Source organism: Bos javanicus, chromosome 7, assembly GCF_032452875.1.
Source record: "Bos javanicus breed banteng chromosome 7, ARS-OSU_banteng_1.0, whole genome shotgun sequence".
In the NCBI taxonomy this organism is placed as follows: domain Eukaryota; kingdom Metazoa; phylum Chordata; class Mammalia; order Artiodactyla; family Bovidae; genus Bos; species Bos javanicus.
Genome location: NC_083874.1, coordinates 50,312,550 through 50,363,796, shown reverse-complemented (window position 1 = coordinate 50,363,796; position 51,247 = coordinate 50,312,550). Strand labels below are relative to the sequence as shown.

The following is a 51,247-nucleotide window of genomic DNA, read 5'->3' as shown; positions in this document are numbered from 1 at the left end:
GATGGGTTACTATGGGCCACAGCCCCCACCAAGGAAGCACACTCACCACATGGAGTTACTGCACACTACTACAGTGTCTGACACAAGTTAAGGTAGGAGGTCAAGGGGTCAAACAAATGGTTCCCACGGACACACAAAAATAACAATACAGCCACAGTATCACACAACCAGTTCACACTACCACCACAACCGGTGATCCTACACTACACACCCACAATTATCACCAAGACACAAAAGTCATACATTCCACTAGCTGGTCTTAACTACATGACAGAAGGGAGTCACATACTCTGGCTGCACAACAAAGTCACACAATAAAGCAAAAAAGTCACACAGCCGAATTATACACCATCACCTCAAAGAACAGTGTCAAATTGGGTCTTAAAACTAAGAAACAACAGTGCCCCATATTGGCAACCCAAAAGGATAGAGAGCCCAGGTATACCACAGGGCCCCACACTGCCACAAGTTGCATTGCAGCAACTAAGACAACAGATGCAGCTGAACCCCATCCCCCAATATGAATATAACATGGGAAAATAAACATTATGGCACAGGCAAACCAGCATTAACTCTGAGGGCTCTTACAGAACCAATGAGCTACTTACTGCAGGTTAGGCACTTAGTGCTGGGCCAAGTACCTGGTAAGCATTCAAAACACAGTGGGTACTGGGATTATTTTTAATGTCTGTATACTAATTAAGTCATATCAATATAATGATTATTACTACTTAATAACATCACTCTCTCCAGATAGGTCCATCCCTCTCCAGAAATCTGATTCATCTCAGCAACAAAACTAGTTCAGCCATTACACGCACCTGGGAAACACAATCCAAGCATCACAAACTGCTGTACTCATTCACATAGTGGTCACACGTATCAGTTCCCTTAGTATACTGCCACACTGGCCACACACACTCTGGGACTTTGGTGGGGAAACCACCTCCAATCTCTCATCAGGTACACCTCAACTAGTACATAGTTACTGGCCCCATTTCCTGCCACTCTCACAAGGTTGAGAACACAGAGGGCCTCCCACCTAACAGTGATACACTCAGTTACAACAGGGTCCCAGAACCTCCCACACAAACTCCTTAAACACCATGGCAAATCAAGTCTCTCCATTGCTTCATTTCTCATATAGAAATGGAGGCATCAGGTCCAGAGCCCTATTACAAATCTAAATCAGGAAAGAGTACTGGCCCCAGATCAAAAAATCCACCCCCCAACACCCAGACACCATTTCCTAGTGGTACATGTGTGTAGGAACAAGGCCAAGATCCTTCAACACACCCTTAGAAGCCACTCCTGTGGTTCCAGTTGTAGGGCTAGCTGGGCTGGAGCCCTCATTTCCTCCAGTTAAGGCCTCGGCCCTCCCAGGGGCTTCCAGAAATCCCTTGCAGCCAGGGAGCGCCCCCTAAATGTTCCACCAGTAAAGACTTCAAACATTCTCTTGTCTGGCTGTGTAGCTGACTAATCCCTCAACCTATGTGCCTGGATCCCAAATCTTGCCAGTTGATCCAAGATTCCAATACCTGCTCCCCTTCCAGAACAGCTATTTCCCTTCCTCCTGCACACGTGCACATACACACACAGGCACTCTTTAAGAGAGCTGCAGAACCACTAGGTAGCCTGTGACCTAGGATGGGGGAAAGCAAGGATCCTGGGCTGTGGGCAGTGCTACAATTACCTCTCATCCCTTATTCTCATCCTCCAGGTAGGATGGAGAAAGAGTTGCGGGGGAGGTCTGGCCTCCTTCCACATCATCCCCACTCCCAGGTGGCTGGAGGCTGCTCTTCCCAGCATTCCATTCCAGGCTTTTACTCACTAGAAAGGGTAGCTGGACCCCTTGTTTGTTCCCCAAAAGAAACAGACACAGACCCTGTACAGGGACACATGGGCTGGCTAGGCATGTCCATCTAAATGCTTATCTGTTTTTGGGTAAATTTTTTCAGGCCTTGCCCAAATGAGTAAGGCATAGGCCTCAAAGGGGCCCAGAAAACATGCCCCAAGTCCCTGGGTTTCCTGGGAGATGCTGCTGCTCAAAATCCTCTGGCCTGTATAGGAGTCCAGCAAAGATGTGCAACTACCTAGGCCAACTTCCCTGAATCCAGGAGCATTCACAGGTAGCCCCAATCCTTTAATATGTTAAGGTCATTTTCCACCAAGCATTGCTATAGGCCAGGTTAGGTCAAGTGCCTATTTTCTAGATGAGAAAACCAAACAAGAGAGGAATTTGTTGCCCAAGAATATACAACTGAAAAGTCATGGGCCTGTGATTCAAATCCGGATTTGACTTCTTTTTCTCAAAGGCTACACAGTTTAGGCTCACACCCATATGCATAAACACTAAGGAATGTCCATGCTCACAATTCTCTCACACTCTCACAAGTTCCTACACACATGGGCAGCCCCCTCCCGCACAAACAGACACAAGCAGGCCTACACTCTCCCACGCCTGGGGCCTGTCAGCCACATTCTCCATGGCTCCCTCCCTCCAACAGGGACAGTGGCAGGCAGCAAGTCCACATTCCCAGGTTTCTGCCCTGACCCTGCCACACCCCCCTTCCCCACTCAGAGCACACATTCCTCCTGCTACAGCCAGATAACCAGCCCCAGGGGGAGGCCTGGGAGAAAGCAAGGCATTCTGGGGGCCGGACTGCTGGCCCTACTCTGGGCTGCTTAAGCCAGTTCTATTCCCTGGATCTAGCATGGTAGGAAGTCAGAAGCTTTCCCTGCAGATAGTCCCCATCCTCTCAGCCACACCAGACCCAAGGCTTCCCTCCTTATTCCAGGACTGAGAGCTGGAAGCTGTGAAGCTCAGAGCTTCACACTCCAGGACGACTCCAGGGGTCTCCCAACTCACCCTTTGGATGCAAAATCCCTTATACAGTTAGTAACTAAAGCAGGACCTAGGGAGCCCCCAGGACTCCTCTCTCTACCACTCTAAGAGTCTCACAATAGGTAAAAGCATAGGTTCCATGCACCAAGAGCCCCTAAGCAGTTTTCCCCATCTGGGGGTAGTAGCAGTTAAATTCTCACAGCTCTGCCTGGGGAGCAACCACTTGGCGGGCTCAGCAAATCTGGAGTTATTTGCATACCCAGATGGCCAAGCCTGGAATTTCAAAGAATTCCCCAAGAAGAGGCAGCTGGCTTCCGGGTAGTGGCCCTGGAGGCTCACAGCTGTTGGGCTGGAAGACTGGGGAGTCTGGGGCCCCTAAACACAAGATAAGATTGAAAAGGACAAGGGAATAACATTTCCCAGGTCTTATTACCACTCCCAGCTCTGTTCCTCCTGTCCTCAGCCTCCATCCCTCAGGTATGAAGTCATGTCCTGGTTGCCCAGAGTAGGTAGGCAGCCAAGACTAGTTGGCTAGTCACAGGGACTGCCTAATCTTTGGGGAAAGGTTAGTGGTAGGCACCAGGCAGAGAAGTACTAGAAATATGGGGTCCCTTTGTTCACATGAAGTAACAGACAGGTCTTTGTGCCCATGCAACCTAAAGCTAGGTGGCAAAGGCCCTGGCCTGGTCCCTACGAACCTGTCCACACACATGCACATGGCTACTATACTAGTGCTGAGGGGAAAAGGTGGCTTGATACTTCTGGCAGACCTTGGGTTAGAATACTAACCTGTTTCCTGTGATTAAGGCTATGATGGAGCGTAACTGAGCTAGGCACCGGGCCACCCAGTTTTGGATAATCTGTAAACAAAGCCAAGCCCAAACAGACCTCCCCAGCCCAACAAAAGCCCCTCCCAGATTCTGTCCAAGCAGATTTACTGACCACCCACTTCATGATTGTTACATAGGTCACCACTGCCCTCTGCTGGCAACTCAGGTACTAGCATCCACTCAGACACAGCTCGCTCTCTACCCAAGCAAAAAGCCCCTTTCAGTCACCTCCTCCATCTGAGGGCACAGAAACTTAAACCTACCCAACTATTAGTTAAAGTCAGAGGGTGGCAGGGGTCAGGATAAGCATGGAAGAACCCAGGGACGGTGTTAAGAGGAGAAATCACAAAGGAATTCTGTCAAATCTTCCCAAAATTTACACCCAAAACTTGAAGTATCCTTTCTATCCAGCTTAGAAGTTAAAAACAGCACCCACCCCATAACCTTTTACAATGCACTAGAACCTCCCCCTTACTCTTTGCCTTATGCTCTTTGTCCCCTCCAAAGAAGGGCCAGGCTTAGATGACCCAGAGCCATTCTTTGAGAAAGCTCAACTTCTCTGGCAGGTCTCAGAAAGCCTTTGTTCCCCTGGTTCCTTCTGTTACACTGCAGCAGATGACTGAAAGTCCCTGGGCACCTCTGAAATGCCGGCTCCCAACTTTTACTTCAACACCCTGCAAGCAGCCACACCATTCAAAGATGGCAGAGATGTAGAATGTAGGTAGAGGGGACACTGCCCAGAAGAACCAGTACTGCCCCTCAATTAGCTGGAGGAAGATCCCATGCCCCTGCTGTCAAGGGAGTTAACCTAGACTTGCTAACTCAAGCATGGAACCTCTCTCACCCCTGAGCTGGCTCTGGAGCCCAATTGTCAGGTTGTATTTGTGTACTGTTTCTAGAAACCTCCAAGTCAGATGGTCTAAGCAGCAGCAGCTGTGGAGCTTCCAAAGCTACCTTCATTTCCTATGGAAAATCAAGGGTGAAAGAGCTAGCCAAACCCTCCCTACTCATTAACTCTTGTTCTCTAATAGACCCTACAATTTATGGTAGGGGAGTATCCTTTAAGAGTCAAGATTTGCAAGTATTTAGGAAGAAATTCAAATAGGAGAACAAGTGGCTCAGGGCAAGAAGTGAGGTGCCTGGGAAAATGGCGGCTGTCTCCACTCATATCCTTGGAGAAGTCTGAAAAGGAACACAGCACACTGACTAAGGCGGGCACTGCTCTTCTTTGGACATCAGTCACCGGAGGCCTGACCTGGGCACTTAGTAACTTTTTTCTTTACTTTTCCCAAAGTGATCAACCATTTGTTTTCAGTGTGCACCATCAGGTTATCAGGAACCCCAGCCCTGGAAAAGGCCTCACACTGGAGGTTATAAACAAACCCCCATGCAGCGGAAAACTATTAAACTGCTATTCTGGTGATAAGACCTTCATACCATTCTTCATCTGATGAGAGGCAGTTTGAAGACAGGCATCTGAAGTTTGCTGTGGTTCAGATGCAGCTCCACAAAAAATTCAAAGATGAAAAGTAATCACTTGTCACAGAAATGTCCAACTCTACCTCTTCTTTAACCAGCCCAGGAACAGGCACTGAGAAAGGGCAAAGCTGGCTGGTGACTGTGTTACACTGAAGCCAAAGGCCTTAAAAGTTGTATAGTCAGTCTCAATCTTTGAGTTTTTCCGCTTATATTGATTAGGGTAAAATATGGCAACAATGGGGAAATGTATTTGTTTTGGGATCACTCTAACAAAGTGAGCCCATGGCCAGTTTTCATTATTTCTAGGCCCATCCCAGGAACTGGCCTGGAAATACTCAGAGGGGCCTCAACAGCAACCACTTATATTAGCTGGGGGCTTCCCTGTGGCTCAGCTAGTAAAGAATCCACCTGCAATGAGGGAGACCTGGGTTCAATCCCTGGGTTGGGAAGATCAAGAAGGCTGGGGGTTAGGTTAGGAAAAGCTGGGGCTAAGGTTGGGACTGCAAGGAGATCCAACCAGTCCATCCTAAAGAAGATCAGTCCTGGGTGTTCACTGGAAGGACTGATGCTAAAGCTGAAACTCCAATACTTTGGCCACCTCATACAAAGAGTTGACTCATTGGGAAAGACCCTGATGCTGGAAGGGATTGGGGGCAGGAGGAGAAGGGGACGACAGAGGATGAGATGGCTGGATGGCATCACCGACTCGATGGACATGAGTTTGAGTGAACTCCGAGAGTTGGTGATGGACAGGGAGGCCCTGTGTGCTGCGATTCATGGCGTCGCAAAGAGTCGGATACGACTGAGAGACTGAACTGAAGGTTAAGAAAAAGTTTTTAAGGAAGGCTTTTGTTTGGTACTGAGAACTCAGAGCCACTTTTCATCTAAGCACACACAAAAGTAATAAGGAAATAGGGAACAGGCTCTAGGAGTGTCCCAAAGGAAGTCTATTTCTCTTCTTGGGTGAATATGGATGTATGTTCTGATAGACTGTTACCTTCATAGTTATTCTCATATTAAAAATCTGCTTTCTCCACACTTCTCCAGGCTGTTGGCCCAGCCAGGATCCTGAGTGGCTTTTTAGCAAGTTCAAAGTTCTATGTTTGGGAGCTACCACATGACAAACTCTGACTGGCTGAAAGTTGGAATGGTCTTGGGTACCTCCAACTTCTTGTGGCTCTATCTTATTACATATAATGAAGATGTTTTAGATTATAAAGAAGAAATGGGTTGGAAAAAACTTTTTAAATGTGAATATAGTATGTTTTATATCGTGATTGTAACAGTTCCCCTGGATTTACAAATCTATTATTAATATAAGAGAAAAAGCTTTATGTGAATATTATGTCAAATCAGCATCGTGTTTTGCATCATTAAAAAAAAATCTGCTTTCTCTTATATAACACCACACTCACTGGAATAACACATCACTTAATGACTGTTTCACAAATGGAATCAAAAGGAGACAGGTTCCTAACATGACTGACAATTTTCTGCAGGGGTAACAAAGATGCTGTTCCTAAGTAGGAAGGAAGGAAAGATGTGTTCATAATTCAGAAGACCTAGGAACTGAAGAAAGTTCTTCCACTAAAACCTACCCCCTGGATTTGTTAAGGGGTATGGTACAGCATATGAGACAAGGCCAGTTTCACTTTAATTGCAGTCAAGGGGCAGTTTATAGGCTTTCCAACTATAGTTTAGAAATAATTCATTTCTCCTCACAATAGGGCTCAAAATAACTTGTTGAGGCAAAGACGAATGATTGGAAAAGTGGAATACTATAGTTTCTGGAAGCAGAAAAAGAGTGCTTCACTTGCTAAGTTAGTGCAGAGAACATGGACTCCTCTCTGACCACCATATCCTTCTCTCTTATAGACCTCCCTGCCACTCCCCTACCCAACAGTCCTCTTTCCAAATCTTTACATTACCGAAAATGTAGAAACTAGCGGACAATGGCCACTGGCCAGTAACAGAGTATGTGAGTATCTGAAATCATGTAGTTTTACTGAAAGAGACTGCTTCAACCATAACTTGATCAAGCGTTCCATGTTGTTGAGAAGCAAAGCAACATATACACACCACTATATTAAAAAAAAGATAACCAACAAGGACCTATTATATAGCGCTGGGAACTATACTCAATATTTTATAATAACCTGTAAGGGAAAACAATCTGAAAAAATAAATATATATGTACAATTGAATCACTTTGCTGTATACCTGAAACTAACACAACATTGTAAACCAACTATATTTCAATTAAAAAAAAAAAATAAGCAAAGCAACCCATACACTTGACATTCCCTTGTAACCAATGCCTCACCAAGATAATCAAATCTACTGCAAACAAGCTTTTGTGATAAAACTAGAGACAGTTCTATAAAAACCAACGTGATCCCAGATGAGACCCATTCCAAATGACACACTTTTTTTGTGAGTAGGGAAGATGGTCTCCCTCACTGAGCCTTCATTCTGGCCAAGGAATATACAACCAAACTTGACAATATATGTTCCAACCTCAAATGAGCAAGACCAATTGCATTCAAAGGCCTTATGTTTCATTCAGCACCTGAACATCAGGACAATGACTTTTACTTTAGCACTTGACTTAAAAGCACTCTTGTAAAAATATCTATGTTATGGCCTAATAAATGGTAATAAGCTGGCTGGTCTCTAAGATGACCACAGAATGAGGCTTTCAGGATCTGTGCAACTAATCCACGGTCAACAGTCAAAAATTGAATTCCCACTTACCCACGATACTGAGAATGAGGGTAATTCTAGGTTAGAGCTCAATTCTAACTCCTTTACCCACAACTATTAACAGTCAAACCTTCTTTGCAAAGTCAAGGATACTAGAAATACTAATAAGTAGCCAGCAGCTAAAATGCAGCATTTTAAAAGGTTTGGTGTATCACACTTCAGTTCTGAGATATAGTGACACTGAGAGATAAGACAACTTAAACAAGTTTAAAACCAAAAGCAGTGGACATTTATTCCTCAATTTTTGTGCAAGAGTGTAAAGATGCATTTGAAAGAACCTGATGGCTAAAGAGCATCAGCCATGGCTTTCAGGCTAGCCTGATTTACAATTAGATTAGGAGAAGTAGGGGGGAAAACGGTAACTTGCCTAGTTCACACGAACGATGTTTCTGGCAAACATAGTTGTTTACAAGTTTCAAACTACATTTTACTAGCGTCAAGGGAAGACTTCAAAAAGCCACATACAGTACAATTTAAAACTGGATGAACATCCTGCGACGTTAGTGCAAAGTAATTATGTAGACTCTCCAATACAAGATTGTGCTCATGTTTCCCAGGTTTGGTCAATGTTGCTCTTTTACAACCACAATTACAGAAGCTTAACTTACCAAACAGCAAGGCCTTTGTTTGATGCCCTATGTATCAGAGGAATGTCACAAGGTTTTGGTGAGATGCAGCTTAATTTCAATAATAAAGCAAATTTCTTATGTAACAGTCATGTTCCTAGAATACTGCACATATGTTTCATGGAAATTCTTTTAAGCTTATGTGTTTATCTTGTTCAATAAAATTACTTTCAAGATATACTTTTTACTGTGTAAACTGGAATTGTTTCATGATTTTGAAGTGCAACCAATATAAGTGAAAACATATCAGGGATGGGAGAAAATCCACCACTAATCTCAGCTAGACAAAGTTCTTAAAATCAAAAAGCCTATTCACACAAATTATATGTAATGACTGTAGTAATCAGTTTATTACACAGATTAATCATTCTTGAACGTACAAGCTCCAGAGGAGCAACTGGGTCTTTAAATATACACAAGTATTTCCATCAAATGAATTGTCACCCTTACATCCAGATAGACCTAAGCAGTTAAAAACATAAGAAAAATAAGAGCTATTAGCTATGTATTAACTGAGAAACCACATACAAACCAAAGAATATGGAAGAGAGAAAGAGGGGCTGAAAGATGAAGGTTGAAGGGTGGGGAGATGTAAAAGAGTTGGGAGCAAAGCCCATCACATGTTACTTACTAATAGCTCCAATCCATTTAAATGTTGACCAGTTAAACTTAGACCTTAAAATACAGGATGTGGGTAGAGTTTAATCTGGTTGGTCATAACTTTCACCTAAGACGTAAGTCCTTCGGAATAAAAGGAATACAGAAACAGCTTCATGTTTTTCACCTTGCTTTTCATAACTGTTTTGAGTTTAATAGTATTTCACTTAAAAAACAATCTCCTACAGGTCAGTGGAGCTTTTCTTCCCCATCCAAGAACACACCATACCCACCACCCCTCACCTTGCCGTTATCCAAATTTAAGTCAATAAGGAAAGCTTTTAGTCTCACACCTAGGTTATGCCTGGAGAACTGGCTTGTCACACACACACTTCTCTGCTAGGAGGCAATGTTGGTACAGAAGTACAGTATTTCTAGTTTGTTGTTCCAAGTATGTACAACACGCAGCACTGCTGTATCAGGTAAACATGTGCACAGGGGAAGATGAGGCGTGGGCTCATAGAAAGCAGTCAAATGGAAATCAAAAGGACCTTCTCTTTCAGAGTTCCCCTATCTTTATTTGTAGAGGTTATCCAATAATTTCTTTAATTACATCGCATACTTCTGAGTCCATTCCCGAGCTATTCTGTTGTACCTGTACACACAAAGAGAAGCTTGGCTTAACATAGGTGAGGAGTCAGTCAGAAAGCAACAGAGTTCATTCATTATCCCATCTAGTAACTCGAGGGGAAGAACTTATAGAACTTCAAGTGAAGCCATCTTCCTACTCCAAATTTCTAACAAATGTTAGAAATATCCGATAAACGCTATATAGGATTCTAATTAAATTTCAGCACTTGCTGGCGTATCTTCAGTCTCTACTTCACTGACCTATTTCTGAGGTGATTTTCAACCCCTGTTTTACTTATTTGGAGTTCAATATAATTCTATATTATATGGTTCTTGAAATCACATAAAAATGATCAAATTGACATAATACTTTTCCTGCATCAATAAACCAACCAGTTCTGGCAGAACTTATTTTATTTTTTTTTTTGGCAGAACTTATTTTAACAATTTGGTTGCTAAAATGAATGGGTTTATTGCTTCAGTAGAACATTCCAGTAATAAAATAAGCAGGGCAAAGGATCTTTAATTTTTATAGATACTATGTAGATTCAGATTAAAAAAAAAAAACTAAGACCAACTGCTGTTAGAATACCCCATTCTCATTGCAGCTCCTTTTTAAAATATCTTATCTATATGCCTCTCTATCAATAATTCAAATAACTATTTAATCTTTTATATTTTAACTTTTGAAAATGAATCATTTTCTCCCCATCTCCTTCACAATCTTATTGAATAATATGCAAAACAAACAAAAGATTACAACATTTCATTTACTATATCTTTTGATACCCTGACCACTTTTCAATAATTCATAATACAATTCTAAAACGTGCAAATTCTCCAAGTTTTATTTTAAAGGAAATTTGGGGTTTTGGGGTCTTGTAGCATTTATTTACTTTCTTTTTTAGATTATTCCAAATGGTAGAACATCAATTCTCTTTCCCATTAATTTATAAATACCTACCTAAGACAACTGGGCTCTTGATGCAAAATCTTTGCATGTCAAAAACCAAGAAGAAGACATAAAGCTGTTGGAAAATATATTGTAGAAAAGTTCTTCTAGACAGTAGGAATTATACAAAACGGAGATAAAATCATCTACTTATAATACTTGATGCAAATACTGCTGTTTCCTGTCCCCAACTGAGTATATTAGGACTTCATTTTAAGTGTCTGATTCATGCTCAGACCTTAGACACAAACATCTCCACCCTATCAGACACTCTTCTGTCTGGAGACCATACTTACTTTTCTCTATCTGTTTTGTAGATCCGAGCAATCTCAGGCACTAAAGGATCATCTGGATTGGGATCACACAACAGAGAACAGATGGACAAAAGTACTAGAATGAAAAAAACATATAAATTAGTAGAGGATAAAAGCAAAAAGACTGAAAGAAATATGAGATGCCAACACACGAGAAAATTCTAAGACCCTATTTACTGTAGTGTTAGCAGGTTTGTAAGCTCTACCTAAGTTTACAGTAATAGCAATTAACAAAGATTCTAAGACTTCTCTAAGCTTGAACCAGTAAGAAAGCTGGCCCAAGCTGGTGAACTGTCTTGCCCCATTTCCCTGGTTAGTGAGTAATCAGAGTGGAATTATTAATAGAATACAGGTCTTTCAAATCCTAGACCAATAAGACTTTCCCCAGCTTATAAATTTCCATTTTTGGAAGCCCATGTTCAGGGATAAATGGCTTCCAAAATTCTAAAGACAACCACACTACTGAATGCTCTTAGTAAGAAATGACAACTATGAAATCCAACAATTATTGCTTTCTTGATGGCAGGTACCATATTTAGATGCAATCGATTTGTTTCATTTTTAGTTGAAAACAATTTAGTTTAAGAACACAGAGGCCAGTACTTGTCCCCAAATGGAGCTGGCCACACTTATTACAGATGATATGACGTATCTCAAACAAAAGTCTCAAATTATCTTCAGCAACGATTTCAAATCTCATCTCAGTCATTTCCTCAACGACAACCTGAAATGTGGCAGACAAATCTCAATAGTACAATTTCCTCTGTTTAAATTTGTTAACTTACATATTCCTTTATTGAAGGCAAAGAGGAAGCCCAAGCCACTAATTATATTAAATCCAGTGGCCTCTGACATACCAAAATAAATTCCAATCCTCCTATTCTGATGTTAACAGAACTCAGCTATCTTATTTCTCTCTAATGTTCTGTAGCAAGAGACAATAATTCAGAGCCCACTGTACTCCCAAAACATCAATTCAGCAGGAAAAGGAATTTATTCATTTTCCCATCAAATCTATCCTACAGAGATCAAGGGCTTCTGAGAGATGAAGAAAGTTTACATGCCCTTTATCATTCAGTTGTTAACAAAAAAGCTATTTCCTTGCCTTAAGAGTATATGGAAAATAAAAAACATCAGGAAAGATGTTTTTTGACTCTTCATTCCTGTTGCCCACAATTCTGGTAGATGGCATTCCCAAAACATCTTCTCTTCCCATTGTCAGGTGTATCACCTGATGCCCTCTTCAAGCACAGAACATTCTAACAGCAATTAGGAAAGATTTCATGTATTTCCTGGAAATGACAACAGGGAGTTATAGATTTTTGATTGTTCATGAAATTATTGACTACAGAAGAAACTTGTCTGACCTATCAAGCTGGCAAGAATACAACTGACTCTTCACCTAAAATTAGATACACTACCAAATTAGTATAAGTTCCCTTTACTTATTGTCCAACTATTTAAAACAGGCAACTTTAAAGAGATATTTTTTTAATTATAGTTGATTTACAGTGTTGTGTTAGTTTCAGGTATACAGCACAGTGATTCAGTTTATACATATACATTCATTTTCAGATCCTTTCGTATTATAGGTTATTACAAGATACTGAATATAGTTTCCTGTGCTATACAGTAGGTCCTTGTTTATTTTATATATATAGTAGTGTGTATAACTATTAATCCCAAACTCCTACTGATTTATCACTCCCCATCCCCCTTTCCATGTCAACCATAAATCTGTTTTCCCTGTCTGTGAATCTGTTTGTTTTGTAAATAAGTTCATTTGCATCATTTTAAAAAGATAAGCTTTAAGTAAATAACCTTCTTCACTTTCTTTCCAGGAAAGGAAGGTAGGATGGTGGCTATCTGGATCTAGTGAAAGGATTTTTAGTACACTACTTAGTTTCTTTATTGGTAGAAAATTAATTTTGGCTTATAATATACTATACTTTCTTTTTCTATAAAGAGAGTAACTTCTATTTCTACAGCTTGTAGAGACTCTTTACTGAAGTAACTAAATTTTCACTTATATATATATATTCTTCTTCAGTAAATAACCAATTTCATTAGTGTCATAACTCAATCACTTCCAATTCTAAAACCATATAACCAAGTAGCTTTACGATAGAGTTAACCTGCTTCAAGTTTTCTGTATATTTAGGTCCCTTACCTATATACTCAAAGAGGAGGGCATTTTGGGTCTAGATTATTGCCCTTTAAAACAGAATATGTTAAAGAATAATTATATCATACATAGAATTTGGGTCTTTCACAGAAATGCTTGCCCATACTTCAATTTACAAAAGAGTCTTTATAACACTAAACCTAGGTACCCTGATAAAACCAAATTCAACAAAATGGTACTGTAGTTATTTTAAAAGATAGCTATCCAGACAGAACATACCAAGTCAAATAAATTAACAACCCTTATGACTTAGAATAACTGAAAAACAAAACAAAACAAAAAACACCACCACTAGGCACAGAAGGGAAGAAAAAAAAGCTATGATGACAATTTCAGCTATCCAGACAGACTCCCCCCACCACCATCCACCCACCCAACTCACCCACACACAGAGTCCCACCTCTCTTGGCCCCGTTTATAGCTAGATTTATATCTCCAGTTACTTGGTAAAATAAGAACAAACAGGTCAGGAAATCACAAGAACAGGCATATGAATACTTTCACAAGCAACCACTGAATGGCATGGAGGCCTACAAAAACAATAGGGGCCACTTATCTGTAAAACTGTTTCAGTCACAACTTTTTAAAATGTGGTCCTTTGATTTTTTTTGTTCACATTTTTGCCTAGGACCCCAGAAATCTTAATTTAATGCCTCAGAGTTTTTGTGCCTTTAAAAAATTAATGTGGAAGGGTATACAAGTGTTACCGTAATTATGACAAATATCCAATACTTTTTACAATAGTGCCTTTATCCCAGTTATTTGGGTGCTTACAAGGAATCAGTTAACTATGCATTTTTGCTGCTTTTTAATCTCCAGAATAATAGTGAATAGTTTTTATCACCCCTACTCTATAGATGAAAACACTGTGGAATACAGAAGCTAATCCGTCTCAAATCTCAACCAATAAGATGTGGAGCAGAGATCCTAACACAGGCAGTTGCATCCAGGATCTACGTTCTTTACCATGAAACTATGTTGCCTCCTGTCTAAATGTATGCATTAAAGAAATGATAAAATTTAAGTAGAGAGGAAAAAAAAAATTTCATGTACCAAATTTCAGCCTCAAATACCCAAACTATTTCTTTCTAGCTATTTAATATACCTTCTATACAATGCAAGTTACAGTGTATAACATTTTCTCTCTTTCCTGCTTTTATCAAACACTGTATTTTCCCATTTTCCACAGTATTTGTAAGGATCAATATTCTTTTGAATGCATGTGCCAGAACCGAATGTGTTTTTTCTGCTGTTGAACCTATATGTCATTTCTAATTTTCAGAAATAACATTGTTGCAGATGTAGATTTTAGCAGTTGGGTTTGTTTTCTTAGTACAAACAAATGAACCTAGAATTACTGCGTCAAAGGATGTTAATATTAATGATTAAATCTCCTATCTCTTAATACATACAGGCAGACTAAACAAATCTATCTGTAGCATATATAAGCAATCATTCCAATGTACTTCACGAAGTACTTCAATGTACTTTTTCTTTTGAAAAGAAAAAATGTTTAGTTTCCTTTTTAAAAGATCTTTGTTAATTAAAAAGGTGAAGTGAAAATGTTAGTTGTTCAGTCATGTCTGACTCTTTGTGATCCCATGGACTGTATGTAGTTCACCAGGCTCCTCTGTCTGTGGGATTTTCCAGGCAAGAATACTGGAGTGTGTAGCCATTCCCTTCTCCAGGGGATCTTCCTGACCCAGGAACTGAACCCGGGTCTCCCACATTGTAGGCAGATTCTTTACCGTCTGAGCCACCAGTGAAGCCCCAAAAGGTGAAAAATGGGTACTTATTTTAATTTTTATCTCCTTGACTATTCTGTTCCTTTCTGTCCATTCATCTACTGGGATCTAGGTTTTTCCTCTTACTGATTTATATATGTTCTTCATATCTGTTAAACATACTAGCCCATTATCATAGGTGTGTGCGTGTGTGTATGTGTTAGTTGCTCAGTCATGTCAGACTCTTCACAACTCCACGGACTGTAGTCCACCAAGCTCCTTTATCCATGGAATTCTCCAGGCAAGAACAACACTGGAATAGGTTGCCATTCTCTTCAAGGGATCTTCCCAATCCAATCAGCCCATTATCATACTTGTAGCCTATTTCTTGTACTGTATTTTGACAACATTTAATGATGGACGTGAGTCTGAGTGAACTCCAGGAGTTGGTGATGGACAGGGAGCCCTGGCGTGCTGCGATTCATGGGGTCGCAAAGAGTCAGACATGACTGAGCGACTGATCTGATCTGAATCCTCTTGTGATTTCATGTTGAAAGGTTGTACAATTTCAAATCAACAAGTAAGATAATATTCAGTTCAGGGATATAAAAAAAATCTCCAATCTACTCATATAATTAGGTCGTATTTAAAAGAACTACTGGATCTTTCATCACAAAGTTAGTAACTAACTTTCTCTACACATTTTCAAACACACACACACACACACGCATGCACCAATATACCACAGACTAAGATGCTCACATAAACATATACATTAAATTGATTATCTTAGATGATGATTCTGTTCTTGATAGAAACCTAAAGACAAGAACAGGTAAAACTTTAAATAATGTGAATATGAATTCATCTATACTTTGTCCTTCAAGAAACTAATATTTTAATTATAGTACAAATATTCCTCTACAAGGGCTGTTTTTTTCCTATTCCTGAACACTATCTATCCTTTCCATTCATGGATCTCAAGGCTGGAAAGACATTACTTGTCTTCTACATTAACCATGCTCTTAAAAAAACGGATTCACAAGGGCCATATTCTAATCTATGCCTGAAGAGCAAGAACAATGGACAGAGAGCAATCACAGCACCAAGGAACACGTATGCTTAAAAATCCAACTCTCTCTAGTGGATCTATACCCCAGATCAAGAATAAGGGGGACCACTACATTCTCTTAAAAAAGAATTTGACTAACCCTTTCAAGAATAAGCAACCTAAAAAAGACACAAACACACAAAAAAAATAGTAGGCTTTATGTTGATATCAAATATCCATTCCATTACCTTTTGAAATAGTTAGTGCTGGAGACCACTGTGACCGTAGAATATCAAGACAAATGCTGCCATTACTGTTAATATTTGGATGATAAATTCTTGTTGTAAATGCAACCTATCAAAACAAGGAAAACTTCTTATAAACAGTTTCATTAGCATTGTAGAAAGTAGATAAAAAACATAGTTTGCATATTCCAGTTACCTTAGGTGGTTTGAAGGGGTAATCTGTTGGGAAATGAATTGTCAAGAAAAATACTCCACCCTGATAGGGACTGTCATTCTGTTGATAACAAAAAAAGTTGGGTTAAAATGAGTGAATTACCTAAACAATTTATTCTGAAATTAATCTGAATACTTACTGGCCCCATTATTGTAGCTTGCCAATGGAACACTGAAAAAAGAACAACAAAAAGTCACCATGAAGTAATATCAACAGTATACCTACACCATAACAACATATTATTCCCCATGTAATCTCAGTTCATTCATAAGAAACATGGTGAGTCATCTAAATTAACTTGGAGTCTGAGAAAACAAAAATGACTAGCATGGTGTAGAACACTGATAAGGTGCTCAACAAGAAAGTTATTTGGGCTAAAACGTCTTAAAAATTCATGACAGGGAGACAAAATTCTTGACAAGGCTGAAAGTTTCACTTTTAAACAGGCACTTCCTTACCGCAAAGGGTAAAAAAGAACCACAAGATTCAATTCTTTGATTGTATCATTTCCCCAACACTAATATCTATAATATACTTCTTTTATAGTACTGGTATAGAGCAGAACAGTAAACTTAAAGTAGATAATACTCAAATTAGGAAATGCTAGTTTTTTCCAGTGAGAAAAAAATGTCCAGTTCTCATGTGTAGATCTTTAGAATTACTGGTATCTCAATAAATAAAGAAAACATATGCTGGAAGTCCCAAGCTTGATTACAAACTCTAGGGATAATCCCAATAAATCATAAACTTGTTTAGTAAGGAAATTTTCTCTTCAAACAGCAAAAAACGGTGCATGTTCTGTTTCAAAGGTGATGCCACTAAGTACAACACAAAGATCAAAAACCCAGTCTTCACTTCTAAGCAAGCTACTAAGCACTTAACATTCACACTAGGATCTGAGCACACTAAAGGAAGCTGTCAATGGGATTATACACGAGCAACTCAAACCAGCTAACTCTTGATGCAAGGAGGTAATGTGAAGACTAGAAAGCCACACAAAAATCCACTCGGATGTCAGCCCAAACCCTTAAATTCCTTCTGATCATCTGTATGAGAACTGCCCCTATGGTTGGCTTGCCCCTCACTGGGGCCTGAAGCTACAAAGAGCAGTCTGTTTACTAGGGATTAAAAATAAAGGGTAGGTATTGCTGAGGCTCTCCTTTTTAGATTACTCACCATTAGTACTGAGAAAAATTCCTCTTAACTTCTGCCAACTAATTTTTTTATGGATTAAGTAGCTAAGGAGAAAGTTACTTTGAGTCACTAAGATCAGTCCTAGTATCTTCAACAAAGGTTCTATTAAAGGCCCCATATTAATTAACAAAAACCATTTGGAGACCTACCATTTTAAATCTTAATTGCATATTCTGCCACACTGGTTATATATAAGAAAACCTACTTAAGAGTCACTGACTTAGGTCTCTCTCTGGAATGCATTTAAGTTGCTTCCATGTCTTGGCTATTGTTAAGCAGTGCTGCTATGAACACTGGGCTGCATATATCTTTTCAAATTAGAGTTTTCTCTAGATAAATGCCAGGAGTGGGACTGCTAATCATATGGCAACTCTATTTTTAGTTTTTTAAGAAGCCTCCATACTATTCTCCACAGTGGCTGCACCAATTAGATTTCCACCAACAGTGTAGGAGGGTTCCTTTTTCTCCATACCCTCTCCAGCATTTATTATGTTTAGACTTTTTAATGATGGCCATTCTCACCAGTGTAAGATAATACCACATTGTAGTTCTGATTTGCATTTCTTTAATAACTAGCTGTATGAGCTGTTTGTATATTTTGGAAATTAATTCCTTGTTAGTTGCATCGTTTTGCAAATACATTCTATTCCACAGGTTGTCTGTTTTGTTTAGTTTCCTTTGCTATGCAAAAGCTTTTAAGTAATTATGACCCATTTGTCTGTCCATCACTAGGTGATGGATCCAAAAAATATTGCTGCAATTTGTGCCAGAGTGTTCTACGTTTTCTTCTAGGAATTTTAGAGTATTTGGTCTTACATTTAGATCTCTGAGTTTATTTTTATAAATGGTGTGAAAAAATGTTCTAATTTCATTCATTTACATGCACCTGTTCAGTTTTCCCAGTATCACTTACTTTTCTCCACTGTATATTCTTGCTCCCTTTGCAGTAGATTAATTGATCATAAATGCATAGGTTTACCTCTGGGCTTGCTACCCTGTTACACTGATCCATATGCTTTTTTCTGTGTGTGCAACCACCATACTATTTTTTATTACTGTAGCTTTGTAGTACAGTCTGAAGTCAGGAAGTCTTCTTTCTCAAGATTGTTTTTGCTATTTGAGATCTTTTGTGTTTCCAAAATTTTAAATTTGTTTTGTTCTAGTTCCATGAAAAATGCCATTGGTTATTCAAAAGAGATTGAACTGAATCTGTAAATTGCCTGGGGCAATATGGTCATTTTAACAATATCTATTTATGTCATCTTCAATTTCTTTCACCAGCATCTTATGGTGTTCAGAGTATAGGTCTTTTCAGCACAATGTTTTTATGCTCATTCATGTTGTAGTATGTATCAATATATTCCTGTTAATCATCAAATATTCTACTGTATGGATACACCATATTTTATTTATCCCTTCATCAGCTGGTGGGCATTTGGGTTGTTTCACTTTTTGGTTATTATAAATAAAATTTCTATGAACAAGCATGTGTGAGTTTTTATAGGGATATATGTTTTTATTTCTCTTGGACACCTACCTAGGAATGAACTCACTGGTTCATACGGTAAACTGTGTGTTTTGCTTTTTGAGGAACTGTCAGACTGTCTTCCAAGCTGGCTGTACCATTTTGCATTCTACCAGCAAAGTATGATGGTTCAAATTTCTCCAAATTTCATCAACACTTACTATTTGACCTTTTGATTCTACCCATCCTAGTGGGTGTAAAATGACACCTCATTATGGTTTTGATATGCATTTCCCTGATAATTAATGATGCTGAACATCTTTCCATGTTCTTACTGCATTTGAATATCTTAGAGAAAAAGCTACTCAGATCGTCTGTTCACTTTAAAATTGGGTTATTTATCTTAATAATGTTGAAATATAAAGACTTTAAAATCACTTTCTTAACAGTATCATTTGCTGTACCTAATTTTTAAATTTTGATGAAGTCTACTTTATCTTTCTTTTTCTTTTATTGCTTATGCTTTAGGGGAGTTTAACTCTCCAGGGTAACCACTTTTCAATCTGAGAAAGGAATGTAGTAGTACCAACTATGGTAGAAGCAAAGGCAAATTACTTTAGCACACTACAGTACTGAACTTCAAAAGTGAAATCTAATCCCCAGACTTCAAACACTTTTAATTAAAAATCAGTCTCTCAAAAAAAAAAAAAAAAATCAGCCTCTCTCAACTCTGAGCAATTTACCTGAAATAAAAACACTCTTTCAAAACTGAATGACCACATTGATGCAGATGGATATGATACCATGGAATGACAAAACTAGAATCAGAAAATCTGAGAATAAGTCTACTTCAAGAACCACCACAAGTCTCTCACTGGATTCTTCTCTAAAACAGTTAACAATTTCTCTTCCAATCACTTAAAGAATTGTGAGGCAAATGAGATAATGTGTTTAAATACTTGGCCTGTCCTGTTTGATATCAAATACTATATATACTCAATAATACTGGACAGATCTAAACATAACATAAATGGGATTTTGTCATAACAAGTACTTAAGTCTTATAATTTATAACATCTGTTTCATCTATAAAGCAATCCTTGTACAAGGATTCTGCTTTGATTCCTAAGGATTTAGCAAACCAAAACAACAATCTTAAGAAAAATGAGGAAAAAATTAATCTTACACACAAGTCCATATAACCTCATTTATTTTCTTAACCTATACACTTCCCTTACACAAACGCTTCTAAATATACTCCCAAGTATATTCCACTTTTCCCCTATTTGCTAAATATTGCATTTTTGTGTGTGAGAATTAGTTACACAGCCTGCTCAAATATCCTCCATTTTTAAAAGGCTGAAAGATGGCATCAGGGGGAAAAGCTGTCTTGAGACAAAGTGGAACAAAAGCAAAATTATTATCCAACATGTATGGTAAGATACAATAAATTATTTCAAACAGGATTAAGAAGATAAACTGGACATTAAAGGTAAGTTGTAGCTGTCTTCACAAATATGAGTCAATACAAAGAAAGACACAGACCCACATACACACTGCCCCCCCCAATCATACTTACTATTATCTAACTAAAGAACAATAGCTTGCTGTAGACAAAAGCTTGAATATTTTGTCTTAGGTAAATACCCAGAAGGGACAAAGGATAGGAAGGAAGAGCCAGAACAACTACACAGACAACATCTGGCAGAAGAATTCAAAATGAAATACAGTACAAAAGATGATGGGATACACATAAAACTGCACCTTTCATGGGCAAATAAAGGTAAATTGCATAATTAACTCTTCATACAAATAATCTTGGCAGATATATATTTATTAGTAACAGAGTTCACCAAAGGCAGACTGTTACGCTGTTTTATGTTTTAGTATTCCTTTTAGATACTTACTATCATCTCCAACAGGACCTGCTGAACACTGTGCTGGGGGGTCCCGTGCCAGGTCATTCAATTCCTTCAAGAAGGAGAGAAAAAGAAATGTATTTAACATAAATGTAACTATTATCCATTAATAAAACCATCACTGTTACCAATAATCTCTGTCTCACCAGTAAAGCTTTTAGCAGCACTCCTTCAAAGTCAGAGAAGAGAAAGGTAGATTAATTCTTTAAAATATTTGGAATTCCTGAATATAAATGTATGTTTTTAAAAGTAGATCATTTTTGCTTTGTTTGAAGTTTAATGGGTATTAAATATAAGGAAAGTAAACATGGATCATATACTAAAGAGCCACAAAAACTGTTTCTTTGGGTTTTCTTGGGCCGCACCATGTGGCGGGATCTTAGTCCCCAGACCAGGTATTGAACCCATGCACCTACACTGGGAGTATGGACTGCCAGGGAAGTCTCACAAAAACTGTTTTTAAGTAAACACTTTACTTATTATTTTCCAATAAAGATCAACAGCTGGTTTTTGTACCTCAAAACCATTAAGTTACACTTCAGATAGGAGTCATAAATGTTCCAAATTATACAGAACCATCTGACAAGATACTGGTATTTTTTCAGCTCATATCCACTACAAAGCTTCCAGAGGTAGTAGGAAAAACTTTAAAAGGGATATATTACAAAGGCTGGTTGGATATAACCCATCATAAAGTCTTGAAATCAGAGATGGAATTACATGTAGTCATGCTCTACAAGATGTCAGCTTCTTAGCTATTTTAACACAAGAACCCACAAACTTGAGATTTGTTACTGGGTGGGGATGCCTTAAAAACCACAAAGCAGGAAATCATACTATATTCCCTTTCCCTTTGGCTTGGTATGTGAGATAAAAACAAACTCTGAGGAAGGACTAGTTTTAATTATCTTTTAAAACTACAACGGTAAAACCTACCATTTAAGAAGTATTTCAAACCTTATTGAGTTATATAAATATTTTAAATTGCAACACAGATATTTCTGTAAGTTCCTTCTTCTGAGTTAACTTATTCAACCAGTCATTACATCAATTATTTTGTTTTATCCTATTTGTAAGCTTGGAGGATAAAGCATAAAGCATAAAGTATAGAAATAAAGTTCTGTTAAGTTTTTTTTAAGTGCTGGGATTGAGATAAAGATTTAATAATATTTACTTTCTTTCACATCTCAATTTGAGGATTTTGTATTTCTCTACAACAGAGATTCCTTGCCCATCTCAAGGAGAAAAACAAAAAACCTACTGTACAGTTCACATTCCTAAATGTTTCTAATACAGGTCACTATAACTAGAGAGCTTGCTTGATGTGAAACACAAAAGTTAAGCCACTTCTTTTGACTAACTTCATCTAAGTTGAATATAAGGATTCATCAGGTGGTGATCACTTTTTAACATATCAAACCACTATGTTGTATACGAGACAGTAACATAGTGTGGTAGGTCAATTATACTTACTAACACTTTTAGGTAAGTGGTAGGGCTGTAATATGTATGTGTGTGCACGTGCGTGTACGTGTGTGCACACACGCATGCACTCAGTTGTGTCCTACTCTTTGCAACCACATGGACTGTAGCCCACCTGGCTCCTCTGTCCATGGAATTTTCCAGGCAAGAAGAGGTTAATTAACACTGCTGTACACTATACATAAAAGTTTAACAGAGTAAATCCTAAGAGTTCTCATCCCAAGGAAAAGAATTTTTCTCTTTATCTTTTATTTTGCACCTGTGAGATAATGGATGTTCACTAAACTTATTATCATGATAATAATTTCATGATATATGTAAGTCAAATCATTATACTGAACATCTTAAACTTATGCCAATTACATCTCAAAAAGCTAAAAGGAAAAAAAAATCCTTGTCCTCTTCATAAGTCAGTATTATATAATTAAAAAAAAAAAAGAAAACCTTAACTCAAATTTGTGCTAATTCACAATTAACATACTCATTCCAACACTTCCTTGGTTGAAGGCACTCACTTAAGTATGCTAAGTGAAATGAGACATAAAAAGACTATTATTCTGTATGATTCCATTGATACACATTCTAGGAAAGGCAAATTTATAACAATAGAAACCAGATTAATAGTTTTAGGGGCTAGAGGGAGTTGGAGAGGACTGATTACAAAGGAACATGAGGAAAATCTGGGGGGCTATGGATATATTCTATATTATGACTTTGGTAGGGACTGCAAAACTGTGAATTATACTCATTAAAACTCAAACTGTATACTTAAAATTGTTGATTTTATTGTATATACCATAAAGTTGTTTACTAAAAGGGCATATATTCATTCATCTTCATATTATGCATACAGTATCTCTGAAGAATAGATACAAAACTAGTTCAAAGTATTTGCCTTCAGAAGGAAACTTTGTTTTGGGGGTAAGAATAGGAACTACATGTATTTCTTTTATACCTTTAACAAGTATATTTATTGTCTATTTAAAAAATAACGTACCAGTTCTGACTATACATTTGGATAAAAGAAAAATAATTCTGAAAAAGCTGTGACTATCTGAACAGTAATCAGAATAGTGAAAACCCAGTTAGACTAAATAAACACAGAAGCTACAAAATTTGAAGTTTCCCTGGTGGCTCAGTGGTAAAGAATTCACCTGCAATGAAGAAGACCACCTACAATGCAGGAGACACAAGTTTGATCCCTGGGTTGGAAAGATCCTCTGGAGAAGGAAATGGCAACCCACTCTAGTATTCTTGCATGAGAAATCCCAGGAACAGAGGAGCCTGGTAGGCTACAGTCCACTGGGTCACAAGAGTTGCACATAATTTAGCGACTATACGACCACAACCACAAAATCTGATGTCCCTGCGTTATGATTAAAACTGAAGGGGGAAAAAAAACTGAAGGGAGTTCCCTCCTGGTATAGTGGTTAGGATTTTGGGCTTTCACTACCATGGCCTGGGGGAACTGAGATCTTGCAACCCGAGTGGTGTGGCAAAAAGAAAACAAAATAAAGATAAATCTTGAAATTAAAGGCACATCTATCTAAATCACTGGGCAGAAAAAAATACCCTATTACATCAGGCTGTTGGCTTTATCATATGGCTTTATACCTATACATTAATTTTCTTGACTTTTTATTTCCCCCCAAATAGTATTCAGATTTGTCTTGTATATCATACAGCAAATCATACATTACTGGGATTGAGAGTAGAGCTAGGACAAAACCCAAAACCAAGCAATTTTTCTGTTTATTGGAAAACTTTTCTGTAGAAAGAGCAATAGAGAGAAAGTGAAAATGTCAGTCACTCAGTCATATCTGACTCCTTGTGACCCCAAGGACTGTACCCCACCAGGATTCTCTGCCCATGGAATTCTCCAGACAAGAATAGTAAAGTGGATTACCATTTCCTCCTCCAGGGGATCTTCCCAACCCAAGGACTGAACCCAGGTTTCCTGCATTGCAGGCGGACTTTTTACCATTTGAGCCACGTGGGAAGCCGTTATAGACAAAGTACATATAATTAAATTTAGGGAAAAAAAAAGAGGAGGGAAGTTTGACAGTTAAGGTAAAGAATCCTCAATTTCTAAAGAGACTTTATGGTCTTAACTTTGAAATCTAAAAAAATATTACAATAAAGGTCTTATTTTCAAAATAAACTGTGAAAAAAAAATAAACTGTGGATTTTAATAGAGTTCTCAATTAAGATTTTCTTCTTTGACATTGTACACTCCCCTTGTTTCTAGGTATACAGAACCATTATTTTTAAAGATTAAGGGTTATAGACAATTTTGATTATCTGAAACTTTCCCAAGTGTTTAATTTAGTTCAAACAGCCCTCAAACCTTATACCAATTAATTATTTTCAAGTAAAGTTTAATTCACTACAAACTTTTTTGTCCATGTTGCGTGGCATGCAGGATCTTAAGTTTCTTGACCGGAACTGAACTCCTGCCCTCTGCAGTGGATCGTGGAGTCTTAACCACTGGACCACCAGGGAAGTCCTCAAACTTTTAAATACATTTCCTACTACTATCTTTTTTGGCTCAGGAATATGTTTTCCAATAAAGACACACAGGAATGATTATAATGCCTTGTATATTATTATCTTAAGAATGCCTATTTTCCAAAGGATTAACCCTTCTTTAAAAGGGACCACTGTTAGAGAAAACAAAACATTAAAGCCTCTAAGCCTGGGATATTTCTGTATTACAGCACTATAGCAAGAAGAAAGAGGACTTCCTAACTGTGGGGAGGGGGTCCTACAAGGGCTATGCTGACTTTACTTTCCTTGTATCCTCAAATACTCAAATAGGTCATTAATTGCTAAAACTTAATGATATTAGCTATTTAAAAAAACCCTGTTTCCCCAGTCTTAACAATTATGAAGCAAAATATACATAGTATGGAACACAGATTTGTTTCACCATTTTGGTCTCACCCTATGGCAAATGGTAAAAGGAACAAGATGGGAAAATGAGAGATTGTAGTTACTTTCATAGAAAATTGGCTTCAAAGTCAAGCGTTAATAGTTCTAAAATTTCCTGTACAAATCAAAGGTCTTTGGTGGAAAATCAGGATATGAGACGATTTAAGCAGAAATTGTGATTCAACATCAGAAGAGATATCTAGACTAATCGCCCATTTTATATATATAAAAAGATACAAAGTAGCTAATCCAAGGAAAACTTATAATTAGAGTAAGGATATGGTTTACTATATATGTTCTATTATATCATGCTTCTTTAGTCTGAATCTAAAATAGTAGAAATGTACAAGTTAGAATATCTGAGAATCTATAACTGAACCTCCTTTAAGATGAATGAACAGCAAAAAAAGAACAGCTAGATAAGTAGTAGTTCTCAAAAATGAGACCCTGGCACAGCAGCATCATTATCACAAGAAAACTTATTAGAAATGCAAATTCTCAGGCTCCAACCAGACCTACTGAATCAGAAACTCTGCTGTTTCAAAGCCTAACAAGATGCATTTTAACAAGTCCCCCAGGAAATTGTGATGTACACTAAATCCTGACTGCCTTTATGTTTGACGAATTAAGAATCAAAGACAAAAGACAAGGCTAGAAAACTCATTACCAGCAAGACTCAAAATGAAGGGAAGGTGAAGGAAAACATGGCAGCACAGAATGAAGAACTCAAGAAAGGGGTGTTTTCCACATTTTCAAGACACAGTGAAGGCAAGCAGTCTGTCATTACCATAGTACTGCATTCTCCCTGCCCTACCCTATCTCACCTGGGTTGCAACAGAAACGCTAACTCATGTGTCCAGCATAATATCTGAAGTTAGTATTTAAAAATTAACTGCTAGAGTATTTAAAATTACAAATTTTTAAAACTCTGGAAATATTAGTAACTCAGTTATCCTAGATCAGTTTGAAAAAAAATTATGATTTCTGAAAATAGCAAATTACAGAATCTTTTATATCTGGTACTGATAGACTTAATCCCTTGGCACTCTGAAATATTTTCTATTTCCCTCTTAATAATGCTACCTTCTATTTTAAAGACAAATTGATAAAAAATCTATCAACAGCAATCTTTCCCTGAACTTAGTATAAGCAGAAGTAGTAACCTTATTTGAGATTAATGTCTGTACTCTTTTTAAAAAATTCAAGTCAACTAAGACTATAGAAAATACCCAGCAAAAACCTATTACTCAGCTTCAATTCAGTCGCTCAGTCGTATCCAACTCTTTGTGACCCCATGGACTGCAGCACACCAGCCCTCCCTGTCCATCATCAGCTCTTGGAGTTTACTCAAACTCATGTCCATTGGGAGAAGGCAATGGCACCCCACTCCAGGACTCTTGCCTAGAAAATCCCATGGATGGAGGAGCCTGGTAGGCTGCAGTCCATGGTGTCACTAGGAGTTGGACACGACTGAGTGACTTCACTTTCACTTTTCACTTTCGTGCATTGGAGAAGGAAATGGCAACCCACTCCAGTGTTCTTGCCTGGAAAATCCCAGGGACCGGGTAGCCTGGTGGGCTGCCATCTATGTGGTCGCACAGAGTCGGAAACAACTGAAGCAACTTAGCAGCAGCAGCAGCATGTCCATTGAGTCGGAGATTCCATCCAACCATCTCATCCTGTGTCATCCCCTTCTCTTCCCGCCTTCCATCTTTCCCAGCATCAGGGTCTTTGCATCAGGTGGCCAAAGTATTGGAGTTTCAGCTTCAGCATCAGTCCTTCCAATGAATATTCAGGACTGATTTCCTTTAGGATGGACTGGTTGGATCTCCTTGCAGTCCAAGGGACTCTCAAGAGTTTTCTCCAACACCACAGTTCAAAAGCATCAATTCTTCAGTGCTCAGCTTTCTTTATAGACCAATTCTCACATCCATACATGACTACTGGAAAAACCATAGCTTTGTCTAGACGGACCTTTGTTGGTAAAGTAATGTCTCTGCTTTTTAATATGCTGTCTAGGTTGGTCATAGTTTTTCTTCCAAGGAGCAAGCATCTTTTAATTTCATGGCTGCAGTCACCATTTGCAGTGAATTTGGAGCCCAGAAAAATAAAGTCAGCCACTGTTTCCCCATCTATTTGCCATGAAATGATGGGACCAGATGCCATGATATTAGTTTTCTGAATGCTGAGTTTTAAGCCAACTTTTTCACTCTCCTCTTTCACTTTCATCAAGAGGCTCTTTAGTTCTTCTTCACTTTCTGCCATAAGGGTGGTGTCATCTGCATATCTGAGGTTATTGATGTTTCTCCTGGCAATCCTGATTCCAGCTTGGGCTTCATCCAGCCCAGCGTTTCTCATGATGTACTCTGCATATAAGTTAAATAAGCAGGATGACAATATACAGCCTTGACGTACTCCTTTCCCAATCTGGAACCAGTCTGTTGTTCCATGTCCAGTTCTAACTGTTGCTTCTTGACCTGCATACGAATTTCTCAGGAGGCAGGTCAGCGGGTCTGGTATTCCCATTTCTTTAAGAATTTTCCACAGTTTGTTGTGATCTAAACAGTCAAAGGCTTTGGCATAGTCAATAAAGCAAAAGTAGATGTTTTTCTGGAACTCTCTTGCTTTTTCCATGATCCAGCGGATGTTGGCAATTTGATCTCCAGTTCCTCTGCCTTTTCTAAATCCAGCTTGAACATCTGGAAGTTCACAGTTCATGTACTGTTGAAGCCTGGCTTGGCAAATTTTGAGCATTACTTTGCTAGCATGTGAGATGACTGCAGTTGTGCGGTTGTTTGAACATTCTTTTGCATTGCCTTTCTTTGGGATTGGAATGAAAACTGACCTTTACTCAGTTTAGCCCAATCTAAACGCTGCTGCTGCTGCTAAGTCGCTTCAGTTGTGTCCGACTCTGTGCGACCCCATAGACGGCAGCCCACCAGGCTCCCCGTCCCTGGGATTCTCCAGGCAAGAACACTGGACTGGGTTGCCATTTCCTTCTCCAATGCATAAAAGTGAAAGTGAAGTCATTCAATCGTGTCCGACTCTTCATGACCCCATGGACTGTAGCCTACCAGGCTCCTCCGTCCATGGGATTTTCCAGGCAAGAATATTGGAATGGGTCACCATTTCCTTCTTCAGGGGATCTTTCCAACACAGGGATTGAACCCATGTCTCCAGCAGGCGTCTCCTGCATTACAGGTGGATTCTTAACCGCTGAGCCATCAGGGAAGCCCTATAAATAATAAGTACCCCTCCTCTTTTTTAACTGTGTATCAAAGCCTTTGATTATGTATGGGTTTAAAAAAATTATTTCCTCAACCTATACACCCAGGCAGAAATAACTGTACTGTTCAACACACTGGAACTTGCAAACCCAATCATTGCCTAGAGATGGGAAAATTATTCCTAGAGCATGCTTAACCAAGAGGTCAATTCACCTGCCAACAATTTAAGAACACAGAGATGAACATGATAGAAACTATCTGCCATCTGAATCGTCATTCACCACTATCTGACAAGCCTTCTGTAAATACTGGAAACTAACCATATCGTGTAATTATGTTAAATGAAAATTAGCTTCATAAGGATTATAATGGTTATTCTACAACTATGTTCCTGCTGATATCAACAGGGGCAACAGGCAGAAGTCAGTTTTTCCGAAGTCTTAACATCCCTTGATGTTTTATTATTCTGCTCTTAGGTAACTTTAAGCAAGTCATTCGACTTCTCCAGATCAGAACTCCCGTATCTATAAAACAATGAAGTTAAACTAAAAAAACATGGTTTGGTTATAGGTTTAAGGGTTAAATCAATTTGGGAAATGTTATAATCCACATCCTTGTAAGAATATTCAAGATTCTAAGCAAGTTCTGAATAAAGGCAACACTATTGTTTGGGCACAGAACCAGGCTTTGCTTCTTTCTGTGGCCCATTCTTCCAATGCCATGTTCCCCACCCAAGATTTTATTCTCACAAATGCCTAATGTCTGCAGCAAAGTCAGAAATAAGTCTGAAGGAACCAAGAACACTTTTTATCCTAAAGAAATTTTTTTGTTGTAGAATAAAAGACTTTTAAACATGACATAAAGAAATCTACCCAACATGGCTAATACTGTCCTAAAGTTATCTATACCTTGTCCCCTCCACCCCCAATCTGGACTATAAATTACTTCAGTGTGGTTTTCTGTCTGTGGTAAAATACACAAACATAAAATTTACCATCTTATCCATTTTTTTTCCATTTTAAGTATACAGTTCAGTGGTATAAAGTACATTAATAACACTGTGATCAAAATGTTTTAAGAAAATGTTTATAGTAAGAGAAAGCACATTATGAATAGCTTTTCAGATATAGTTAATACAATATAAATTTCCTTTCTAAGGCAATCACATGTTTTTATTAATTTTTAAAGACAGTTTTTTTTTGTTTGTTTATGAAGTTACTTTTGTCAAATTCCAGGAAATCCTTACAAGTGCTATTTGTGTGACAATGTTGATAGCTTCCAGTAGTGATCAAATATATAGGGGATGTGTTTCTGGCTTAAAATACTTTTTCTGTATAGAAAGGGGTGGGGGGGGAGCACATATCTTTTAAAAGGGAAATGATATGCTATATAAAGATATTAGCAAAATTAGTCATTTATATAATCTTATCTGTTGCAAACTAAAAGTTTGCAAATACTGAAAGCTTATACAACCAGTGAATTCCCTGAAATTTCTATAAAACAAATTACAGCTGAGTCATAAGGATTCATATTTGTTTTGGCACACAAAGGAGAAACCAATATGAAATTCTGACAATGCATGTGATTAACCTAATTATGAATCTGAGGATAAAAAATTGTTTTAAAAAAGCTAGGCCCAGTTCACTTTCATCTATCTTCACAATAGCACAGTTATGATTTTAAAACACATCAACACTAAATATTTTCACTTTAAAAGATTACTGTCCATATACTGCTTTTTTTTAGGATGAAAAAAAATCTTATTTCCCAGGGACTTCCTTCTTTTTCCAAGCAGCTTATTATTAACTATACTATACAAATCTAGCATTATATGGTATAGTAATACCTTATGATCAATTTTTTATTCACAACTATCAAAATTTATGTGTACCCTTAACGTTACCCCTGGAATACTTAATTCTAAATTCCCTGAGTTAGAGACAAGGTATAATACAATCTTTACCGCATTTTCCAGAGTGGAACTTAAGAGACACTCAAATGTCTGAATGAGTAGATGAATGAATGTCTAGCACAATATCAAGCCGAACTGATGTTTAAACACTGGCAAATGAGATGATAAACAAAAGTACATTAACAACTTCCAGGAGGAAGTCCAGTCCAATTCAGCCTAATCACCTACAGTGCCAGAAAATAGAAAGTCTATAGTGACAAAAATATATTCAGATTTAATTACTGAACATGAATGGAATAGGTGTTTTGAGTGAGACTGGGTAACACTAGAGAATAAGGAGTTCATTTCTTTGAGCACTTTAGCAATAACCACTTAGATGAAAATGTTCTAATTAAAGATAATATTCTTTGTTCATTACTGAGGATCAAGAACCTTTTCAGACCTTATTTTACCTATATGAACTACCATTTACTCATTTCAAAGCTTTTTCTTCATCAATTAGCTTTTAAATTTCAACTAGTTCAAGACTCCAGAACAGGGTTCTTGGAATACTCTAGGCACCCTCCTACCACACGCACCTTTAGCCTTCACTTAAATGTGCTGAGAGGTTTCCTAGAAGCCCCTTTCCCCCATTTTCTGTTAAATACTATGATGAAAAAGTGCAAGTTGCCTTAGCAACTCAAGATAGTTTATATGTATGATTATTTAATGTCTCTCGACCCAATGACAAATAGGAATTTGATATCCAGCACAGTTCCTGATACAGAGGGAGTCCCAGTAAATACCTGTTGAAGAACAGATTGTTACAATTACACACAGTAATTTTACGTATGCTGCTGCTGCTAAGTCGCTTCAGTCGTGTCCAACTCTGTGCAACCCCATAGATGGCAGCCCACTAGGCTCCTCTGTCACTGGGATTCTCCAGGCAAGAATACTGGAGTGGATTGCCATTTCCCTCTCCAATGCATGCATGAATGCAAAATCGCTTTAGTCGTGTCCAACTCTGTGCAACCCCATGGACAGCAGTCCACCAGGCTCCTCTGTCCATGGAATTCTCTAGGCAAGAGTACTGGAGTGGGTTGCCATTTCCTTCTCCTTTAAGTACCTAGAGAAGGATAATACTATCTTTCATTGATTGTATGATTTTTTTTAATATACCTGACATCAAACTGCCTACTATAATCAATGGTATGTCAGCTTCATTGGCAATATCTTTTTTTCTTAGTAGTACAACCTTCAAGGCTTCCCTAGTGGCTCAGACGGTAAAGCGTCTGCCCACAATGCGGGTAGACCTGGGTTTGATCCCTGGGTTGGGAAGATCCCCTGGAGAAGGAAATGGCAACCCACTCCAGTATCCTTGCCTGGAAAATCCCATGGACAGAGGAGCCTGGTAGGCTACAGTCCATGGGGTCACAAAAAAGTTGGACATGATTGAGTGACTTCACTTCTACATCCTTCAATGGATAGCATCTTAGATTTAATGAAGTAAGGCACTTGAGAAGGCAGTAATAGTCTGATACTGCAGCCAAAGGATCCTATAAATACCTAACAAAGAACAAGTTTAGAATTTTGGCAATCAAGGACAAAGTAGAAAGTGCCTGAGTAAATGACAGTTATGATAGGAAAATCACAAGTCTTCCAGAAGACTAATTCTGTAATAATTAAGGGGACAAAAATATTAAGGAGGTACAAATGGTACCAGAAACAAAACAGGCAAGTAGCGGCTTCTTGCTCTTGGAGCTGATGATGGCTGGTAGCTAAATTGTAAGGTTAGGTCAGACTCCACACAGGGTCTCTGTCAGGATCTGAAATTACCTCTCCTTTAGTTACTGAGGCAGTGGTCAGTGTTCTTCCACACTCTATTTCCAAAATGAGCCTGGCATATAGCCAAGTAGATAGGAAGAGTCTATGCGCTTATTACATATGCCAAAAGATTTCAGTACTAAGCTCAGAAGAAAACACTGAAATAACTAAGAAAAGAGCTCTGTTCTTGGCATTCGAATAACCAGAATCTACACCAGTTGATTCCACCTCAGTTAACAACTACACAACAAACTAGAAACCTGAAGAACTCTTTTATGGCACTAATCACCATGCACCACAGTCCAAAGTCTGAGAAAATGGGGAAATAAACAAATGACATTATCACTATGTTGGTGTGCTTCTAGGCTACTTAAAAGTGGCAGGACAATGAGGACCTTAAAAAGAGTTAAAAACGACATCCTTTTTCTCATTATACTCCATAAAACCATGAGACCCTACTCGCCCCTAAAATAATTCACGTGTACTATTTTTAGTAGTAGCATATGGTTAAGTTCTGGTACTCAGATGCTTTGAAATATATAAATACTATTTAACTAGGGCTTCCCTTGTAGTTCAGTTGGTTAAGAGTCTGCCTGCAATGCAGAAGACCCGGGTTCAATCCCTGGGTCAGGAAAATCCCCTGGAGAAGGAAATGGCAACCCACTCCAACATTCTTGCCTGAAGAATCCCATGGACAGAGGAGCCTGGCAGGAGTTGTAAGTCCTGCATGGAGTCCTAAGTCCATGGAGTCGTAAGAGTCGGACATAACTTAGTGAGTAAACCACTATAAGACTGTAAATCCTCAAAACTTAAAAATAACACTTTCCATGGACTTTACTCTTCACTATTTCAAAGCACAGCTTCTGTTTCATGAGTTCTCTAACACCAACTCAAGGAGTTCACGACGATGAATCAGCATGTGCTCAGTTGCTCAGTCATGTCCAAGTCTTTGTGATCCCATGGACTGTAGCCCACCAATCTCCTCTGTACATAGAATTTTCCAGGCAAGAATACTGGAGTGGGTTGCCATTTCCTTCTCCAGGTGATCTTCCCGACCCAGGGACTGAACCCAAGTCTGCTGTATCTACTGCACTGGCAGGTGGATTCTTTACCACTGCACCACCTGTTCAAGATAATGAATCTATCCACAGTTAAATCAGTCTTCCTACAGGTTGAAATCTCTATAAGATGTGACCAACACTCAAGTAAACTTAAATTGTACTCTGCTAGATGACTTGCTACATACTTGCTTGGGATTGTACTTTAGAACAACTATAAAGACAGATAAAAAAATGACTTGTCCATCCCTCAGGAACAGTCCAACCTCTAAAACATGACACTAAACAGTATTAACCAAAGCATGAATAGGTACATCTGAAGAAATGTCTTTTCAAAGTTACATTTTAGGTTAGCCTAGAGACAGGAGAGTTCTCTGTCCACATTAAAATCACTTGATATGCCATTTAATCAACTATATGCTACACAATAATAGAAACATGTACAAGTATCACGACAGTAAGAGAAAACAACGGTTTCCTTTTTGCTATGATGAAATTCTCAGTATAAAAGGATTTCCATTTTGTCTGCAGCAAAGATTAGGGGAGGGCCAGACAGAAAATTCAAGTCGATAGTTAGGCTGGAGAAAGGTTTGGTACTATTACCTGCTTCAAAAACATTTTAAATTCCTGATGTTAACAACAAAGCTTAGTTCTCCTAAGCAGTTTTTGATATGGCAGATCTGACCAATTAACCTACAGAGAATGTTTAACCTATATAGGCATTATAGTGGTGCTACTTGAGGATTCTGAGAGCACTTTTTAACAAAGAGGAGGTGACAGGCAGAAGTTGTTCTTTGTTACGGTAACAGGAAAAGTATGAAAACATTATGAATCAAGTAGAAAAGAAAAAAAACCCAGCATATCCTAGTCAGCCTTCGGAGAAGGCAATGGCACCCCACTCCAGTACTCTTGCCTGGAAAATCCCATGGATGGAGGAGCCTGGTAGGCTGCAGTCCATGGGGTCACGAAGAGTCGGACACGACTGAGCGACTTCACTTTCACTTTTCACTTTCATGCATTGGAGAAGGAAAAGGCAACCCACTCCAGTGTTCTTGCCTGGAGAATCCCAGGGACGGGGGAGCCTGGTGGGCTGCCGTCTATGGGGTCGCGCAGAGTTGGACACGACTGAAGTGACTTAGCAGCAGCAGCAGAAGCAGTCAGCCTTATGTTATCAAGATCATGAGTTATGTGACAGTCTTGGAAAGAATAAGACTGGTAGTATAAAATTATTTGTTCCTACAACAAGAGTACAAACTTCTAGTTATTAGATAAATAAGTTCTGGGGATCTAATGCACACGGCAATTATAGTTAACAATACTGTATTATATATTTGAAACTTGCTAAGAGAGTAGATCTTAAAATGGTCCCAACCACAAAAAAAAAGAAATAATTATAGGACATGATGGCAGTGTTAGCTAACACTATGGTGGTAATCTTTTTACACTATGTAAATATCAAATTCACACTGTATAAGAAACTTACACAATGTTATATATCAATTATATATTTTATTAAAAATAAAGCAGGTAAACAAAGCAACTTAGGTTATTTTGACAGGAAAAGACAAACCCCCAAGTAAACGGTTATATACCTCTTCTCAAAACAACCACATTTTTACATTTCACATCCAACAAGCCTTTCCCTTCCCCTCTACTCTTCCCTTCCTCCCTCCTATTGATTGGCCAAACAAATCTTCATAAAAAACTTCTCTGAATTAAAACTGGAAAAAATGTTATTAATAACTTAATATTACTCAACCATTCAGAACTGTTTTTAATGAATCCAAAGAAGCAAAATTCTACTACTACAGAATTAAATTTATAACAAGGGACCTTATCCAAGAAGTAAATATGCCAGTATAAGACAACGCTTACTACAACTTCTCTTGCAGTAAATAATCTCCAAAGATCCCAACAACTTTTCCTTCCCTGTAAGAATATACCACTTCTCTTATTAGGAAGTAGTCTATTTCCTTTCCTCCTGAATCCCAGCTGGCCTTGGATCTTGTTCAACCAAAAAAAAATTAAGCAAATATGACACTGCATCAGTTACAAGTCTAGTGTTGAGACTTGACAGCTTTTTTTTCTGCTCTTTCCACCACAGCAGCTCTAAGCCACCACACAGAAAGTCCAGGCTTTCTTGCTGGAAAGGCCATTTGGGGGACAGTGGTGCACAATGCAGCCAAGTCAGCATCAAGGCCCCAGACACATGAGAGAGATCTTCTTGGACCCTCTAACCTTGAACACAGCCACCAAGAATAACCGTGGCTGATAACACATGAAACAAAACCTTCAAGTCAATCCAGAATCCTAAGAAATAAATCACTGCTGTTTTATGTTTTGGAATCATTTGTTATACAGCAAAACTAACTGATAAATATCCCTAGGCAGCCTCTAAAAATAATAAGACTCAATGATAGATCCTTCCAACAATTATTACCATAGCAACTTCTCAGCAAAACAATACCAATTTCTAATTCTGCAACATACTGGAAAACAAACACACACACAACCCCCACCCCAAACTACCCTGCTACTGAAAGTTACTGGCCCAAGAAAGGTGGAAAGTCATGACAAAAGTAGTTTATTTCAAGTGATCCACATTCCTTCAGAATTGACATTTCAATATATTGCCCAGGGTTCTTTATAACACCAAATAATATTCATGAACTATTTTAAAAATATGTAAATGTCCAATACTTTTATCAGCCACATAAACAGAGTAAGATTCACAGGAGTTTTGTATGACTTTTAAAGTGTTTATTCTTTTAGAGTTATAATTCCCAGAAATTAAATTTTTGTGTAATACAACAGCATGTGTTTAGAAATATATACAGGAAGAACCACTGAATGTACCTCAGACTTCCTTATCTCAGGATTTCTCAATCTGGGAAATGACTGACATTTGGGGCAGGATAAACCTCTGTTGTGGGGGCCTGTCCTACACACTGTAGCATGTTCAGTAGCTCCCTGGTCTCTATCTAGTAGCTGTCAGTAGCACCCAGTAGCCTCCGAGCTGTGACAGTTAAAAATGTCTACAACGCCAAACGTCACCTGGTAGGCAAAACTATCCCTACTGAGAACCAATGCGTTATCTCTAAGTAACACATTCTGAATTCTTTACAGATAAAATGATATGACATTTGGGGTTGAGTTTGAAATAATCCACAAAGGTGGAAGAAGTAATCAAGAATAAACACAAAATGACGGGTGATGGGACACATGGTGATATGTTGTAGACTACTGAATGTCTGGATATATCTGAAATTTTCACTAAAATTTATTAGACACCTGGTGTCTCAGATGGTAAAGAGTATGCCTGCAATGTGGGAGACCGGGGTTGGATCCCTGCGTCTGGAAGATACCTGGAGAAGGAAATGGCAACCCACTCCAGTATTCTTGCCTGGAAAATGCTATGGACGGAGGAGCCTGGGGGGCTACAGTTCATGGGGTCACAGAGTCAGACATGACTGAGCGACTTCACATTTTTGTGTACCTTTATATAGCCTGTTATGGTCAAAATAATGAAAAATTTTAAAGAAAAAAGTTAATTTGGCATTATCTTACAAAAATAAAGAGCCTCTTTCTACAACCAAACACTCCTACTGACTATAAAGAGAAACTCTCACCTATGTGCATCAAGGCAACACTGAGCTTCAGCGTCTTTACTAATAAAAACTTGGAAACAAAATGTCTATTATAGGAGGAATAAATTTTAAATATATTGTTGGAATATTTATATTCATTGAAAATGCATGCTATTTAAAATGTATACATTTCCATAACATCTATGTAAATTGACAACATCCAAAGCAGTATTATATGTTGTTTATGGGTAAAAAGCTGAAAATAAAAACTAAAAATGACATCTAGATCACTTCCCTGATTCTACCAGTGAATGTCCTTCCCATCCAAGCAAACCAAAGGTTTGTTCTCCAGAGAAGATAAAACATAAGATCTCAGAACTCAGAGACATGGAGCATAGTTAATGGCATGAATGATGTATGGAAATCAGAACGTTAAGTGAATGTTTACATACACACTTTGTCCTGAAAACATACACACAATGTCCTGAAAACATACACACAATGTCCTGAAAACATGGGAAGTTTGACCTGTACATTCCAGGCAGGAGATGAAAAGACCCTTCTCAAGAAAAACTGACCAGCACAAGATAAAGAGCTATATGACTCACTGACATCAGTGATTCATCTGGAAAATAGCCCTGCCAGCAAACCATAGAGTTTCAGTTGCCAAACCTCACTCCCCTATGCTCAGACCCTTTAATCAGCTTTTTAATGCCCTATTCTAAAATAAGGATAAACAACAACAGTGAAAGAAACTGGCCATCTTCAACATCACTCAACATATAAAGACCAAAACAACGGGAAGAAAAAAAAAAGCAGGAAAAAGCAAAGACCATGCAGGGAGAAGAAAAAAGTTAAAAACTATCATGAATATCTTTAAAGCTAAGAGAAGCTACTGCTTCTATGAAATAAGAGGAAAATCCTTAAAACAAGCAAGCAAGCAAACATTCTGAGAAAGTCTTTCCAAAAAACAGATAAAAGATAAACATGGAAAACAGAAAATATAGGAAAACTAGCTCAAACACTCCCCAAATTTACCTGTAGATTCCATACAATCTCCATCAAAATTCCAACTGCCATTAAAAAAAACCTAGCAGAACCTAAAATTCATAGGGAATGCATGGGATCTAAAAAACCAAAACAGTCTTGGAAAAGAACAAAGTTGGAGGAGTCACACTTTCAAACTCCAAAACCTAATACAAAGCTACAGTATTCAAGACAGTATGGTACTGGCATAAGAAAAGACATACAGATCAATGAAACAGAATTGAGAGTCCAGAAATAAACCCATATATTTATGGCCAATTGGTTTTTGACACAGCTGCCAAAACAATTCAATGTGGGAAAGAATGATCTTTTCAACAAATGGTGCTAAGACAACTGGATATTTACATGCAAAAATGAACTCAGATGCCTACTGAACACTAGATATAAACATTAACTTAAAATGGATCAAAGACCACCATCCCATTCCATCAGGATGGTTACTATTAAAAAAAAAAAAAAAAAAAAAGGGCCAACAAACCAACCAAAAACAGAAACTATAAGTGCTGGTGAGGATGTGGAGAAATTGAAACCCTTGTGTATCACAAGCAGGGAGGGGGAGCAAGGGCTAAATGTAAAACAGTAGAGCCACTGTAGAAAACAATACAGTAGTTTCTCAAAAATTAAAAAATAATCACCATATGATCCTGCAATTCCACTTCTTGGTATATACCCAAAATAACTGAAAGGAGGATCTTTTAAACATACACCCATGCTGACTGCAGAATTACTCAGAAGAGCTAAAATGTGTAAATAACCCAAGTGTCCAACAGCAAATAAATGGATAGGCAAACATGGTATAAACACACAACAGAGTACTAAATAGCCTTAAAAAGGAAGGAAATTCTGACACTATAGAAGAATCTTGAGGACACTGTGCTAAGTGAAAAAAATCAGTCACAAAAAGAGAAATACTACTTCCATGAGTAACCAAGTCAAAATCATAGAGAGATAAAGTACAATGGTGGGTTCTTAAAGGCTAGGGAGAAAGGTAACTTTTGAAAAATGAATTCGGGAGATAGCAATGGTTGTACAACAATACAAATATATTTACTAGCAATGAACTGTATATTTAAAAACAGTGAAAATGGTAAATTTTATATGTATTTTACAAAAATTAAAAATTGGAAAACACAGATCAAAGATCTAAATATAAGAGTTATAGCTAAAAAACTCTTAGAAGGAAATAATTTTAAATATTTTAAATAAAATTACCATATGATCCAGCAATTCCACTCCTAGGTATATATCCAAGAGGAATGAAAATATGTTCACACAAAAATCTGAAGATAAATGTTCATAGCAGTATTATTCTTAATAGTTAAAAAATTAAAACAAACCAAATGCCCATCAACTGATAAACGGAAAAAGAAAACATGGTATATTCATACCATGGAATATTATTTAGTCAGAAAAAGGAATTAAGTACCGATACGCGCTACAACTTGGATAACGTCGAAAACACTGCCTCAATGAAAGAAGCCAGATACAAAAGGTCATATGTTGTACGATTCTATTTATATGAAATGTCCATAATAAGCAAATCCATATAGACAGACCCAAAAAGACCAACTGAATGTCAAGCAAAACAAATGAAAATTGACCTACACACCAAACATCAGGAAATTTCACAATACTGGGGACAGAGAAAATCTGTAAGCTTCCAGAAAGGCAAGTGGTAACATATATAGGATCACGAATCAGAATAGTTTTGGACTTAACAGAAGCTAGAAGATAATGAAAATACTGATTATAAAAGTAAAAAGAGTGCCTCAGACTCTGAGATTCAAGTCATGTTCATGATTCAAATGCCAATACATTGTTACTTGTTCCTCAAAGTTTGAACAATTTTCTTAACCTTGTATTAATGTTGTATGTAACCTCAGGAAACTGACCTACTATAACCTCAGTGATGATATATTACTGCCTTGATATAATGGGTAAAGTAGAGGAGGTTGCACAACCATCACTAACAACAATGTACTTTTATCGAAACATGATTATTTCTAAATATATGCAAAGACCCCAAGCTCATAAATTATCAAGAGAACCCATGGTTGCTGACTAAACTTTAACACTGAAGCTAAATTAGGTAGGTCTGAATCTTAAGCTGGATAGTAAGCGCCTAGGTGTTGGTCATTACCAGTATCTAAAACTTACATAATAAAAGATTAAGCTTCAGGATTTTAAATTATGATTGTTTCCAATTATTTCTAAGAATGGAGATGAGTTTACACAGGCTTCTGGAATTACCAAAATTGTTTCATAATAATAACACTAAACTAAAATTATGGTTTTAGTCTTTTCAAAAAAAGGACTACAGAAAATGCCATATTCTCTAACTGGGAAAAGTGCTATGTGGTCACAGTCACTAGACTTGATTTTTCCATATCTGTTTTAAAAAACAATTAGCACTACTATTTTAAAGTTTTTAATCTAAATATTTATGTCAAATAAGTCCTGTATTTTGTTTTTTAAAAATAGGGAGGCTATCCACACTGGGATAGGCGTAACTCAGTGCAGGATGTCCAAGTCAGGAAGGACGGAGTTAAGAAGGGCACCCCTAGGAGAGAGGGGAGCAAAGAACAGTATCTATGCAGGAGGGCCACAGCAATGGGAAGTTGATTATACACAGAGGAACTGATCAAATGAGTAATTACATTAATGAAAGCCAAGTTTTTCACTGTAAGAAAAGGAATGTCAATATCGAAAAGAAAAAATACAGGATGAATCCTATGGTACTGGACTGGAATTAAGATTCATCAGTGTAAATTCATGGTCTCTGATACACAGAGAGAAAAGCAAATCTACACATTCACATATTCCCTAGCTACATCCACTAATTACACTGAGAAAGTGTGGAAACAGTGAGATTCCAAAAGCAATCAGCATACCTAGATGATTACAGAGCTAGAGCAGGGAAAGTGTAAGAAAAAGGAGGAAACATCTTTTGTGCCAGAACTTAAAGAAGTGCTCAACTGATGGGGAAAAAAGCAAACTGGGGACAAGTTGAGCATTAAAGTAAATGATAGTAATCTAGTATAACTCACATGAATTAAAAACAAGAAAGCACGAGTTCACACAAATATAAATTTTAAAATGAATAAATTAAAACTTCTGAGTAAGCGCATGGTACCCAAATTGGCTCCCAGTGATCTTTAACTCCTGGTATTCACTCCCATATTCACTCCTCTGCCACACCGCCCTGGGGGGGAATCTGTGAGGTCAACAGAACACAGTAGAAGTCATGGTATGTTGCTTCTGAGATTAAGTTAATAAAAGATACTCCAGCTTTCACTTGGCTGCTCCATCTCTGGCAGATCACTCTGAGGGAACCCAGGGCTATGTCTCAAGTACACTCAGGCAGCCCTCAGTGGGGAGAAATCTATGTGGGGAGGAGATGAATCTGTAAGTCCAGCAACCCATAAAGAACTGAGATCTGCCAATAACCACGGGACCCTGAGCCAGAACCACCCAGCTCTAAGCAGCTAAGTTTTAGGGTATTTTCTTATGCAGCAATAGATAAATTAAAAAAAAAAAAACAACACAGAAGAAGTACATATATTCAAAGTGTCTCTGAACAAATTATTTACTCATTATAAAGGGGAAAAAAAGTAACTTCATAGTATGAAACCCTGGTAGATACCCCCTTAATCAAGTGACAGAAGTGAAAATTCTCCATAATGGGTCAAACTAAAATTGAATAGTACCTGACAGGATGGAATGAAAAAAATGAACCAAAATCACGCATCACTAGATAGGATGCAGAGAGGGAAAGAGTAATGCTTCTGTGACATTCCTATCAAAGATGCGTGACCTAAACCTAATCTTGAGGAAATAGCAGAAAAACACAAACTGAGGGACATTCTACAAAATAACTGAACTCTAATCTTTAAAAGTGTCAAGGCCATGAAGCAAAGGAAAGACTAAGGAACCAAAGGAAACTAAACGAGTAACTATGGACTGGATCCTTTTCTACAAAGCACATTATTGGAACAACTGGAAAAACTTAAACGGGGTCTGAGGATTAGATTGCAGTAATATTTCAATGGAAATTTCCTAATTTTGATGTCCATGTTTGTAAGAAACATACATTAAAGTATTCAGGGTTGATGAGTCATCATGTTGGTACCTTACTCTGAAATGGTCAAAGAAAAAGATGTTCTAGGTATTGTATTTGCAACTCCCTGTAGGTCTGAGACTGTTTCAGAATTTTAGAAAGTTAAAAACAGAAAAGCCTAAAGGCAACTACAATCTAAAACAGTCATTTATTAGAATTTGGGGATTAGATGGTACACTGCATTGAATGCTCCTCAAAATGACATGTGACACATCTTAATTCCTATCACCTATAAATGTTACTTTAGTTAGAAAAAGGGTCTTTGTAAACATACTTAAAATTAAGGATCTTGAGATAAGATCATCCTAGATTACCTGGATGGGCCCTAAGTATCCTTTTAAAAGACAAAAGAGAAACCACACACAGAGAAAGTAGTGTGAAGACAAGGCAGAGACTGAAGTGATGTGGCCACAAACCAAGGAATGCTTACAGTCACCAGAAGCTGGAAGAAGGAAGGAAGGATTCTCCCACATAGCTTCCAGAGGGTGTGTGGCTCTGCTGGTATGCTGATTTTGGATTTTTGGCCTCCAAAACTGTGAGAGAATAGATTTCTGCTGTTTTAAGCTACTCAGTAATTTATCGTGTCATTTATTACAGCAGCCCTACAAAGCTGATACAGCTGGTGTACATGAGGACATTTAATCTAAAGAAAATCACTCACTCCCAATAGTATACTATTATTTTAAGAAATCTATTTCTAAACTATTATCACTGTGGCTTCTGTAAAATTCAGCTTTGATTTCAAATTTTTTTATCTGATATAGGCCCTTAAAAAGTTGACGAAGGAGTGTTATGATTTAAACAGGTACTGACGTTCTGCAAGTGGCGGGGGCGGGGAGGGGTATGTGCTCAAAGGACAGAAGCAGATACTTCTATCACAAGATACTGTTAAGAAAATTGTTCTTACATCTAAGCTTACAAAAACATCACATGTACTGGAAATATATTAAGATTACAATAGATAGTTTATTGAAGAAAAAATTTGGAATTCAATCCCTTTTTCCGATTAGAAGTATTATAAAACATAATTTTTACAACATCAGGGTGTACATTTTTTTCCTTCTTTTTTGACTGGGGTGGCAACAAAGTAAAATGGAAAACACTTATCACTGACACCATCTAAGATTTCAAGATTCTGCCAATTTCATGGGTCAACATTACTGGGCAATTAAGCCAGTGGTAATTAATATTAACAACTATCTTTTATGTGGTCCATATTTCCTTTCTACTCATCCCTTACAGGCTTGCAAAGTATATGACATTATCCTCATTCTACAGGCAAGAAAGCTGAGACCAAAGAAAATCAGTGAAGTAACTTGCCTAAGGCCACACACACAGGGTTAGAACATGACTGAGTAGACATGGAGCTCCAAAATTCTACTAGTTTTTCCACCATACTACTTGCTGTTGACATTCACTAAATGCTGCTGGCAAAAACTGAATGCCTACTATGTGTCAGGTACTGGGAATATAATGAATAAGACAGGGACTTTGCCCAGAAGAATTCAGTCTAGAGGGGGTAATAATCAATCATGTCTATATACTAAGAAACAGTTCTATAGTAGAACCCTATTGCCTGCATGCCTGGGGCATGCTTCACAGAGAAGTGGTCTGTTGGATATCCAAGGATGAATAAGAATTCAGAAGGAGGAGGGGGTGGGTTGAGAAGGCATACAGAAAAGCACAAAGACTAAAGGAAAATAATTCTGAGAACTGTTTCAATTACAGTAGTATTTCTTATGAGATGCTAACATGTATTACAGGGATAAAGATGGCAATATTTTTGTCCTAAATTTTACCTATCTTTAATACGTGTTTTTAAGAAATACTACATATTTACACTAATATAAAGCAGTAATATGCCTCAAGAAATTTGCACACTACAAAGCAAATTATATCTATGCTCTGATGCACAAACAGCGTTTAACCATGGGTATTATCTATTTAACTTCAGTGATTTATTCTGATTATAATACACATTTGAAAAGTTATTTAATCAAAGCATATTGAACACTAATATTTCTACTATACCAATTCATTCCCTATGGGCCTATAGCTAGAATATGGAAGTTTTAAAGGAAAAACAGAGTCCTTTCTTAAACCCAAAAATAACAGATTATTTTAAAATAAAGTAAAGCAAATACTTTTTTTTTTAATTAAGTGACCTGTCTGTCCATGAGACAATAATGTTGGTAGTAGTCTAACTGCATGAATATTGCAAAATATGCAACTTTAATTCTTTCTTTCGCTGCAGTGCACCTGTTTAAAACAAATGTCGCAGTATACTGTAATGAAAACAACACAGAGTAACACATCTTTTTTTGGCCACACTAAGTGGCTTGTGGGATCTTAGGTCCCTATCCAGTGATTGAACCCAGGTGAAAGTGGGTGTGAAATGAGCAGTGAAATTGAGGGGTCCTAATTACTGGACCACAGGGAATTCTCAAGAGTAACACATTTAATGCAGCATCTGATGATGATCCCTTTTATTTTCTTAAAATACTCTTCTTAGTTGTTACTTTACAGCAAAATGACAGTGAACAATACTTCCTCTTAATGTATTTTGTTTGTAAATAATTTCCCTATTTTTGTGCTTGTAATATTATATATTAATTTATCTGGGGTCATGTGTGCTGTCAATTTTAATCCAAGTATACATTATTTCATGAACTCTTATTTGTATCCATCAATAATATTAATTTAAAATTATTCTAAAAAAGTTAGGAAACACTAACTTTATTAGAACACTAGATATGCAGAAGGAGGAAACAGTTTATCAGAAGCCGAGGGAAATGAGTAATAATCACATCAACTGTTACAGAAATTAAATAAAAACTGAGGTATCCATTGCATCTGGCAATAAAGTAATCATCAGTGACCTTACTGAACAGTTCCAAAACAGTGAATAGACACTATTCTGTCAAGAATTTTGGCACTGAAATGTCAGAGATGGAAGCGTTAAAGAAGAGGAAGGAAAGGAATCAGCTCTAGTTGGGGAGAGGAGGTTAAAAGCTTTTTTTTTTTTTTTTTTAAGGAGGAAAGTCTTAAATAAGTTTGGATACTGAGAGGAGTCAAAGAAGAGAGAACTAGGAGAACAGGGACAATTACTAGAGAGCAAGGACCTGGCAAAAGAATAGGATGAATAGCAAAAGTTAGCTTGCAATGAGAAAAGCAGAGCTTCTCCAGAGACAACAGGGAAGAAGAGTGATGGCCAAGGTATATTTGGAGCAATGGTTGGCTCCCTGGTCAAGACTGAATGCATCTGAATCCTGGCTCCTCATATCATAGCCATATAATCACAGGCAAGTTTGTTTACTTCTCCAAGCCTCCATTTTCTCTTCTAACCTGAGAACAGAATTCTCACAGGGTTGTTCAGAAGATTCAGTCATTCTGATGCACACTGAGTACTCTGAAGATTGTAGCTGTGAGGTCTGGTTTTTCTTTTTTCTTTTTAAAGTCTTCAAAGGAAATTTGAAAGGATTCATGCAGATTTCTATTTTCTCTACAGAATAGGTAATTGGGTCACCTACTGAGATTAAAACAGACTGTTTAAGGAGGTAGGACAGTGATTCTTAGTCTTTTGGAGAGATTAAAAAACCCATTTGACTATGATGAAAGATAAATGGAGGATAGAACACCCAAAATTTACATAGTTTCTTATTTTTCTGCTTTATGGGAATTAAAACACTGAAAAACAAAACAAAAATGGCATTGTTTTAAGGGAATTCATAGACACCTCTCCAACAATAAAAAGAGATGCCAAAGGTAAAATCTTCTGGTTCCAGAGCATAAATACTCAATTGTTTGAACAAAAGAAAAAATTGCATTCCCTGGGATTACACCCCTAATGACTGTGTAAGGGTACAGTGCCTGCCAGAAAAGACACTGAGCAGTCAAGAAATCCAGGTTCTTAATCCGGCCCTACTAAGTCACATGGCCTTTTTAGGCCGTAGCTCTGAGATGTGATGCAGAGCTAAAATTTTATGATTCTATTACTTGAAATCTCACTTGATTGTGTATACTGAAGAAGAAACGGTACTTTATTTTTCTATGTAATATTTTTAACATGGTTTTGAAGGTTAGCCTGGGAACCTCACCACCGAAACTTTATTTCTACAGAAAAAACAAGTGTGCGCCTTCAATTTTGGGATGAGGCTGCAAAGGTTGCTGGCAGCATCAAGCATGAGTCAGGTATTCCTATCCTGAGAACTGCCTAGGATATTTTAGCAGCCTTCTCTCTCTGGACTAAAATATCCAGAATTGGACTTTGTCAAAACTTCCTCCTTGTCAGTCAGCAGTACAGTAATACACTTTGGGAGATTTTAAACACCCACACACCCACCCCACTTTGGGAGACTTACACACACACATACACAACCCCCCCCACCCCCACACACCCCTAGATTTATGAAGTTAATGAAGGCTGTTTAAATTATATTTAAATAGCAACCCCAAACGAGCCAAAGAAAGTTTCTCAACTCAACAAACCTTTGTGAAGCAACGAATCATTTCTAAAGGAAAAAAAAATCTTCCCAGAGATTTCAAGAAGCTTATCTTGTGGAATAAGAAGGGATGTCTGTTTTCCAATATATAACTAATACAGTCATCTTCTGTCAACCACTTATTATATTAAAGTTCAAAATACTCCACAAGACTATTTGCTAATTTGTTTCATCATTTTGACTGGAATAAACTGAATCCTTACCTCTGATAAGATTAATGTAATGTATCATATCACACTTCTATTTTAAAATAATCTTGAAACTAGTACTATTATGATATTACAACTCCCTTCCCATATCCTTAAAATTCATCCTTTGGTAACTGGCAATCGTAGATATTTTGAAAGTATGTAGTCTACAGAAAGATGATTCATAACATGAAACAGATTACAATGAAGAGTAAGTTGTAAGCATCTGCCTGCGATCAATGTGTCTACTAAAATGGTTTTTCCTACAACCATAACCATACAAAACTTCACTGAAGAAGTTAACTAAAAGTTTACCCCAAAAATTACTTAATTGTGCCTATTTACATAAAGCAGTACTTCCAAACTTTGAAAAAGACAGAAAGTATGGTTCAAATGATTTAATCCTTACATTCCTGGTTACTTGCTGAACCTCAATCTTTTGTTAATTTTAATTCATACATTAAACTGGTACCTACCAATCTACCAAAAAAAGTGTGGAGGTGTCTTTTGGTTTTGCTGTCCTTGTTTTTAATTTGAATTGGTTGCCAGAACTCTGGTTTTGTGGCTTACCTCAAAAAAAAAAAAAAAAAAATCTGGTAACTTTGGGCACAGATCCTGGCAATAGCAACATTTGGAGGGAGCTGAATAGCAGCTGCCCTCTTCTAAAAGCACGTGCAATTTCTAGTTCCCTCCAATTCCCTTTGCTCACTTTGGTTACCTGCCTAGTCATCAGAGTTTGAAATTTTATTTTACTGGAATATTAACTAACTGACTGGGGTTTTCAGGAAATTTAAGACGCTTTAATCATAGAAATACAGTAAATCAAGCGGTAGTCCTGGCATTAAAGCTTATATGTATACCAAATGTTAATTATATCTAGCAGGACATCATTAAAATGTACAAGTCACTATTATTGTTAAGAGCTTTTAGTATCCTAACTTTGGTCTGTCTTCAATTCCTCATGATATTTAGCCTTTTACTCCTCCTCAAAATAAAGAAATTTACCCTGTATTTCAATATTGTGGCACTGTAAGAGCACAAAAAAGCCTCCTGCACTGTATAACAAAAGTAAAGAAGAAAAACAGGAAGCAAGTTTAAAAAAAAGGTCTCTGATCAGTCAAACAGACCACACAGTTCACAAAACACATGAAGCCCTCTTCACTCAGAGCCTACTGGATCTTATTTTAGACATAATTTTAATAAGCTCAGTGATCTGGTTTCCCAGCCCACAACAGATGAGACGCAGCCAACTGGAAAAAGGCTGGGGGTGGTGCTGCTAGAGGCAGACACTCAAAGCATCAAAATCAAAGCTGAAGACCCATAATGTCAGCAGAAAACCTCAAAATGTAGCAGGCCGGGGCCATTTGGTGTAGATACAAACCATACCAAAGGGTCCCAAACCCTTCATGGAACCATAATGGATGTTCAAAATGAAAACTCTTTGGTAAACTCTGTTAAAGCATATACGACCTTAAAGTTTCTATCAAAATAAAGTCCATCAAGAGCTTTTTCCAAAAAAGTCATGGCATTTAAAGGACTGTGAGATTCACACAACACTATTACCCTTTGTCAATGAAACACAAGACAAAGAATTCCTGAAGCTGCCTTGGTCAAAAGTATTTGTTCTTAATAAAATTTTATTAGAACCCAGATGCAGTAGTTCATGCTATCCGAAGTTGTGAGGTATTTAAACAGAACTACTTTCTCAGAGAGTAGTAACTGGGAAGATTCAAGACTAAGACCAATTATGTAAGCCAAGTCTGTCTTTGGGGGACTGCACCGCAGATACATTACTAGTGCTGAGGGTGAGATAGGACTGGTCTTATCCATAGCTAGGTTAAGTCTGTATTCAATTTAAAATTAGTGTTATACAAAATGCTTGGGGGAAAAAAATCTTCATTTTATTTTCACAATATTATTGACTAGTATGTATACCAAAAATTAAGTTTATTTTTCAAATCCCTGGCAGTCTAAGTTGAGCCATACTTTGAGGACAGTTCTAGATTATAAACCAGGTGAAAAAAGGTTAATAAAAAAACTTGAGTTTTAAAAGTTCAAATAATCATGGTATACACTTGATTTTTCTTACTAAAATTTTAATAAAGGTATCTTTTAGAGAAAAATCTAGCAAACATGCATTATCTCAAAAGAAGGCAAGGAAGACGATTAAAATGCATGTTTTGAGTGCTATTTCCTTCTCTAAAAAAACCTCCATAGCACACATATCACTCAGAGTAGAGATTAAGGGCTATATCTCTTGATCTGTAAGTGATCACACATTATATTTATTCTTCTTCAGGTTTTAAAAGTGCACAATCTTCTACAAGTATAATCTCAAGTTGATAACTTCTCAATTAGTCCTCAAGAATCTATTAACTCCTTCAAGCCTTAAAAATGCTATTATTTACTTGCATAACTTGTCCTCAGTGTGCTCCTGCCCCTTAAAAAGTTTCAAAAGAGCTCTACTTAGGGATGAGCTTCTTTTAACAAACAATCTGCTTCACTTTAGTACAAGATTTACTGTCTAAAGTCTGCCCTTTTTCATTTGATAGAAATCAAAGTCAAAAGAAGTTGGTGAGGATCTAACCTAATTTACAATAACCACTGGGATTAATTCCACAGGAAAGGTCTTTGATCAAGAATAAAACCAGGACCAACTGCTGAACTCAAGTGTTTAAACTGACCAGATCTCCATTTTTACTGAGTTAAATGCAAGGTGAAAATTAGTTCTCTTCCCCCTTCCATCTCCATCCCATCCTAGATAATGTATCCCAGGATCTACTACTTACTGGCTAGAGGTTTAGTACAGCCTCTCCAAGTAGCCAAGTCAAACACGAAACAAATCATCAGTGCCGCTTCCCCCCTCTAAGTAAAAAAGATAGTGAGAGATAATAGGAGGTTATAATATTAGAAGGAAGCGAAAAAACCCTAAATTTTAAGCGAAGTCCATAATCTAGAAGCAATATTACAAAAGCTTCCGTAGAGACAACTACAGATAACCCTTCATTTTAAAGGGCAAAGAAATCTTTTCTAATGGAAAAATCTAGCAAAATCCCTTTTACATTAAAAGGATCTCCCAGAAAACATCACCTAATTTAAGCGTTAAAACCCATTTTGCGAAGAGAATGTAAAAGGAAACTTTGTGAAATTCTCTCCAGTGGTTTTCAAATGTTCAGGTTTCTACCTCTACCCTTGACAATACCCTTTCTATTAAATCCACTCCTGCAAACTGAAGTATGTTTCTGACTACATTTGGCAACCTCACGGAATAAAATGCTTCTCCCTCCACCTCCCTCCTTCCTTATAAAAGTCATGCTTATTTCCTCAACTTCCTACTTAGTTTCTGGACGAGCAGAGTGGACGGAAGCGTGCGGCCGCTAAACGGCAAGCGAACTCAAGAAATATTTCTGGATCGGACAAAAAGGTTTCCTCATACGGGTCCCAAGCTCAAGGGGTTCTGCGGAGTGAACCTAGGCAGGTGGGGATAGGGGGTGCACAGGCGGAGATGGGGCACAGAGCCCTTTCGACCTCCGTCGATGGGGCCTTCCAACGCCCCAGTTCCAGCACCCCCTCCTGGCACAGCCGGACAATGGCCCTCTGGCACAGCAGTCCCAGGCCGGGGAGAGGCCCTGGGACTCCATACCACGCGGGGCCTAGAAAGGAGGCCGGGAAGGAACGTTGAACCGGCGAGCATACCTCCGGCCTAAGTGCGGGCAGCGCGCCGGGGCCTCTACGGGCGCCATCACTGGGAGTGGGGTGTGAAGGCCGCCCGGCCGGGCCATCGCCAACAGCCCGGTCCGAAGAAGCCGGGAGTCCGGCGGAGAAGACGGCGGGAAGTGCAGGCCGCAGCCAGCTCGGCGGACCCGCCTAGCTGCCCGAACACACAGCCGATCCCTGGCCGCTTACCTTATGGATTCTCTTCAGAGCCATCGTGGGAGGTGGGTGGCGGCGGCCCCGGGGCGGGGACGGGGGCAGGGGAGGGACGGGGAAGGGGCGAGGGGGCGCGAGGCCTCCTCGGTGATTGCGGATCGGCCGGAGAAGATGGGGAGGGCCGGAGAAGATGGGGAGTTCCGGAGCGCGGGTCTGGCGGGACGGACTTATGGCCGGGGCCAACTCGGCTCCTGAGCCTGCCGCAGCGGTCACCGCATCACCCGGCGGCGGCCCCTTTATGCGCTGCCGCCCGAGCCGCCGCCGCCGCCGCTGCCGCCGCCACCGCGGTAGCTGCCTCTTCCTTCTAGGCTCAGCGCCGCCTCCTCAGCCGCCGCGGATCCCTCCGCCGGGGAGCAAGAGCTCAGGCCTCGGGCTCGGCCGGCGGCTCTGGGTAGGACAGCCGGAGGGACTGCCTGCTGCAGGTGGACCG

General features: G+C 38.3%; 1 protein-coding gene across 2 annotated transcripts; it reads right to left on the bottom strand.

The window, feature by feature from the left end:
* Positions 1-8,864: 8,864 nt before the first annotated feature.
* Positions 8,865-50,876, bottom strand: UBE2D2 (ubiquitin conjugating enzyme E2 D2). 2 transcript variants are annotated; one of them, XM_061423638.1, is made up of 7 exons: positions 50,794-50,876; positions 21,022-21,085; positions 16,595-16,626; positions 16,438-16,515; positions 16,245-16,350; positions 11,019-11,112; positions 8,865-9,795 (listed from the first exon to the last, which is right to left on the bottom strand). In XM_061423638.1, the coding sequence occupies exons 1-7, from the start codon at positions 50,815-50,817 to the stop codon at positions 9,750-9,752; spliced, it is 444 nt and encodes a 147-aa protein (XP_061279622.1). In that variant the 5' UTR covers positions 50,818-50,876; the 3' UTR covers positions 8,865-9,749. The 2 variants fall into 2 exon arrangements, with proteins under 2 accessions (XP_061279622.1, XP_061279621.1); XM_061423637.1 differs by lacking the exon at positions 50,794-50,876 and having other exon boundaries at positions 21,022-21,136.
* Positions 50,877-51,247: the final 371 nt, after the last annotated feature.

Bases quoted from the DNA above. Each gene is read 5' to 3' on its own strand.
- UBE2D2 (XM_061423637.1), bottom strand. From the start codon at position 21,121: ATGTTAAATACATTTCTTTTTCTCTCCTTCTTGAAGGAATTGAATGAC. The intron at 16,516-16,594 runs GTAAGTATTCAG...TGTTATCAACAG, and splicing joins AAGCTACAATAATGGGGCCA to AATGACAGTCCCTATCAGGG. The intron at 16,351-16,437 runs GTAACTGGAATA...TTGTTTTGATAG, and splicing joins ACCCCTTCAAACCACCTAAG to GTTGCATTTACAACAAGAAT.